The 72,089-nt window shown below is 38.1% G+C and overlaps 2 protein-coding genes across 4 annotated transcripts in view; both read left to right on the plus strand.

The window, feature by feature from the left end:
* The first annotated feature begins 1,600 nt into the window (after positions 1-1,600).
* On the plus strand, positions 1,601-33,658 carry LOC102903196 (selection and upkeep of intraepithelial T-cells protein 2-like). The gene is made up of 9 exons (XM_076564787.1): positions 1,601-1,672; positions 3,663-3,743; positions 13,683-14,030; positions 16,126-16,407; positions 18,220-18,327; positions 22,408-22,473; positions 23,857-23,964; positions 28,735-28,857; positions 33,409-33,658. Exons 2-9 carry the CDS (start codon positions 3,668-3,670, stop codon positions 33,492-33,494), a joined length of 1,197 nt encoding a protein of 398 aa, XP_076420902.1. The 5' UTR covers positions 1,601-1,672; positions 3,663-3,667; the 3' UTR covers positions 33,495-33,658.
* Positions 33,659-61,850: 28,192 nt separating this feature from the next.
* LOC102913289 (putative selection and upkeep of intraepithelial T-cells protein 1 homolog) overlaps positions 61,851-72,089 on the plus strand; it is a 40,664-nt gene continuing 30,425 nt past the window's right edge. For 2 of the 3 annotated variants that reach the window (XM_076564788.1, XM_076564790.1), the window contains exon 1: positions 61,851-62,162. The gene's annotated coding sequence lies outside the window, so the exon portion shown is untranslated. Of the gene's footprint in view, positions 62,163-64,444; positions 64,468-72,089 lie in introns of all 3 variants that reach the window. The other variant, XM_076564789.1, reaches the window with a different exon arrangement.

Below are 72,089 nucleotides of genomic sequence, written 5' to 3' on the forward strand. Positions count from 1 at the left end.
CACACCTATGAACACATAATTTTTGACAAAGATGCCAAAACTGTACAATGGAAAAAGAAAGCATCTTCAACAAATGGTGCTTGCATAACTGGATGTCAACATGTAGAAGGCTACAAATAGATCCATATCTGTCACCGTGCACAAAACTTAAGTCCAAGTGGATCAAAGACCTTAACATAAATCCGGTTACTCTGAACCTGATAGAAGAGAAAGTAGGAAGTAGTCTTGAAAGCATTGGCATGGGAGATCACTTCCTAAATATAACATCAGTAGCATAGACACTGAGAGAAACAAATCAATCAATGGGACCTCTTGAAACTGAGAAGCTTTTGTAGAGCAAAGGATATGGTCAACAAGACAAAGCGACAGCCTACAGAATGGGAAAAGATCTTCACTAACCCCACATCTGACAGAGGGCTGATATCCAGAATATATAAGGAACTCAAGAAATTAGACATCAAAATGCCCAACAGTCCAATTAAGAAATGGGCTATAGAGCTAAACACAGAATTCTCAACAGAGGAAGCTCAAATGGCTGAAAGACATTTAAGGAATTGCTCAACATCCCTAATCATCAGGGAAATGCAAATCAAAACAACTCTGAGATACCACCTTACTCCCATCAGAATGGCTAAGATAAAAAACAAGAAAATATATTTTAAATCATTTACATGTGTAGATTTACAATCACTTACATATGCATGAAAAATTTACCAAGATTTATGTGACTTATTTGTGGAGATATAATTACACATTTGCTGAAATGTGCTTTTATATGTATGTGCACATACTTGTATAAAATACCTGCAATATTTTATAAGTATATGTGTGTACATAAGTTTCTATATGCATTCATATTCAGTCTATACTTATATATGTATGACATCTATATTAAACCTTGACTGCACATATATACATACACTTAAATATAAAACATTTATGTCTCCTAAATTATTATAACTTCCTTTATTTCTTCCTGAAGTTTACCTCTCCTTTTTCCTTATAATCCTATCTCCCAGCAACTACTGCAAATTTCTGGGAGTATTTTGAATTGACTACTCTCTTTCCTCTCCTCAAGATAAAGTTACTCTGTCAGCCTGAGAAACTTCTGTGCTCCTGTGCTTAACTGGACTAACTGGTTTTTTGCTTCAATGTTATTGTTATTTCTTGTCAACTGAGTGAGGTCTCATGGGATGCTTCATCTGTACTTAAAGCCATTTACTTGTGCTTCTACGACTCTCTCCTCTTTCTACGTATTGGTCCAGCATTCAAAATACAGTTATCATAGCTTTTCCTTTGGCACTCAGTATATGACAGGTATGGATCAGGTTTTGTTTTGCTTATTCCCTGGGTGAGGCGAGTCTTGCTAGTACTTGAATAATACCAGATGCAGACATTGAGCTAAACAATGATTTCACTCATGGGTTGATAAATTAGTCCCTTAGGAACTTCCCTTGGAAAGACACCAAGTATCAGGCTTGTGGAATCATAGAGCCAGACTTTCAGGTTAGGAGAGGGGGTGTTGGTAGTTAACCTGATCTCCATCTAACTCTGGCATGCTTGGTAGCTTCAGTAAAACTGCTGGAGCATTATAAAAAAAAAAAAACCCAGACGAGTCAACTGATGCTTTCATAGGGACAACAGAGAGCTGACTTGGGATCTTCAGGCTCAGGTAAGTAGGAGATTTAGTAAGCTTTTGGGATGTGGTTCTATCTTCACAGATAATTTTTTCTACTTTTTCTTCCTTATGCTTCCTTGGAGGAATACTGTCCCCCTAGAAACAAGTTCCAAAGACTTAGACAGAAGTGTATTTAAGGATTAGTAAATCTTGGGGTTCAGAAAGGTGGGGAGTTAGTGTCTGGGGGAAGAAAGTTCCCACGTTTTCTTTATGAATCAGTTGAAAATTACTCTGTATCATTGAATCTTAGTGAATACTGAGATCAAGCTCTGGACTGTCATTTGATCAAGGCTAAAGACAGTATATTCTTATGATTATTATTTCTCAGCTACATTAAATGAGACTTTTGCCCATCCCATGGTCTTCTCAACAAGGATAACTTCTCTATTGTATCCAATTATAATGAACAAAGTCAGAAAGGGACAGAATATGTGAGATGTCCCTGTTGAGTTTTTACAATGTATCTTTAAAAATTCAATTTCTAAAATAGGCTAGCACAAAAAGACAAATACTTCATGTTCTCAGTCGTACATGGAAATTTAGAAAGTTGATTTCCTATAAATAGCTACGTAAGCAAGACTGGAATGCTGGAATTAATGGACATGTTAATGTAAAAGGGAGAAATTTTCTAAAGTTTCCACATCTATATAAAGAACTACAGAGAGCTAATGACTCGTGGGAGAAGGAGAATTAGACTCTTCCAGGAATGAGCCCCATGATTGGTTGTCCAATGTAGAGTGGTCAGCCTTGAAACCATACACACACAAATCAGAAAAAAATGACTCATTATGTTACATATATATATATATGTATATATATATATACACATATGTGTGTATGTGTGTTTATACATATATACATGCACACACATACACATACATGCATTTGTGTATATATGTGTATTCATATTTGTGTGTATGTGTATAACAATAATAAAGAAATAGAGGTAGAGTCATTGTCATTAAAATCTGTAAAGAGGAAGGTGATGGAGAAGTGAGAGATATGTTTTCTTTTAAAAATGTATGAAAATACAATTATCTAGGAGAAATAGTGGGGCAACTGTGATTATCTGCACAAGACCTGAACAAGATTAGTGCCATAATTTCATTGTGGCAAAGGGAGAACCTCACAAGACCTCATCCCACTCTGAGGCTTTATAGGAAGCTAATAATTGCTAGGGAGGAGAGAATACACTTTTTCAGTGGTGTAGCCATGGGTGATCCATGTTTTTATAAACAAACCTTTACCATGTCCTGTAAAATACCCTAATTAAATTCAAAGGATTATTCTAAAGATTAAAAGATGTGATATTATAAGGAAAAGTCGTTGGAAAGAGGAAGAAGATTAGTGGGACTGGGAGGCCACAAGAGAGGGCAATGGTAGTAAGTTCAAAGTATATGCATCTATGAAAATGTCATATGACATCCATTATGCATAATTAATATATACTAATAAAATATTTTAAAAGACAAATGGAGAGATGGATTAGCAATTAAGAGTACTTTTTGCTCTTGAAGAAGACCCAGGTTTAGTTCTGGTATCCATATAGTTTAAAACCATGTTTAACTCCAGTTCCAGGAGATCAAACAAACTCTTCTGGCTTTTGTGGGCACCAGGAATGCAAATGTTATATATATATATATATATATATATATATATATATATATATATATATATGTAAACACACACACACACACATGAAAATAAAATAATTTTAGGAAAAAATTGTGAAACACATTATATATATATATATGCACTTTTATTTTGTTCATTCAAAATTCAAGAAGGATATGTCATAAACATTTCATTTTTTTTTAAATAAGTTACTTAGTATTTTGGCCTTTATTCCAGTAGTCATATGATAGATTTTTATTACTATAATACACATATCATGCAAGATACTATGGTTATAGGGAAATTGGAAACTTAATGGACAGTTAAAATAAATATAATCTATACTTTCATCTAATATGTTTCATCGCAGGTGTCATGGGAGCTACAGAAGTACTTCTTGTCACACACTGTGCTGTCTTGTACCTCCCTCAGATGGTGGCACTGAGTTCAGGTATGACTCTCACTTGTTCTTATGAGTCTTAGCAATGTCAAGTATGCCAGGAAAATCAAGGTATGGTACAAAGAACAAGGCATTGAAATCATTGTCCCTAAAGTTTGAATGTAGCAATGAGTTGAAGACGGTCACAAGAGAATCCAGCTTAGAGGAGCAAGTAATTATGCCTAATCAGCAAATAGCCTTTCCTTGGGTTTGTTTCAGCTTCTAGGAAGAAAGTGCAATGAAAGAGATAGAATACTTACCTTGAGGACTCAATATTTAAAGTGAATGCACAGGACTTACATATCACTTTTACACTGAGTTACTTGTACAGCAGATACAGATTAAAATTCATCAAAGCTAAGAATACAGAGGGGGGAAGGAAGATGAGGGAAGATAAAAATGGGCTAGAATAATGAGATTTTGCCTTTGTAGAGACAACTGTGTAAGCCACAAATAAATACAGATTTCTTGAAGACATTTAAAAGAAAAGACTTAGACAACAAATGATATAAAAGATGTAGAATATTCTAGCAAAAGCTGATTTTCCAATGATAAATTTCAATGATGCACATTTACTTGGGTATCACCTGAATTAGACTCATTCCTGGTACCAGAAGCTTCCTTTGGTGACAAGAGATATCCAGTCGTGGCTTTGTCTCCCCAAGTATTGTGTGATTTCATTTGGATTGCCTTCATATATATACGAAGCAACTTTAGTAATCTACTGTACTGTGTTTCCCCAGAAATGAGCCTCAGTTTTGGCTGTCCCTCACTGTATTTCCTCCCCTTTCCTTCTTCTTCACACCCCATCCCCTTTTGACCCTCCCATTACATCCCTTTCCATGCATTGGTACATAATTTATTTTTCCTTATTAGGCAAGTCCATCTCTCCCTCCAACACCTTATTTTATACCTAACCTCTGTGGTTATATGGATTGTAGCATTCTTATTGAAGACTTAAAGAGAACATCCACATATAAATCAATACATACATGTGTTTTTCTCAGTCTGGATTATCTCACTCAGAATGATTTTTTTTCCTAGCTCCATCCATTTACTGTGAACTTCATTTCATATTTAAGTGGATGAATAAAATGTTTCAGTGTGTAGATGTACAACATTTTCTTTATTCATTCATCCATTGAAAAACATCTAGGCTGTTTCCAATTTTTGATTATTATGAATAGAGGTGCAATTAATATGATTGAGCAAGTGTCTCTGTGCTATGATAAAGTGTCTTTTGGGTATATGCTTAAGAATAGAATAGCTAGATCTTTAGGTAGGACTGTCTTCAGCTTCCTGAGAAATGACCACAGTGATAATTTTTGTGATTGTACAATCTTGAACTCCCATTAGCAATGGATGTTTGTGCCTCTTACTTCATATCCTCACCAGCAGGAGCTGGCATTTCTTTTATTGACAAGTGTAACTAAAGGGTATAAGATGAAATCTCAAGGTATTTTTGAGTTTCATTTCCCTGGTGTATAAAGATGGTGAACAATTCTTTAAGTGTTTCACAGCCATTTGGCTGTGCTCTTTGAGAATTCTCTGTTTAGATCTTTATCACATTTTTAGTTGGATTATTTGTTTTCTTGATGTCTAGATTATTAAAGTTTTTATATAATGTAAATAGTATCCCTCTATCAAATGTGTAGTTGGTAAAAATCTTTCTCCAAATGGCACTGCCCTTTGCTGTGCATAGTTTTTCAGTTTCATGAGGTCCCATTTCTTTGTTGTTCTTAGTTCCTGTGCTAATGGTGTTCTGTTCAAAAAGTCTTTCTTGTGCTAATGAGTTCAAGACCATTCTACACTTTCTCTTCTATCAGACTCAATGTATGTACATTTATGTTAAGATCCTTGATACATTCAGAGTTAAGTTTTGTGCTTAGTGTTAAGTATGGATCTATTTTCATTTTTTTACATGCAGCCATACAGTTTGACCAGTACCATTTGTTAAAGATGCTATCTTTTATCCAGTGTGTATTTAGGCTTCTTTTTCATAGAAACAGATATCCATAGGAATATGAACTACTTATGTCTGGGTCATCAATTTGATACCAAAGATAAATGTGTCTGGTTTTCCTTCAACATCATACTGTTTTTATTACTATATCTCTGTAGTATGCAATTTGAGATGGAGAGTGTGATGCCTCTAACAGTTCTGTTATTATTCAAGAGTGTTTTAACTATCCTGGGTTTTGTGTTTCCATATGCACCTGAAAATTGTCCTTCAAGATCCATGGTGATGGATTTTGGAATTCTGTTGGGTATTTCATTTAATCTACAGGTTGCTTTTGGTAGGGTGGCCATTTTTACTATGTAATTCTACCAATTCTACATGGAAGATCTTTCCATCTACTGATATCTTCTTTTCTGTCTTTCTTCAATGCTTAACATTTTTTATCATACAAGTCTTTCACTTGCTTGGTTAGAATTACCATAAGATATTTTATATAATTTGAGGCTACCATGAAAGGTGTTGTTTCCATGATTTCTTTCTCAGCCCATTTGTATTTGTAAATAGGATGACTGATAATTTTTGTGAGTTAATTTTGGATCCACCTACTTTACTGAAAGGAAACTCTGTGTTTCCTGGTTATACTTTTAGGTTCACTTATGTGTACAATCATATTATCATCAAAAAGTGTTTTGACTTCATCCCTTCATATTTTATCTTTATCTGTACATTTTATGCTTTATTATGAGCTGTGGGAAATTTCTTTTCTGGTCCAGTCTGTTTTGTGTTCTGTATGCCTTTGTACCTTGATAGCCCTCTGTTTTTTTAGGTTAAGGAAATTTTCTTCTATGATTTTGTTGAAAATGTTTTCTGTGCCATTGACCTGGATGTCTTTTGCTTCTCTTGTTATTATTCTTCAATTTGATTTTTTCACAGGTATTTTGTGCCTGAATTTTATTAGGTTCAACATTTTCTTTGTCCTAGGTATCCATTTCTTATATCTTGTCTTCAATGCCTGAGATTCTCTCTTCTATCTCTTGTGTTCTGTTGGTGATTTTTATCTCTGAGGTTGTTGTTCAAGTTCCTAAATTTTTCAATTCCAGTTTTTCCTCAGTTTAGGTGTGTATTTATTCTATTTTCACTTTTATGTCTTGAAATATTTTCATTTCATTCCACTGTTTGTGTTTTCATAGATTTCTTTAATAGATTCCTCCATTTCCCCTTTCAAGAGCTTTAACATATTCATAATAGCTATTTTGAAGCCCTTGTCTTGTGCTTCTGTTATATTTCCTTTCTCAAGGCCTGTGTAGTAGGGGCAGTGGGCTCTCCTGGAGACATGCTGTCTTTGCTGTTATTTATTGTGTTTTTATGCTGGTGTCTAGGCATCTGGGTTTGGGATGATTATAATTCTAAATGCTGATATCTGGTTTTGTCTTTGTTGAGTGGGTGTTCTATTCCTTGGTTTCTGTTGCCTTCTCTGATTCTTAGGAGAGAGTAGTGGCTGAGAGTTGGGTTTGGGAATGATCCTGAAGTCCCTCCAGATGTGGTAAATAGAGGTCCTGGATAGAATGTATTTCTAGGTACTGGGAATTGACACTAAGGAATGGAATAGACTAGAAGGGGAGGTTGAAAAAGTCCAGTGGAGGGAGTAAAGTTGGATGTGTTACTAGGATCAACATAGACCCGCCCCCTTCTGTAACAAGAGTTTTCTACAGAGCCTAGGATAAAACTGGAATAGTGGAATTAGAAGACTGGCAGGAGGGTGAATATTCCCTACATGATTTCTTTGCCTTCATCCCCATTGTGTTTCCAGGGAGTGCCTTTGGGAGATGGCAGTTGAGATAAAAGGATGGTGTGGTAGAGGTAGTCTATAGGAGAAGATTTGCATGCTCCATGAAGATTGTGAGAGGGAAGAAAGGAGACCACAGCAGGTGGTCTGTTACAGAGCTGAGCTTGAGCCTAAGGGATTGGAATTGGAGGAAAGAAGGGAAAGTGAAGATCTCCTAACTGATTCCCTTGCAAGTGGGTTCCAGGGAGTTCCTAAGGGAGTTGGTAGCTGAGACAAAGTGATTTTTATTTTTCTTAGCTTTCAGGTGGAAAACAAAATCCAACCTTTATTACATTTTCTATTTATGTTAATGGGCAATATTGAATATCCTTCAAAAATGTTTCTTTTTATCTGAAGTGTTGATGATGCTCTAAATCCTTATTTTCTTTTCATTAGTAGTCATTTGCTCCTTGCTATTTTTTATTCAATAATTTTGTTCTCTTACAATTTTATACATATCTATAATGCATTGTGGCTACTCACAACCACCTTTTCTTGTCTCCCTCCTCAATTCCCCTTCTTTCCTACAGGTGACTTTCCCATGTTTGTGTTTTATGTTTTGGGGTTTTTTGTTTGTTTTGTCTTGTCTTCTTTTATGACCTACTGAATTTAATCAGGGTGAGCTCACCAATATGTACACATCTGAAGATAATAACTCTTATACCCCAAAACTTTCAATAACCAACAGTTCAGTGGAGGGGAGGTAGGGAAGAGCTACATGAGTCCTTCCTGTTCCCATGACCAGCAGTTGACAGGTCTAGTCTTCTATAGGCCCAGAGTAGGCAAACTCAGCTGCTGTATATCCATGATTGCAATGATTAAGCTGAACCCAGATAATAACATTTCATCATTCTTCTCTTTGTCTTCTAGTTATTACATTTTGTCTGTCTCTTCTTCTACAACATTGCCTGAATTTAGGGTAGTTTAAGTACATTGATTAATGAATTTCTCTTAGATGTTTAGGAATCAATTTGACACCACATCATCAATTTAGCTAAACAACAGTAGTAAGTTACCCATAGTAGTAAGTTACCTGACCTCCCCAACCATAAGTTTTTGGCCAAATTTACAGTATCAGGCTTGAAATCCCTCCTATAGAGCAGGCCTTGAATCCAATTGTAATTGTCACTTCAGTTCACTCCCTTCAGATAACTTCAATACTTTCACCTACTTCATTATGTCTTCTTTTTATCTGAGTCCAACTATTGCCATCTGCACGCACATGGGTGTGAGGCAATCCACCCACTGTGGAATGGGCAACCTGCTAACAGCCACACCCTATAGAAAAGTGATTCCCCCTCCCCTGAGCAACCATCAATTGCTAATAAGTTTCTCAGTGGTGGGGATTCATGAATTGGAATGTTGACTGGCTTGACCCTGTGCAGTTCTCCTGCTGGTATTAATAGCCACTGTAATTCATGAGTGCAGCAGCCATGTTGTGCCCAGAATATAGTATATTGCAGCACTCCTCCTCATCCTTCAGCTCTTACATCCATTCTTTCTTCTTCTACCATTCCACTAAGTTCCCTAGCCCTCAAGAACATTGCTATAAATGATTTATTTCGGGTTGATCACTAAACAGTCACTAATTCTCAGTACTCTTGCCAGTCAAAAACCTAATTGACTGTTGCCCACTATAAAAAGATACTTCTCTAATAAAGCAGCACTAATCTATGATTATAAATGTAAAAATATTTAGAAAGCAGTTTACATAATTCCACTTAACAAAACATTGGTAATAATTTGCCTATGATCTATGACGTCAACAGCCATGGCCTTTTGACCAAATTTACAGTACCAGAGATTGTATTCTCTCCTGTGGTACAGGCTTCAAATACAATAAGGAAATGATGGTTATCCCCATAAATAGTCCTGTTACTATTGCACAGGTAGGTACATCTTGCTTATTGAGACATACAGAGTCTACTGTTGGGTAAGTCCATTGATGACTTTTATACCTAGGGACTTTCATAGAAATTCCATCACTGTGAAAGCTATCTAGGTGGGAGAAAGTTTCCAGGTCAGTCCCAGTTTGATTTCTCTTTACTCTTCAATCAAGATGTTTTATGTCACTCACAATAGGTTCCTAACCTCTGGCTATTACTTTTAAATTTTAATAAACTTGGGCTTGAAAGATGATGTATCTATTAAAGCACCTGCTGTTCTTCCAGAGGACGTGTTTTGATTCCTAGCACCCACATGATAGCTCAAAACTCTACTTTAAGGAGATCTGATGCTTCTACAGTCACCAGGCATACACATGGTTTACATATATATACAGGCAGGAAAATACTCATGAACATAACATAAAAAATATTTTTTAAGTTTTAATAAACTTTATTCTCTTAATCACTTTCTTCTTATTGAAAATCTATGTGTCAAATGAACAGAATAAGGAAGTCACCATACTTTTATTTTCTCTAACACAGGTTTCCCCCTACTATCTAACATCTTGACTTAGTATGGTATATTTGGTAGACCTGAACAACTGTGGACAGATTATCATTAGTTAAAAATTCAAATTTATAATAGTGGTCACTCATGTTGTACTACTGAGTCTTAACACCTTGTTATAATGATGAGGTGAAGATAGATTTTGCTCATTGAATTTATGTTGCTTGCCTCAAAACTGAGACCCATTAATGCAAAAGTTCATCAATGTCAAATTCATACTTTTGCATAGCTAATTATTTTGAATATATTACAGATAAGTTGTTTTTTACTCATTCAGTGCCATCCTGCTTTGGATGCTGTGTAGGGTGCACCTAAAACATTCTAGACAAAGACAAGATAAACTCAGTCATTGTGACAATGAACAAAATCAAAACACTGAAATTGCTGATACTCTTCATAGTTCTTTGGCCAGGGACTCCCTTCTGTGCTGTGGAGAGGTGTCACACATACAAACACACACACACACACACACACACACACACACACACACACACACACACACGCCTCCTCTCAAACTATGGGAATTTCTTGGTCCTTATGTCCTTCCAGAACCATCCAGTTGTCTCAGCTTTGAGAGCTATCTCCTGTGAAACTGCTAAAGTGCTTCCCAAACAGAAGAGCATTGTGTGCTACTTTTACCCTGTAGTTTTATCTTTTTCCATGATCAGACCCAAAATTCCTGATATCTATTTTGTATGTGCATAATGTCATATATCTACCATTTCATTATCATGCATAAAGCCTTCATCATCCTAAGATTTCTGTAAGCTGTACCCACTTGTCCCTCTTTCCCTCCCCCCAAGACAAAAGGTTACAGCTATTTGTTCTGCATCTGTGCCACTGTTTTCTAGAATGTAGCATAGTGAGTATCATATAAGATATGTCCATTTTAAACTTATTTTTTTCACGTGCAAAGATTGAATTTATCCATGTAACTCATTACTGTTTAAAAATTATTTTTTGAGCCGGGCGTGGTGGCGCACGCCTTTAATCCCAGCACTTGGGAGGTAGAGGCAGGCGGATCTCTGTGAGTTCGAGGCCAGCCTGGGCTACCAAGTGAGCTCCAGGAAAGGCGCAAAGCTACACAAGAGAAACCCTGTCTCGAAAAAACCAAAAAAAAAAAAAAAAAAAAATTATTTTTTGAAAACAAAATTGAATACAATCTACTTTGGTCATATCCTCCCTCCGTTCCTCCCAGATCTTGTTTAGCCAGTCAACTTTATAATCTTTCTTTGTCTCTGTCTCTCTGTTTCTCTCTTTTCAATCTTTCTCTTTTACTCTCACTCTTGCCTTCTCTTTTGTTATATTTCTCTCTATTGCTCTCAATCTCTTGCTCTCTCTTTAGCAAGAAACAAAACATAAGAAAAAAAAGTGAAAACAAAAAAGAAACACAAAAACAGAAAACCAGAACAAATAAGCAAAAGACATATGTGACAAAAAGAAAAAAAAATGCAATAAAATGGAAAACCAAACAAAAAGTCCTCTAAAATTCTGTTAAATCAGTTTTGGATTGACCAGCTACTCCTGGGCTTGGGCCTGCCCTGGAGTGTGGTTAACATACTCAGTGAGAATCCATTGGAGAAAAGTGCGTTTCCCTTTCCCAGTGGGTATCAATTGCAGATAGCTTTTGTTAAGGGTGGGACCTCATTTCCACTTCCCCCTCTCTGTGCTGGGACTCTGTCTGTCTTAAACCTGTGCAGGTTTTGAGTGTGCTGCCCCAGTCTCTGAGAGTGCATATGTGGATCAGTCTTGCTGTGTCTGAAAGATATTGTTTCCTTGCATTGTTTCCTTCCTCATCCATCACTTCTTGGTCATAAAATCTTTCTGACTCCTCTTCTGCTTAGATCCCCGAACCTTAAACAAGAGGAGTTTGATGAAGACATCTCATTGAGTGTACCAAAGTTATAACTCTCTGCATATTGTCCAGCTGTTGGTCTTTGCATTATTTCCCACCTACTGCAAGACGAAACTTCTCTGATGAGGGTTGAGCTGGGCACTGATCTATGGGTATAGCAGTATGTTATTAGTCATTTTATTACTATACTCTTTTCACAGAACAGTAATACTGGGTTTCTCCTGGGGCACATGACTTATCTGATCTCAGGTTCTGGCCACTTTAGGAGTGTCAGGTATGGTTTCTGTCTCATGGGGTAGGTCTTAAATTGAATCAAAATTGGTTGGTCACTGCACTAATATTTGTGTCACTGTTGCACAAGTTCTTTTACTAATTCATAATATTTCATTGAATGAGTGAACCAGAGTTCGATTCTTCATTTACCTCTTAAAGGGCATTTTGATTGCTTCCAATTTTTAGCAACTGGGAATAAAGAAGTTATTTGCATTTGTGTTGTGTATACATTTCAATATATAAGTACTTTATAACTCATTTGAAGTACATATGGAATCATAACTACAGAAAGAAATTATGGTAAGTCCACATCTAGCACTGTTAGAGAATGCCAAACTGTCTTCCATAGTGTCTGAATCATTCTATATTGCTGCCAACAAAAAATAACAGTCATATTGTCCTCATCTTTTGATCATTTAGTGTTGTCAATGTTTTGGATTTCAGTTATTCTGATAATTGATTGATGGCTTGTTGTTTTGATTCACAATATTCTAATGTCACACTATTGAGCTAATTTTCATCTTTATTTACTGTAGAGTGTCAAGGCTATGCCCAGCTCCACCTTACTCTACATCATGTGAAACAATAGCTTTTAAGCTGAATATTGCCCTGAGTAACTCCATTTAACCATGCAGCCGTTTGTTAAATTTTTTTTTTTTTTTTTTTTTTTTTTTTTTTTTTTTTTTTGGTTTTTCGAGACAGGGTTTCTCTGTGTAGCTTTGCGCCTTTCCTGGAACTCACTTTGGAGATCAGGCTGGCCTCGAACTCACAGAGATCCGCCTGCCTCTGCCTCCCGAGTGCTGGGATTAAAGGCGTGCGCCACCACCGCCCGACCCCGTTTGTTAAATTTTGAGTGCACATGGTGAGTCAGAATAACTGTGTACATTTGTGCAAATAAACTATCATTACCAACTCAGTATGAATCACAAGGAACAAAATTACAAACAGCTTAATTATACAAGTAAAGAAAATAACACCTATTAAATTATCAGGGTGGAGCAGGAACCCCAGGGCACAAGGGCACATCAAGACTATATCATAAAATGCAGGCCTGTTATTGAACACACCAGACCAAAGGAGGTGGCATCTCTTTCATCTGGATCATATAAAAGGTAGAGGATTTAACACAAAGGGGCAGCAGTGCCTGTCACACTTTCATCTACAAACCTTGAGCATGCTTCACAAGACACACAGGCTGTTGATTCCCTATTGTCCCTGGAGCCTCAGTTCAGCAAAATTTCCACTACATGACATGGCCTACTCATTTTGCAATTTTACCTGACCCAGACTTGCACATTGCCTTGATTTATCTTGAATCCAGCCTGTCTTGAAGTAGCTCGGCATCTCCAATAGTTCCATAAAATCTTCTCTAACCATTTGTAGTAACACTTTTTGCTTTAATATCAATTAAATAATTAGTAATTAAAATACCTTCAGGATAAACAACGTGATCTTAAGTCAAGTATATATATATGCTTGAGGGGGCAGAAGATAGAAGAGGGAAAAACAGACAGAATGACTTTAACAAAAGGTGTGAATATATTTACTCATTTACACTCTTGTCTTTTGATTTCTCCTTCACAGAAAAATTCACAGTGACTGGATTGACTAGGCCAGTCTTGACTCCCTTGGGTGGAACTCTTGAACTCAGTTGTCAGTTGTCTCCACCACAACAAGCACAGCACATGGAGATACGCTGGTTCAGGAACCATTATACGCAGCCAGTGTACCTGTACAGGGATGGTAAAGACCTGCATGGAGAAACTATCTCCAAGTATGTGGAGAGGACAGAACTCCTGAAAGATGCCATTGGAGAAGGGAAAGTGACCCTCAGGATCTTTAATGTGACTGCTGATGACGATGGACCATACCACTGCATCTTCAAAGATGGTGAATTCTATGAAGAGCACATCACAGAGGTCAAGGTCACAGGTAGGCATGGATTCCTGAGACTGCTGTGTGCCCATGATTCAAAGTCTATGAGGGTTTAGTGGTTGGAAAATTATCAGTGTTTGACTCTTTTTGCATGGTTTGACTAGCAAGATGAATTCTATACTATTAGTTTTGAATTGAATGTCATGGAAGATCAAAAATGAAAATAACTACAGTGCAGAAAGTAGTTCTATCAGTAAACACTTTCTTATTATTCCTCCATACATTGTTATATTTCTAACATACAATCAAATTCCTTTTAGGTTGTTTTATTATCCTTTCAAATATCTCTAACAACACTTTAGTAATTTTCTAAATGAACTGAATTTTTAAAATATGTTTCTTACTAAAAAGTTGGGGGGGGGGTAAGGAGGTAGAAAAGATATGGGAGGAGTTGCAGGGGAAAACAAGATCAAAAATATTCTATGAAAAATGTTTAATAAAAGAAAGAAAAATATTCTTTTTACTAATAATACTTATTTCCATTTCTTTCAAGATCAATTTACTGACTACCTAGTACTTGATTAATTTTCCTAAATATTTTTCAAAAGATTTTAACTACAATCATCACTATCCTCATATATAATATATGAAATAGAGGCAGCTATATGGCATTTATGCTACTTTCCTTACTCTGAATTATTCTGGATGAAAAAATTAGGAGGGAAGGTTAAGAATTTAAAACGAACTGAATAAATCCACAAATGTGTGCACATACATGTAGGACTCTAGACTCAGATGATTAATGTTCATTGGATGTCATATGAAACTCACCTCTGTAGTGTAGAGCAAAATTACACAATTGTAGCTCATTGCGACATTTCATGGTCTAATGGGACAAAAAGCCAATCATCGCTATTTTTAGTAGTCTTATGGGGCTAACAGCAACTGTGTTAGCACAGATATGTAGTGTTACCATTATTCCAGGAACATTTTACTAGACAGAGAAGCTTTGGTACAGTGTTTTAAATTTCTATTCATTTTCTTTTTAACTATACATTAGGCAAGTTTTATGTCTCAGAAAATGTGCTGAAAATTTTCAGACATATTCATTTCCTCTAAATTTATTAAATTTCAGACATATTTATTTCCTCTAAATTTTCACACTATTAATGTATTACCTGATTTATATTAAATACATTTTGAATATAAATTTTATTGATTGTTTGGGAATTTTACATCGTTCACCCCAATCCCACTCACCTCCCAGTCACTCTGTGTCAGCCCTTCACCCTTGTAGTGCCCCCCTCCCAAAGGAAAATTAGAAAACAAAAAGAATAAAAAGAACTAAAACGTTAATTGAGAAACTAATAACAAGAAAAGCCAAACAAGACCATACAAATAAACAAATAAACATACAGATACTTTGCTCCTCCGTCTTTCCCACTCCCATTATCCCTTCATTGGTTTTAGTGGCAATAGGAGCTACCTTGTCCCACATAATATATTCTTTTCTCCAAATAGCTTTACTTGCACATGTTCACAAATTATAAAATTACCTATTCTAGAAATACACAAATATTCAAGTAGAGTTCCACAGTTATGCTTATAATGAAATTCATTTTTATAATCTATTTACAGTGGATCAAAAGTAACTAGTGACTAGGTCTTGGAGCCTATCCTGGAACTCACTCCGTACATCAGTCTGGCCTCAAACTCACAGAGATCTGCTTGCCTCTGACTCCCAAGTGCTGGGAATAAAGACAAGTGCCACCACCGCCTGGTCAAATTATAATTTATAAATTCTATGAGGGTCAACGTCTTGATTTCTGTTCACAATAATCCAAAGATGTAGGTTAATTTCTTAGACTTGGTAAATAAACTACAAACATGTTTAAAATAAATGAATAAACAAATAAAACGGGCCTTTTGTGATATGACTTAGTTTGGACAGGTTGCTGACTGTGAACTATAGCCTTTCCATCTGTCTCTTGTCATTTTCATGAGATTCTTACGGCAACCAAGCCTATAGAGTTTTGATTATTAATGTATCTTTTGAAACAGGGATTAAAACTGAAAAGAGCTTTTATTTTTCTGTCATTTCCTCTTCCATTTGTACCTAACAATATTGTTTTCCTCTTTTGTTGTCAACCAGTCTCAAGCTCAGACATACAGATTCTTATGCATTCCCCTAATATCAAAGGTGTGATGTTGGAATGTCAGTCGGGAGGTTGGTTCCCACAGCCTCATATGGAATGGAGAGACAGCAAAGGAGAGATCATTCCAGCAACATCAAAATCCCATTCACGGGATGGAAACAAATTGTTCAACATGACAATGACCCTTTTTATTAAAGCCCATTCCCACAGAAATGTCACTTGCTATCTTCAAAACCATCTAACTCACCAAGAAGAAAGTATAAGTATTGTCCTATCAGGTAAATGTGTGTTTGTTCTTCGGTAAGAGCCATTGTCACACATACTTATGTAGCATGAATTTTAAAACAGCTTATTAATAAAAACAAACCTGATGCCAGTTATTGGGATGAATGCTGGAAGATCAGAGAAGGAGAACAAGCCACAGCTTCCTCACCTCACCAATTCCTCAGCTGATCCTGTTTCCACAGACTGGAAACCTCTGAGTCCTCATCCAGAGTGGGTCTCAGCTGAACTGTTGCTCAAAAGCCTAAAAGCTTAACCAGCCTAGTTCCTGGCTTTCATACCTTATATACCTTTCTGCCATCACTTCCTGGGATTAAAGGCTCTTGTTACCACGCCTGGCTGGTTCCAGTGTGGCCTTGAATTTACAGAGATCCAGGTGGATCTCTGCCTCTGGAATGCTAGGATTAAAGGTGTATGTGCCACCATTTTCTGGCCTCTATATCTAGTGGATGTTCTGTTCTCTGATCTCAAATAAGTTTATTGGGGTGCACAATATATCAACCACATTTCCCCTTTTTATTGTCTAAAATAATAAAAGAAGGTTACAGTCAAGATTTACATTAACAATGTCTAGTCCATTAACATTTGACAGATTCAGACAAAAAACTCCATTATATATATATATATATATATGTATATATAAAACAATATCCAGTCCAGTAACATTTGACAAAAAATTTTCATTACTTATCCTATGTAAAACAAGTAGTTCCTTTTTAAAAGTAGATTCAATAATGTCCCTTTTTATCTTATCATATCCATATTCTCTTTTTTCTTTTCATGTTAGATTCAATAATCTTCCTTTTGTCATTTTTATATCCTCCCCTTTTTCTTTTTAGAGTAGATTCAATGATCTACCCATTTATCCTATTATTTCTTTATCTTTTTTCTCATAGTAGATTCAGTGATCTACCTCATACTTATTCACTTCTTCCTTGACTTGGTTCTCAAGGCCTTACTTTCCTTTGGCCTTGCTCATTACTTGGGTTGTCTCTCTTATTTTCTTTGACGTATTATTTTCTCACTCTATAGTCTTAACTATTGTAGTTAGCTTTTCTGTCACTGTGATAAAACATCATGTTCATAAGCAAGTTGGGGTGAGGGAAGAGTCCATTTGGATTACACTTCTTCATCTTAGTTCATCATCAAGGGAAGACAGAGCAGGAGTTCAAAGTAGGAACTTGGAGGCAGGAACTGAAGTAGAGACCACAGAGGAACACTGTTCACTGGCTTGTTCACAATGGCTTTCTCTTCTTTCCTATTAAACCCAGAAACACCACCCGCCTCCAGGGGCCTGGGTCCTATGACATCAATCATCAATCAAGAAAATGCCCACACTCATGGCCACAGGCCAGACAGATGGAAGCCCTGCTCTATTCAGTGCACTCATCTCATGGTACTTCAGACATGAGTACTGCAGCACTGAGTTGAATTGACTTTATAATTCCTTGGAAGCCTGCATCTGAGCATTGGGGAAGATTTAGCTCTGCATTGGGGAAGATTTAGCTCTGCCTCTTCCTTTTCACCTAGGAAGCTTATGAGGCAGGATGGATGGGAAAAAATGGGAGAAGTGGCCTCCACATACATTTTCATCAGCCTCACTCTAAATCATGTCCAATTTATTTTGACTCTGGACGTGGCCTGCTCTTTACCCAACCCATCACAACTGCTCTCTATACTTGCCTAGACCTAATATTCCAAGGTAGTAGACTCTTAAATTGTAACAAGCTTGAGATGAATCACTATTCTTAACTAGGTATGTACAAGCCGAGTTTTCTTAGTGATAAGATTTGTCACTCACGTTACAGGTGAACTGTTTTCATGGAGAAGTAGTTGGATTCAGATTCTGAGTATAATAGCATTTGTGCTGGTACCCTTCCTCTTGACTTCCTGTGTTCAGCAACATCTCACATGTGGTAAGTAGGTTTGAGTGGTGTGTAACAAAAGTGGAAGAAGAGGACATAGCTAAAGCTATCCAATCATTGTTTCCCAAGCCAGTATACCCAGGAAGTACATAACTCTTGGGTCACATGTTATATAGGACCCACTTTTCAGTCACACATTCTCTGCTTTTGCTGGTGGAGTTTCTCACAATACTGTTTACAAAAGCTGGTGCTGCCTTTAATTTAATCAAGTTGAAACCCCTTTTACCTGTGGTGACTGACATCCAAGTTGACTAGGGAGCTGTAAGATGTAACTTAGGTATGTTATTACCCATGCTGAAGTGAGCCATTCATAGTATAGCTATCTATCTTTGAATCATTGAATGGTTGCCCAGCATGTATAGTGGGCAATTTGAGGCTGATCATTCTGAAGATAAGGCATCTATTTACGTCAGTATCAATATCAATACCTTTTCCTATATGATACAGGATGATTAGCCTCTTTTCTGTAATGACAGTTGCATACTCATAGTGATTATTATAAATCATGCAAACCAATGCTGAGATATCTGAGAGTAGAGCATCCTTTAGGAAGGATGTTCTTAGTGTTGGCATCTTCCTTTACATGGCATCAGGTAGAATGCCTCATTGATGAATGGGGTCTGCTTCATGTGAGTATGGAGATGCTCCCCAGATGCCTGGTGGACTATATATTGCAATCTCTGAAAGCAACTCATACTTCTTTCATAAGAAAGCTCTCTCAGGAGACACTTTGCTGTGGGTGATACAACATGACACTGAGGCTCATCTGCCCGGAAAGAATTTTGTCACATGAGTGAGGGATGAATATATTGAAAGACATAAGGATGTCGCTATTCTCCACACAGTCTCAGATTTGACAAGAAAAGAGAAACAAAGGCAGGATGAGAAGATGTCAATGTGCAATGTCAGTGTTACAGGTAGAAGGAGGTAATGGGTTAGATCTTTGCTAAGGAGCCCTCCCTTGGAACAAAAAACAAAAAAAAAACAAAAAAAAAAACTTAGAAGCTACTGTAAGAAATCAAGTGATGAGGAGAAAGAATTTGAGATAATGATGATAGAATATACCCATCAAGTTTGATTTTCAATATCAGGAGAGAAAGTCAATGAATGGCTCAATCTGAATGGCTTAAAATTGGGAAGATTTTAAAACAAAAAATGAATTTCTCTAGATTGTGAAGCTGTGGAATATGGCAGCAAATGGGACCAACGTAGGTATCACAGAACTAGAGAAACAGTAAAGTAACTATTCATCCTACATAACCTGAAGCAATACAAGGATATCAGTCTGGATGAACTGACTCACAGAAGACATTGGGAACACTTAACTGTCTCAAGCCAAGATTACCAAAAGTGTCAGGGATTTGAAGACAATAGAAGAAGGATAGGCATCACCAAATTAATTTTGTATATAGGAGGTGGTATCAGTGCTCAGTTTACCAGGCTGGTTACAATCTGTTTGTAGAAAATTCAAAGAAAAAGTTAACTCAGCTCCTGGTATGGAACTTAAAAATCTTTGCTGAGCCCCATGGTGGGATGTGATCTCTGTGAGGCAGAAGAGGCTTTGACAGATCTGAATTTAAATTGATAATTAAATTGGGTTGCTAAAGGGCTAATGCAATGAATATATGATAAACAGGGGAAGTTGTAGACAAAAGGGTCTGCTAGGTTCAATCAAAGGAAAATTTGATAACCAGAATGCTAGGGGAAATTTTCATCAAACTATCAAATGATATATACCAGTGAGCTTCTAGAAGCCTTTAGGCCCTAAGAAACAGTTCATTGAAGGCATAAATTATAAAAAAGCCTAAGAATACTATTGATCTTGTCACAGATATGGGCAATTATTCTCTGCCAGAATATATGATGTATGTTTCTCTCATGAAATAAGTAAACCACAAGGGAAGATTTTAATCTATAGTTTTTTAATATCCAGACATGGCTGATGAAAAAACAGGGCTGTGGTGCTGGCTCAGAGCTGGTCAAAACCAGGGAGCCAGCTGCAGCAGTAGGCACAGAAAACTATTACCCTCTTCCTCCTTAACCCTGAACTATGATGAGTAGTACAAATAGTACAGTTTGGGGACCATCAAATGTAGAAAGATCCACAGGACCTGTTCAATAGCAGCATCCCAAGAAGTGGAGGCCAGATGCATTATGAAATATGATTGGATTGTAGTGGGCTAGATGGGTAGTCCCTCCTCTACATTCACTTTGTACCAGTGTTGCTTTTTATAATGAAATAATTAATACAAATGATGGGGTCTTTTTATGCACTATTCATCCCAGCTCATGTTTCTCTGTTAGTGTTCTTTTACCTCTCTAGAACCAATTGACTCTTGCTTGAAGTAAACAGTAATGAGCCTTTAAAGACCTTGTCTACCTTCTGTAAAAGAGATTTCACTGGGTAAGGCTACCTCATAAGTATCTTAAAAAATGGGAATAGCATTTGTGAAAACAACAGTTAAGGAGATTTTTGCAAGCCCCCATGTGTGAGTAAAAAAAAACAACAAAAAAGACACTGATAGGAGCCAAAAGGATATTAGATGAAATTCTCATTGTCGTGGGAGTACTAAGTCTTTAGAAAGCCCCTGAAGCCAAAGAAGCCCTAAGTCCTCACAAACCACAAGGGCAATTTCGACTGCTGTTGGTTGTGACAAAACTAAATGATAGCACCTGTTGCTAAAAACACTGCACCTTTTCATTACATAGCATAAATATCAAGAGAGGGCAGAGCCTAACTGCTAGCTTTCATAGCACCAAACGATGCTATGTAGAATAGTATTGTTTTCATAAGCAGTCATGGAATTCCCTCCAAATTGCAATCTAAACACAAGTGTTTCTACCCATAGAGTACTTCTGCTACTAGAATGTAGATGGAAAGTTTTCTTTTGCAGTCTCTGTGGAGACTTGTAACTGGCCAAGCTCCTGGGAATCAGTGGCTTTTGCTATAATATAGTGACTCAAATCTCAGCCATAAAGAAATAGTAATAAACATTTAACAACTCTCTCCAAAGATCAGAAAATGCCATAAGAGTGATTTAAAAGAATATAAAAGCTGGAGGAAGGGGGTAGAGTGTTGTGTAGCTCTTTCCTTTAACTAGAAAAAATTCTTCTTAGAGAGTGAAGGAAGACTCATACACTTAAGAAGCCAAGGAAACTTAAAGGGATTAGAAAGCTCACACAACTTACAAATATCATGATTCACAACCTCAATATTGCTTACAAAATCAGTAAACAACTTCTAAGGAGAAAATCTTTTCAGTGGAAGTTGTCTGTAAGAAGCAATTTTCATGGCTCACCATTCATACTGGGAATGATCCTTTAGTTATACAGTTACCCTTGGGTCAGCCATGGTCCTGCAAGTAATCCCAGGAAACTCACTGGTCCACCAAACTGGACTTCGTGAAATACTTTCTTTGTTCTGTTGTAGATGTCATATCTGGGATTGTTATTTGTTGGCTTCTCCCCATGACAATGTATACAGCAAGATACCTTGGAGACCTCAAAACAGAACTCTGATAGGCCCCAGTATTACCTGTACTGGGTGTATACTCTCAAAGACTCTAAGTCACCATACAACTGAGATAATTATACAGCATGATTTATTATAGCACTTCTCACGATAGCCAAGTATGAGATCAGTATTGATGTATGTGAACAAATGAATAGATAAAAATATTTGAGAATGTGGTATGCATGCATAGTGGAGTTTTATTCAAGTATAAAGAATAGAATTGTCATTGGTAGGGCATAAAGTGAATGCACCAGAAAACTGATATTTTTAACTAATATAACTCAGAAATACAAATAACACAATTTTCTTCCTTTGGGGATTATAGTTTACATAGACACAAGAAACTCTTAAATATGTGTGAGGCGATTGTAAAAGCAAGATTGTTTGGGGGATGAGGGATAATAAATTGAGGGGAGACAAAAGATTTGGGGGGATAATATTTCCAATGGTTATGATATATCTGAAAAAAATATTTTAAAAAAATTCATCACTAATTCTGATGAACATGCACCAATAAAAGTCAAAGTTCTCAAACTCATATCCATTTTCTGCCATAGCTCTAAATCTCAGAAGTACAACCAGTCCCTCTAGATCTCCTCCAACGGATGCAGTATGTCCATCAAGTAAGGATTTGGCTATGAATGTTTCTGTATTTCTCTGAAGTATCTTATTTTCCTCTGTTACATTTCTGGCTGCCCTTCTGAACACTGCTCTCTGAATGAAACAGCTGCCATTTCCAACCTCTTTTGTTGGTTCATAGGGAGGGCCCACTATTGGAGAAATTATTTTGGCCACTCCACATAGTTAAAAGGATATTTATTTAATGGCGTAACTCACAAATTAAGTGAAAGGTAGGTCGCAGGGTCTGGGGAAGGTGTATCGCAGTCCAGCAGTGTTCTCTGGACCTCTGTACAATTCACATTTCACCGTTCAGTGTCCCGGCACAGAAAGAGCGCACAGAGAGAGCGCTGGCCCATCCAGCTCTCGGGTCTCCAGGCGCCTCCCCTGGCCCCGCCTCGTAGGCATGACAGTTGCCAGAGTCTCAATGGGGGTTGGAACTTCCAGATCCAAGCTGGAATGGCTACCCACTACAGCCCACTCATCAGAAAGCCACAAAATCAAAACTCTCTCTCTCTGCTAGATATCCTGTAGAAATCAATTGTCTCAGAAGTTTTGTTTTTATTGACATGATCCAAGATTTTTACATCTTTATTTGCAAATAAGATGTTGGGGAGAATGGAGGAAATATTTTAAAACCTCAAAGCCTTCACCCAGTGAAACACCTCCTCTAACCAGACCATACCTCTTAATCCATCCTGAAAATTCCAACAACTGAGGCCAACTATAGATGAGCCTCTGGGGGCCATTCTCATTCAAATCACCACAGTGCCTATAACTCTCTAGCAGAAGAATGGAAACTATTCATAGTTGTAAATTCTCACATTGTGGAAATTAAGATCTCTCTGGCAATTAAGAAGTCTTCAGACCTGTCCTCCTTTTAGCCTCTTTCAACCCCCCCCCAAAATGATAATAATAAATATATACCTCTGTCTCTTGTTCTTAATTAATGCCTACTTATGACAAGTGAGATGGAGTAAACTTTCCCCTGGGCCTACTTAGTCTTAATCCCAAACCTGTCCCACCTCAAAAACAGCTATCTCCTTTACTCCTGTCCTATTATATTCTAATCCTAAATCTTTCTTCTTCTATGAACACAAGAAGAAAGATTTTTTTAAAAGCCCTTACATGTGTACCCTGATATTACCCTCTCTATTGATTTCCAAATCACCTTGGAAGTAGTCACTTTAGAAATGGAAGGGGGAAATGATGTAATTATATTATAATTTTAAAAATTAAAAGAAAAACTTTTAAAATACAACTTTAAAATAACACACACACACACACACACACACACACAATAGCTCTTGCTTTCTGGATGTATTTTTTCCAATGTAAAGTGCCTCTACACAAATATCTAGTAATTATAACATTTTCTTTTTCTTTAGGTAGCTGCTCTGTGATAAATAGTCCTTGGAAAAGGGGTGTAATTGTTTTCATGATTTCAATGATTGCAATTATAGGAGTCATTCTCATTTTGCATCAAAAACCAAGAGGTATGTGAAAGCCAGATGCTGGGGACATCCTGTAGAAGTCTTCTCCCACCTTCCGAACTGCCCAGTAAGACATTTAGCAACAAAAGAGTGATTGTTGACTGAAATGTAATACAGGGTCAATATGCCATAAGAACACATTCCACAATGTCTAGATTACAGAGTCCTGAATTTTTTAAGCTTAATAGTAGATGCAGCTTGTTATTTTGCTCCATAAGAAACAATTTCTTCCAAATTCATAATGGTTTATTTTTTTGGACAAATTCAGCATTTCCCAGTAAATTGTCCTAATTGCTTTATACTTTTGGCACAAAGGAAATAATAATTAAGTATCCTAAACTTCTTATCAATTTAAATTTTATTTATGTGTATGGGTATTTTGCCTTTATGCCTAGTGCCTGTGGAAGCCAGAAAATGGTGTTATATTCCCCAAATGGTTAGTAGCCAGCAGGTGGGTGCTGGGATTTGAACCCAGGTCCTCTGAATGAGCAGTCAGTGCTCTTAACTGCTGAGCCATCTCACTAGCTCAATTGTCTTAAACTTTTGAGTCTAGATCAAACATGTTAAAAAAAACCATGTATTGAAGTAAAAGGAGCTTCTGAGGCTCCAACTCTAGCTGAGAAGCTATTAGCAGTTAAAGGATGCTCGGAAGGGTAAGTCAGTTTTCTTTGGAAGTGTGGCCATTTGTAGGTTGCCTATTCCTCAGTGTATGACCCCACAACTTGCATATGGGCAACACCCATTAAAGTCATTGGTTTACCAAAAAATAAAAAGAGGATATGAAGTTTGGAGGGAGATGTGTTGGAGAGCTCAGAGGATTTTAGAGTGAGAGAGTGAAGGGGGCTGGATATGATTATGATACATTGTATTAAATGTCAACTTTTCTAAAGCCATAGAGTAAACGAAAGGCTTGGTATGGGTGGGTGTGAAGGCTAAGAGGAGCTGAGAATAGTTGGGGGAGGGAAAACCACAATCAGAACTTATTGTAAGAAAAAAGTTTACTTTTAGTTAAAAAATGAACTTTTCAAAGAATAAATTTAAAATGAAATAAATATTCACAAAATTAGTTTAAATAATAATTGTCAAAGTGAAATGCTATACTTATATTCTGAATTTAAAAAAAAAACATGTCCATTGTGAAAAGATACTTTTAAATTTAAATATTTATTTTAGAGATAGATGCACTGAAAATACACACTCCTCAAAATTAGCTACTTTTACAATGAATTTTAATTTTATAGTAGTCATAGATGTCTTAGTTTAGGTTCCTACTGCTGTGAAGAGACACCATGGCCACAGAAACTCTTATGAAGGAAAATATTTAGTTAGGTGGCTTACAGTTCAGAGGTTCAGTCCATTATCATCATGGTGGGACATGGCAGTATGCAGGCAGACATGGTGCTGGAGAGGTAGCTGAGTATCCTATACCTTGACTTGCAGGCAACAGGAAGTGGTCTCTCTCACTGTGCATGGTTTGAGCATATATAAGACCTCAAAGCCCACCTCCAAAGTGACAGGCTTCCTCCAACAAGACCACACCTACTCCAACAAGACCACACCTCCTAATAGTGCCACTTCCTTTTGGGGGCCATTTTCTTTCAAGCCACCACAATAGACAACTTAAGTTATTCTTTCTTTTTAATAGAGGGTAAAATTAAAATGGAAATTATAAAAATAAGGGAACATATTTGAAATGGGTTGTCATCCCTTTTATCTTCAAGGTTCTTTTGGAAATTATTACACAAGACACAAAACAATGAGATAAAGTGATCCTTTATACTGCAGCAATTCTTAACCATCATAAAACACATATTTCTGGTAGTCCTAGAAACTGAAACAATGCGCAGTGGCAAAATTACAATTATAAAGCAGCAACAAAAATAAATTTGTGGTTTTGGGTTCCTAAGACAATTGGAAATATGTGTTTGCTGATGGTTGTGACCCAGAGGTTGGGAATTGCTGCAGTATAGTAAGCCAGAACTATAACCCCAAATCATAATGCAGAATCACAAGGCTGGATTGCACTCTTTAAAGGAGTTTTCATTCATTTTCTCCTGTAAAATGAACATACCAATAGCCTTAAAACAAATGAGAGTAAATTGCAAATTGGGTAAAATGTTATCTGCATAAATGAGTTTTAGGGCCTTATATTCAGAAGAACAGTCTAGTCATAAAAAGACACTGCGTGATTCCACTATCATGAGGTCCAGACATTATATACAAAAAGTAGAATGGAGGTTTATAGAAGAAAGAAGTAGGAGAGGAGATGGAATTATTGTTTGATGGATACAGAACTTCAAATTCATTTTTAATAAAAGCATTTACAGAGATGAATGAAAGGTGTACAATATAAATATATTTAATTTTACCAAACTATAAAATAGAAAATGGCTAGTGGTAAATGTAATATCTAGTACCTTTGCCATAATAAAAATAATATCTTTCTGTCTTATAAAAGACACCGTTACAAACAATAAAACTCAAGTCATAGACTTGATAAGCATGTTGACAAATGAACCAAATGTAGAATATTTTATTTCTTCTTGCACAAGACAGTTGGGACAAAGCTTCACTTCCTTCTCATGCTATTTTGACTTCTGTGTGTAGAATCATAGATCATGACAGTTTAAGATGAGGCCTAAAGAATAAAAGTGTGGACTGTGCTTCTGTTCACTATTGGTCATGATTCTTCTGTAAATACAGGCATACAGATACCTCTTCTAAAGCATGCTTTCCATTCTACTGAGCATATGTTCAAAACTGGGTTTCTGTATTACATGGTAATTGTATTTTTTCTTGAGAAGTTAACACACCATGCCCTCACCATTTCACATTCCCACCAACAGTGCACAAGCATTCTAATTTATTCGTGCACTTGCCAGTACTTATAATTTCATGGTCTTTATACTGCACAACACCCCCACCAGACTGTCAGCTTTACTCCAGAGGATTCCATATTTTTGTTTTATTGAAGGCTCCAACGCTGACTAAAGCAGTAGCTGGTGGTGCCCAGAGGGTATTGTTGAGATTCTGAGAATAAAAATACAAAATACGGCACCTCAACACATTGTGCATTTATAACTGAAAGAGACTCCAAATGGCATTAGTGGAAGCCTTCACATTTTCCTTCTGCCCTCCTTCTTCCTTCTCCCACTTCTTTCCAAGGCTGTCTCAAAATTAGAATTCCTCTTTTCCAAATTGGATCAGGAACCTAGTTACTTTACTCCCAAACCTGGAAACCCTGCTCTACCTTCCCCAACTTTTGTTTTTAAGAGCTGGCCTGGCAGAGATTCTCATGCCTGCCTTTGGCAATAGGTCATAAGAAGTTCATCTGGGACAAAACTTGTCCTACATCAGGGAGGAAAAAAAGAAAGAGAAGCCCTAAATATCCCAAACTGGCAGGCCATGTTGGATCTGTCATTCAGTCCAACCACATTTCCACAGAGATGCCCATGATTCATCAAATAGAAGTATAAAGATGGACAAATCACCCTGAGTTTGGGGTTTTCATTCTGAAGGGTGCTCTATCATATAGAATTTTGATGAAATACATCTGTTATTCATTTCTCCTATGAATCTGTCTCAGTTTCATTTCAGAGATAGCTACAAACCTGAGGATGACCAGGAAATTATTCCTCACCTGAAGTTTTTTGGATGATGCATTGAGTGAATCTGTGCCCTACATTGGAGGGTAATTTTTTGGGTAGATGGGAAGATACCAAACTTCCCTCTTCACAAGGATCTAAACTGTCAATAAGTGGGTCTTGAGCAGATACCCCCGGTAAGAGAAGAAATGGTACAGATGGGCATCAGGAAACATGTGTAGCAGATAGAATGTGAAGACAAAGAGGAAGATGAAGATGGAGAGAACATGCTTCTCAGGGAATACTATGCTTCAGAATTATAAAACCTCTTCTGTTTCACGGATCCTAATCATCTATGCATGCTCTGTTTCACTATACTCTATTTCCCCTAGAACTCTTAAGGAGCCTCAGCACTAAATAGAACAGATGAAAACATAATCTATACATGTGCTCTTCAGACAGACTACAAAGAGCAAGAGCCATGCTGCTTGAGGAGAATGGGTACCTGTGTTGTGGAATACAATATTTGTTTAATTGTTTAAAGATGTGTTGCATTTGTTTACATTATATAATAATTGTTTAACTATGTAAATATGTGTTGCTCTTTCACCTTGCCTGCCTGATTGCTCTAATAAAAAGCTGAAGGCCAATAGCTAGACAGCAGAGGGATAGGCTGGGCTGGCAGGCAGAGAGAATAAGTAGGAGGAGGAATCTAAACTCACGAAAGAATGAAGGACAAAGAAAGGGAGATGCCCAGTGTCAGTCAGCCAGGTAGCTTCCAGCCAGCCAGCCACAGAAGAAGCAAGAAAATAGAATGTACAGAATGAAAGGAAAAAAGCTCCAGAGGCAAAATGCAGATGAAGAGAAACAAGTTAAAATAAGTTATAAGAGGTACTGGGACAAGCCTAAACTAAGATTGCACATTCATAAATAATACATCCCTAGTTCATGATTTGGGGGCTAGCAGTCCAAGAAAATCTGCTACATACCTGTTTCCTCATAACCTCTCACAATATTGACAAAAACATGCTCATCTCTAAAATCCAGTAGGCCAAATTTCTTCTGGATTGTTCTTGTACATGTACGAGGCATGGAGCAACAGGAACCTGAAAAGCAAAGCTACCTTTCATGGGCAATCTAACCTTGCTGTTGGCTGCAACTGTCCTGACTCTTTTTCCTCTTTTCCCAGTCTCAGTTTCAGATCCACATTTTGAATTGGACACTTTATGGTTGGAAGATATTAGTGTGATCCTGTATGTGATGATAGTGTTCATCATCAAGCTGGTTTCATTTATTTACTTCAGATTGCAAGGTAAATGTGATGGAATGGTGGCAACTCAGAAGATCTGGTTCATGTGACTAATACTCAGATGTCTAGAAGGTGACCTGTCCAGTCCTTTTGTCTCAGTAACTATAAGAAAATGCAAATGAAGAACCGTGTGTTATATAAAGGCTGGTACATTATAGCCTCCTTCTTGGGACTAGTGGGGTTTTCACTGGTATGATTATTGGTGCCTTACACAACAATTCCTGCCCCAGCTCTTATTACACAATTATGATAACCCTCCAAGGTACTGTTGGGAAGGCAGTTATTTTATCCACACATCCTGGAAAGCCTCTGTTGACTGAGCTCTTTGGGAGAACTGTATGGTTTTTTAAAAACTTGATTCCTGACATTTGGGGCTGAAATTTTAAAGAATACAAACTTTCACTTAAATTTTAATAGTTTTCTCTTTTAAAACCATGTAACAGCCACTAGAGACCAGACTATCAACATTTAAAAGTTGTGCTCATGAAGACTACATCTTTGAAGCATCCTCTAACTCATGCCTAAAGCTAAAAGACTTGTCTTTATTGTGCAAACATTTTTTTTAATATGGACATGGATAAGAGTATAGAACTGATAACCCAAGAGGAAAAACTTCCATAATAGATTCTTGTGGTTTATCAATAACATACAATCCTAAAATATTCCATTAGATGTATGTACAAGAGGTTGGAGATGTGGCTTATCAGTTAAGGGCACTAGCTGCTATTTTTTAAATTATTTGTTTTGAGAATTTCATGTATGAGTACTTCATTTATGCCATTTCCTGTAGGAAGAATGTAGGTACTTGTGCTCACAGATAAGCACTTGGGGAAGCAAGAATATTAAAGACACAAGATTATCTCTTTGAGGAAGATATATATTACCTGTTTGCTACCTTGAGGCTGGGAAAGGAGGTGATTAATAATAGCCTGGAGACCTCTGTGCTATCTGTATGGCCAGGTCACACCAGCTCCCCCAGACTCTTATCTTGAACCTGTTTATCTCAGTCAGTCTATAGCTCTTTCCTCCTCCAGGCCCTTATCATGAGCTTTGTTTATTGAATCTTCTTCCTTAGTTAATGTATAGAACTTATCTTTTTTTAAAAAAATATTTTTATTTTACAATTAATTTTTTTCCTTTTATTTTATTTTACAATACTATTCAGTTCTACATATCAGCCACAGATTCCCTTGTTCTCCCCGCTCCTGCCACCCTCCCCTTCCCCCCAGACCACTCCCCATTTCCACCTCCTCCAGGGCAAAGCCTCCCTGGAGGACTGAGATCAACCTGGTAGACTCAGTCCAGGCAGGTCCAGTCCCCGCCTCCCAGACTGAGCAAAGCTTCCCTGTATAAGCCCCAGGTTTCAAACAGCCAACTCATGCACTGAGGACCCAGTACCACTGCCTAGATGCCTCCCAAACAGATCAAGCCAATCAACTGTCTCACCTATTCAGAGGGCCTGATCCAGTTGGGGGCCCCTCAGCCTTTGGTTCATAGTTCATGTGTTTCCATTTGTTGGGCTATTTGTCCCTGTGCTTTATCCAACCTTGGTTTCAACAATTCTCACTCATATAAAATTGCCATTTTTACTATGTTGGTCCTGCCTATCCATGAGTATGGGAGATCTTTCCATTTTCTGACATCTTCTTCAATTTCTTTTTTCAGGGACTTAAAGTTCTTGTCATATAGGTCCTTCACTTGCTTGGTTAGTGTTACCCCAAGGTATTTTATGTCATTTGTGGCTATTGTAAAGGGTGATGTATCTATAATTGCCTTCTCAGCTTCTTTGTCCATTGTATATAGGAGGGCTACTGATTTTTTTGAGTTGATCTTGTATCCTGCTATGTTGCTGAAGGTGTTTATAAGCTTTATCAGTTCCTGGGTGGAATCTTTGGGGTCACTCAAGTATACTATCATGTCATCCGCAAATAGGGAAAGCTTGACTTCTTCCTTTCCAATTTGTATCCCCTTAATCTCCTTATGTTGTCTTATTGCTCTGGCTAGAACTTCAAGTACTATATTGAATAAGTATGGGGAGAGCGGACAGCCTTCCCTCGTTCCTGATTTTTAGTGGAATTGCTTTGAGTTTCTCTCCATTTAATTTGATGTTGGCTGTTGGCTTGCTGTAAATTGCCTTTATTATTTTTAGGTATGTTCCTTGTATTCCTGATCGCTCCAAGACTTTTATCATGAAGGAGTGTTGGACTTTGTCAAATGTCTTTTCTGGATCTAGTGAGATGATCATGTGGTTATTTTCTTTGAGTTTGTTTATATGGTATATTACATTGACGGACTTTCGTATGTTGAACCACCCTTGCATCCCTGGCATGAAGCCTACTTGATCATGGTGGATAATTGTTTTGATGTGTTCTTGGGGTCTGTTTACCTGTATTTTATTGAGTATTTTTGCATCAATGTCCATGAGGGAAATCGTTCTGTAGTTCTCTTTCTTTGTTGCATCCTTGTTTGGTTTAGGAATCAGGGTAATTGTAGCCTCATAGAAGGAGTTTGGTAATGTTTCTTCTGTTTCTATTGTGTGGAACAATTTAGAGAGTATTGGTATTAACTCTTCTTTGAAGATCTGGTAGAATTCTGCGCTGAAACCATCTGGTCCTGGGCTTTTTTTTGGGGGGGGGGGTGGGGGACTTTTAATGACTGTTTCTCTTTCCTTAGGGGTTATTGGGCTATTTAAATAGTTTATCTGGTCTTGATTTAACTTAGGTGTGTGGTACCTTTCCAGAAAATTATCCATTTCTTTTAGGTTTTCCAGTTTTGTGGAGTAGAAGTTTTTGAAATATGACCTGATGATTCTCTGGATTTCCTCAATATCTGTTGTTATGTCCCCCTTTTCATTTCTGATTTGTTGATTTGGATTCTCTCTCTCTGTCTTTTGGTTAGTTTGGATGAGGGCTTGTCTATCTTGTTGATTTTCTCAAAGAACCAACTCTTTGTTTCATTAATTTTTTGTATTGTCTCTTTGTTTCTATTTTATTGATTTCACCTTTCACTTTGATAATTTCCTGGCGTCTATTCTTCCTGGGAGACTTTGCTTCTTCTTGTTCTAGAGCTTTCAGGTGTGCTGTTAAGTCACTAGTGTGAGATTTCTCCAACTTCTTTATGTGGGCATTTAATGCTATGAATTTCCCTCTTATATCAGCCACAGATTCTGCTGTCCTCCCTCCTCCCACCCACCAGCCTTCACACCCAATCCACGGCCCCATTCCCACCTCCTCTAAGGCAAGTTCTTCCCTGGGGAGTCAGCCCAGCCTGGTGGAATCAGTTGAGACAGGTCCAGTCCCCTCGTCCCTACACCAAGGCTGAGCAAATTGTCTCAGCATAGGCCCTAGGTTCCAAAAAGCCAGCTCATGCACCAAGGAGAGGTCCCGGTTCCACTACCTGGGGGCCCTCCTAAACAGTTCAAGCTATGTTTATAGCAGCATTATTTGTAATAGCTAGAACCTGGAAACAACCTAGATGCCCCTCAACTGAAGAATGAATAAATAAAATGTGGTACATATACACAATGGAGTACTACTCAGCAGAGAAAAACAATGACATCATGAGGTTTGCAGGCAAATGGATGGAACTAGAAAATATCATCCTGAGTGAGGTAACCCAGACTCACAAAGACAAATATGGTATGTACTCATTAATAAGTGGATACTAGATGTAAAGCAAAGGATAACCAGACTGCAACTCATAACTCCAGGGAGGCTACCTAGTAAACAGGACCCTAAGTAAGACACAGGAATCACCGAATGACAGAGAAATGGATGAGATCTACATGAGCAAACTGGGGGTGGAGAGTGGGGGTAATAGAGGGCAAGGATCAGGGGAAAGAGAGCTTAGGGGAGTGGGAGGTCCTAGCTGGATCAGGAACATAGTGGGAGAACAAGGAAAAGAGATACCATGATAAATGAAGACCCCATGGGAGTAGGAAGAAGCAAAGTGCTACAGAGGTCCCCAGAAATCCACAAAGATACCTCCACTGTAGACTACTGGCAATGGTTGAGAGAGTGCCTGAGCTGACCTACTCTGGTGATTGGATGGCCGAACACCCTAACTGTCATGATAGAACTCTCATCCAGTGACTGATGGAAGCAGATCCAGAGATCCATGGCCAAGCCCCAGGTGGAGCTCCAGGAGTCCAAGTAGCAAGAGAGAGGAGGGATTATATGAGCAAGAGATATTGAGACCATGATTGGAAATAGCAGAGAGACAAATAGCCAAACTAGTGGAAACACATGAACTGTGAATCAATAGCTGAGGTACCCCCATGGAACCTGATCAGGTCCTCTGGATAAGTGAGACAGTTAATTAGAACCTATCTTTATGGAAGATGTCACTTGTATTTTACAAGAATTTTGATGTAATCATGTCGTTAGGTTTGTTGTTCACATGGGATTGAGTTAATTATCACTGGGAAACTATTTTAATATTTGTGCTGTCCTTACACATGCCTGAAATAAGCTACCTGGTGTCAGACTTTCAAAGTTTGAACCAACACCAACTACTGAGTCTTGTTGAACCAAACTGCCTTCTTATTTCACACAGATGAACACTCTGCTGGCCGTGGTGATAAAGACCCCACCCCTAAAACTGACACTCAAAGTAAGGAACTGGACCCTCAGAAGAGTTAAGCATTTTTTTCCTTGAATAGAAGAAGGGGTAGGAGTATGGTCCTCTCACCCAGGGGTCATAACCACAACTAAGAGAATTAAACATGGTGTCTTCTCAGTCCTTTGTGACAAAGCATTTCATACAATTATTGAAATGTCTGTTAAGATCCAGAGGAGCAAACTAATCAGAGCAACAGTTCTACAACTTTGTAAAATTCAATCCTTGGTTTCCTAAATAAGCAGCCATAGATCTTGTTAATTGGAAGCACAAAGGCACTAATGTGAAGAGAGCTCATGAAAGGTGAGATAACATCACTGCCAATTATTTTGCAAGCTGGAGTACAGTAATGCTTTCCTTGGACCCACTCAGGAAGATCATTTTAAGAAGAGGGAAGTGTAGATGTAACCGTCATTTTAATTAAGAAACACAGAGCCAATTCAGAGACAAAAGGAAAGAGGTCAGAGCAATAGCTAAGAGCTGAGATTAAAAACCTTACCCTTCACTGCCATTGCTGTCCTACCTCTCCGCAAGAGAGCTACTTCCTGTGTGTTTGCTTTTTTATAGACTTTCTATTCTGCCTTCTCATTAGTTGTAAACCCAACCACATGACCTCTTTGTCACTTATTGTCTGTACAGACCTTCAGGTCTTGTATGGTTGGTATTGAGATTAATGATGTGTGTCTCCATGCTGGCTGTATCCTTGAACACACAGAGATCTGCCTAGCTCTGCCTCCCAAGAGCTGGGATTAAAGGCATGCACCACCACCGCCCAGCTTCTGCTATGGCTTGCTATTAGCTCTGACCCTAGGCAACTTATTTATTAACATGCAAAAAAAATCACATTTCAGTACAAATAAAATATCACCAATGGGGGGGGAGAAAGAGAGAGAGAGAGAGAGAGAGAGAGAGAGAGAGAGAGAGAGAGAGAGAGAGAGAGAGAGAGAGAGAGAATTCTCTCCAGGATATATCTTGCATGTGTTGGCAAGGCATCCTTTTCTACTGCTTAGGTCCAGCCAGATCAGCAGCTATTGCAACACCTGAGTTCCAAGGAGTGGCAGGTAGGGCTCCATAACCCCCACCTGATCTCCAGGGCTCAGCTGTCCCAGTGCTTAGCTTTTTGTTTTCCCTCACAGCATGAATGACATAGTAGGTTGATCAACTGTCCCTTTGGGAAAAGTTAAAACAGTCCCAAAGTATAGTACAGGAAAAATGCAACTAGAACATATAGACTCTTCAGTTGGTCCTTGAAATTCCCCTATTTTTGTAATTCACAAGTTAAAAAATAAAGTTTGACTATTACATGATCTCAGGGACAGAAATATTACTATGAGAACAATGGGTATCCTGCAGTCAGGGTCCCTACTCCTACTATGGTTCTTCAAGGACATTAATTATTATACTTGACTTAAAAGATTGCTTTTTCTCTATTTCTTTACATCCTGATGATAAGGAAGAGTTTACATTCTCTTTTCCTACTTTAAGCAATCAATAGCCAGTAACCTGATATCCTTGGAAAGTTTTACCACAGCAGAAAGATAATAGTACACTACATATCAATATTATGTACATAAAGCACTTACTCCGGTGCTGATTAAATTTCCTGAGGTAATGATCTTTCCTTATATGTATGACATTCTTTTGTCCTGATCATCTAGTCAATACTTAAAAGAGTGCTTAACTTCTATGGTAAACAAACTAAAAGAGCAAAATTTAAAGATAGCTCCAAATAAAATACAAAAGCAATCACCTTATAGTTACTTAGGATGCATTATTACTCAACAACAAATTCTCTATCATCCTCTCAGCTTAAAACTACCCGAACAATGTACCATCAATTACTTACAAAAAATTTGGGCCGGGCAATGGTGGCACATACCTTTAATTCCAGCACTCGGGAGGCAGAGCCAGGCAGATCTCTGTGAGTTCGAGGCCAGCCTGATCTACAGAGCAAGATTCAGGGACAGGCACCAAAACTACACAGAGAAACCCTGTCTCAAAAAAAATCAACAACAACAACAACAACAAAAAGTTTGGTTCATGTCAGTTGTGTACTTTGGCAACACTCTTTAAGTTGCTTTCCAGAAACTTTCAGTTAAATTCCACCAAAACAACACTAAAAGCAGAGTGAGTCATTAGCTTTAGATAATGCTGCTGCTAAAAAACGGTAGCTTACAAATCAATCCCTTACATCCTTATCAATTACTAACCCTTCCTTCTTCATCATCACCCACGGAATTCTTTATCAACAAGGTAATGATATTATAAAAATTTGTATGGTGTGTGTTGGGGAGGGGTGGTAGCACAGGCATTTTATCCCAGCAACCAGGAGGCAGGAGCAGGCAAATCTCTGTGTTGAAGGCCAGCCTTATCTACAGAACAAGTTTCAGGACAGACAAGACTACACAGAGAAACCCTGTCTCCAAATCCAACATATATAGATATTATGTCAAAATTTCCACAACAATTTGTAACTCCTTATTAAAAGAAATTATAGACTTGATAATGTTGGGAAGGACACATCTTAAACAACTTACTGATAAAGAGCCTACAGAAATCATTGTGCCACTAAATAAAGTGCAGGTTGATAATTTGTTTCACACTGATAATAATTGACAGGTAGCATTAGCATGCTACTCAAAGTCTATAGATATTCATCAGAAAGATCAACTTTTAAGATTTTTTTTAAAAAGATACTCCATGAATATTGTCTAAAATTATATCTAAAAATCCTATAGAGATCTCCTTTAATGCTTTTACAGATGATTCTTCAAAAGGACAAGGAGTATATTGTTATATACAAATCCCACATGTTCCACACACACACACAAAAGATTGTACCCATCCTTGATTGTACAGATCAACACTCAAAACTCACTATAATCAATCTGCTTTAATTAGATGCTCCCCAGCCATTCAGTATTTTAACTGATCTCCTATATAAATTAGCACATAAAGGATAGAAATGCACTGAGAATGAAAACTGGTCTAACTTGAGATGTAAATTATGTTGCAGAAGGGTTATGAGTATGGAAAGGATGTAATGGAAAGATGGAAACATTTGGAATGAGGTCCTTGAAGATAGAATCTAGTAAGTGGAAAATGGAAATGAATGGAACATGAAGTGTGCTTGTTCAGCTGAGTTTCCTTGCCTTGAAAATAAAAAGTAATTAAAAAATGAATCCAACCCTAATGAAAATGACAATAATGCTGAACTGCTGACACCTCTGTCTCTAGAGAAAACAGATAGGAAAAACCTGCCTAGGAGGAGGAAAAGGAGCAAAAGCCAGGAGCAGCTATGCCTGTTGCTGGCAGGAGACTGCTCCAAAGGTTTGGTGCAATAGTTGTCTGCTACTGAGACTGTAGGAGATGTTTTTCGTGTTGATGCCTGGTCAAGCCACACCTCCATCCAATGGTGCAATCACAGCATTAGCAACATAAGGAATTTTATCTTATCTTTTACATCAGAAATGGAGACACATTTCAGGTCTTTCATGCACCAAGAGCCCAAAAACCACTCAGGTTCTTTTGCATTTACAACCAATGAAACTACATTTTCAATTTTGTATTTTTGCACAGCCTAAAAATAAAACAGAAACTAACAATGCAAACAGGCTTGGAAAGGATTTAAAAGAAAAATAGGGTAAAATAGAATCAAAAAAGGTTTTTTTTTCTTCTTGAAAATATTTCTTCTAGATAATACAATGGCCAAAGAATGCAAACATAATCACATACCTCTCAAATTTCCCTCAGAGGCCAGAAGGGGTTCAACAAAACATACAATAAATGACAGTTAGATTATTTTGAGTTTTCACCTCAAATTATTTTTGATATAGCCTGAGAATCTATTACAGCAGACTGTCTCTGAAATTTTGTAAGAACCAGAGCCTTCCCGTAATTTCTTCCTCCATGGAACTGTTATGCTTGATATTGTTCATGTTTTTTGCTTCATTTACAGCAGTGATTCTCAACTTGTCAGTCATGACCCATTTGGAGGGACAAACAAACCTTTCATAGTGGTCACCTGAACCATTGGAAAACACATATTTACATTATGATTCATAACAGTAGAAATTACAGTTATGAAGTAGAAATGAAAATAACTTTACAGTCGGGGGTCACCACAACATGAGGAACTGTATTAAAGGGTTGCAATATTGGGAAGATTGAGAACAGTATCAGCTGGATATGTATCTTCATGCTTGCATGAAAAAAAATTCTTTTCTCCTTCAAGATTTTCTGTGATTATTTCTCAGGTACTTCTGAACATCCTTTTACTTAGTAGGAAAGCCTTCTTGAGTTCAAAATTAAAGTCGTCTTAAATTTTAAAAATACTAAATGTTATATAAAAGCCTTAGACTTAAATCTTTAGAAATTAATGACAATTGTTTATTGAGTAGGTTATGTTTGTTTTCAATTTTTGGTTTTGTGCGTTTCCTTGGTCTGACATGAGTGATCAGACTCTGGCAAAGGAGGAAGTAGGAGAGGCCTATCCTCTATTGAAGGCTTTTTACATAGTGTGCTTTACACAGTATCCCAAGCTAGTGCATAATTAGTGGGTGGTTCTCACATCAAAATATCTGTAACTAGGGCTGTTTATGTCTGAGGACTTTTCTACTGTCAAGGGTGTAGAAATCCATGCTTAGAGTACACTACAGGCATGCACAGTGCCAATTCCTAACTAGTCAGCTGCAGAACACTACCCTAGACATGACATGAGGCTCTGGGGGCTCCAGGAAAATACCATTGTATCTCATGGTAAGCTTGACTTTCTCAAATAGCTCTTTAGCCATTTCGTTTCTAGGACTTTCATTACACCTAAATATTGGTAATGGTCCTGCTTGTACTGACAAAAGCTTTAGAACATTTTACAGTTTATAAAATATTAATCATGTTACTGAAATTCCTTACAATCCACATGATCAAGCTATTGTGGAATGACATCATCAAATATTTAAATGATAGATTTTAAAAATAAAAAGAGGCTATAAACACCTAAATCTCTACATACTACACTACATTTAGTTGTGTTATCTTTAATTTTTTTCACTTTAAAGTATAATACATTTTGGCTGCCCAAAAGCATTTTTCCCTAAAGGAGATACAATCTAAACTGTGAGTTAAATGAAATGATCTAAAACTAATCAATGGAAAGGGACTGATATTCTTGTAAAATCAGGGTAAGGTTATACTTAAGTCTTTCCAGAAAATGAAAAAAGTTCCAAATGGTACCTGCTTCAATGTATCCAACCAGGACAGCATCTCAGAAAACACCAGACAAATGAAACACAGACAACAAACTCATTTGGAGGAAATATAGAAGAAGAAGAAGAAGAAGAAGAAGAAGAAGAAGAAGAAGAAGAAGAAGAAGAAGAAGAGGAGGAGGAGGAGGAGGAGGAGGAGGAGGAGGAGGAGGAGGAGGAGGAGAAGGAGGAGAAGGAGGAGAAGGAAGAGGAAGAGAAAGAGGAAGAAGAAGAGGAAGAAGAAGCCAATAACTGGGGAGACATCAAGACTTAACTCTTCCAGCTGAGATTTTGGAGAAACAATGAGGTCACAAGAAGACGACTTTCCCTTTTTCTTGGCCCTCTGTTAACTATTCTTGTAATTCTCTTATGCTTGCCTATATTAGTTAGACTAGCCACTAGGTGTCATTGGCCTCTACTACAGCCATTATTTTCTCTTTTAAAAATTAAAAGGGGGGGTGCAGGGCACATGTAGGTACTTGTGTTTACAGATAAGCACTAGGGAAATCAGGAATATTAAATACATGAGGTTATCTCTTCAAAGGAAGATTTGTATTACCCGTTTCCCATCCTGAAGGCTGGGAGAGAAGGTGATTAATAGCCTAGTGATTTCTGTGCTATCTATATAGCCAGGCCATACCACCTCCTCACACTCTTGAGCCTATTTATTTCAGACAACTTCTAGCTCTGTTCTCCCCCAGACCCTTATCATGAGCTTTGTTTACCTTGTACCTACTTCCTTAGTTAATATACAGGACCTATGTTTATGGAAGATGTCACTTGTATTTTACAAGAATTTTAATGTAATTGTCTTTAACTTTGTTGTGCAGATGGGATTGAGTTAATTATCACCAGGAAACATTTTTCCAAATTGTGCTGGGCTTAAATATGGCTGAAATAGCTACCTGGTGTCAGCCTTGAAGTTTGAGCCAACACTGACTATTGATTGAGTCTTGTTAAACTAAACTGCTTTATCTCACATGGATTGACATTCTGGTGGAATTGGTGATTATATAGACCCTCCCTTCAATTTCCCTTCATCCTTCTCATCCTTCCAATTTCTCCCATTCTCATTTCATCACAATTTTATGGTTTCCTGCTCTTTCAGTTGTTCAATTTCCAGTACCAACATTGTAGTTCATAACCATGTACAACACCAATTCTAGGGTCTCTCCGGCAATTCTTCTTCTAGCTTCTGTGTGCGTCAGACACACACACATGATATACATATATGTATGCAGGCTAACACTCATACACATGAATCAAAATTAAATAACTTTTATCTGAAATTGTATTGAAAAGCAAAAGTTGGATATAAATTATTATGACTCTCTTTTGAGGTGAATAAGGCCAAAGCAAACAAAAAGCTGTGGCATATGCAGAGAGCACTCTGGCCAGATGAAACCTGACCAATAAGCTGCAAACCAAAAGAGGATGATATGCAGCCTAGAGCCAATCAAGAAACACCATAGCAGCTAGGAGCGAAACCTGCCAAAAATCCACGTGTATAAACCTCAGCACTTTGTTTTAAAAATGAGAGATTGCTTGCAAACCTCCTGGAGTCTGTGTCATTGATGCTGCGTCTACCCACCCCCTGCCCCCAGGATTAGAGACAGTGAGACCCCAGCTACAGAGCCAGCAACACTCTTGTGTGTGTGTGTGTGTGTGTGTGTGTGTGTGTGTGTGTGTGTGTTTATTGAAAATAGATTCTTCTCCCATACAAAGCATCTTGACCATATTTTCCCCTCCTTCCACTCCTCCTAGCCCCACCCAGAAGCACTCCTCCTTGATTTCCTCTTTAAAAGAGCAGGCCTTAGAGATACAACAACCAACCACAACAAAATAAGATACAATAGGACAAGACAAAAGCCCTCCTATCAAGGCTAGACAAGGCAACCCAATAGAAGAAAAATACAGTCTGAAGGGCAGGCAAAAAAAAGTTTTATATATATATATATATATATATATATATATATATATATATATATATATATTGCATATAGTCCAAGGAAGAGAGAAAGGGTGGAAAAATGAAGTTCCTCTGAAGTAAAGTGGAGATAAGAGACTTTTGGAAGTGTAGAACAGAGTAAGATATAAGAGATTTTGAGATGCTGTGTTTGTGTAAGTTAAAAGAGGCATTCAGAAGCTATGAGACTACAGGTGAGAACTGAGAGATAGCATAGTCTGTAGAGAGGCCTCTAGTTTCAGGAAAGGAAAAGATTAAATTGAGAAAGTGGCTGATGAGGAAGGAGAGGGCAAAGATTATGGTACGAGATGACAGGGCCCTAAAGTATTCTGCAGCTCCTGGGGAGGGAAAATATCTTAGTTAGGGTTTCTATTGCTGTGAGGAGACACCATGACCACTGAAACTCTTATAAAGGAAAACATTTCATTAAGCTGCTAGCTTACATTTCAGAGTTTCAGTCCATTGTCATCATGGTGGGGAGCATGGCAGCTTGCAAGGATTCATGGTGTTGGTTACATTTTGATCAGAAGACAATAGGAAATGGACTGAGACACTGGGCATGACTTGAGCATATATGTGACTGTAGCTAGAGTTTTCCAGCCTTGCCCACAGTCAGGACAAATCTCTGTCACCCACCAGTCCCACAGCTGCTCAGACCCAACCAAGTAAACACAGAGACTAACATTGCTTACAAACTGTATGGCCGTGGCAGGCCTCCTGTCAACTGTTCCTATATCCTAAAGTAACGCACCTCTACAAATCTATACCTTGCCACGCGGCTCGTGGCTTACCAGCATCTTCACATGCTGCTTGTCCTGGCAGTGGCTGGCAGCGTCTCCTTCTGCCTTCCTGTTCTTTTATTTCTCCTCTGTTAGTCCCACCTATACTTCCTGCCTAGCCACGACCAATCGGGTTTTATTTATTGACCAATCAGAGCAACTTGACATACAGACCATCCCCCAGTACAGCCAAGTGCAGACCATCTCATACACCTGCACTCAGGCCCATGGTCCTAATCATCCTCTATGCAAACCTGCTGGGTAACACCACAAGGAACCCAAGAAGGGCTCCCACAGGACATACATTAACATCCCACAGCATGTGACCTCAAAGCCCACCCCACATTGACACACTTCCTCTAACAAGGCCATACCTAATCCAACAAAGACACACTTCCAAATAGTGCCACTCCCTATGAGCTTATGGGGGCCAATTATATTCAAACTACCACAGAAACCTATAGAGAAAGAAGAATGGAAGGAAAAAGCTTGGAGTGGCAATTAGAAGCAGATGGAGAAGCAGGTGGGACAGGCAGGGATGAGAAGCAGCAGGGACAGGTGGAGAGGAGAGGTGGGAAGTGAGGGGGAAGCAATATATCTTCTTCCATCAGTCCTTATGCCCATAAAATTATAAAGATTGTCATTTTGTTTAATTTTTAAGAGAGTATACAGTTATTTTTTAGTGTTAGAATGCATCATTAATACTAAGTGTGTGCTGAAGTTTTCATTTGGGATGGAGGGAGAAGATTCACTTTGCTAGTATTGGCTGGGGGCTGGGGTCAAAAGCCAAGTGTGTCCCCTGGGCTTTCAGTGGCTAAGGAGACCTCTGAGGGAGGTGTCATCTCCCAAGCTCCATCACAAAGAGGGGGACACATTGAGTCCAAGGAGAAAACAAGAACCTGTTGATAGGACTTTGATTGTTGGACTTTGGTGTTTTTTCTCAGGAATGAGTCAGTGGCCAAATATAGGAATAACCCTTGAGGGCTAGTTTTATGAATGTAATCTAATGTTTTTTTAGCAAAGGGGAGAAAGGTAAAAGGCAAAACCTGTTGGTGCCATGTTTGATATGCTCAGGCCTGTTAGATAGCCCTTCAGGTAATCTGGATGTCCCTGGGGCCTCCAGAAAATGTTAATCCTATCAATTTTTGAAAAAGACCACTACCACAATTTTGAGGCAAATATAAACCAAGCTTTATTTAATGATCAGGGTGATGCACTCTGGTCAAGTCCATTCCACTGTCCCCAGAAAATGGCCACAAATAACCTTTTGCAGAAGCTTATAAAGGCAACCCCATAATGCCACATATTTCCTACCAGGTCCGATCAGGGGCAAGCATCTATATTGTACTTCTGGCCTACATACCTCTACCTTCATGTGATCAAGCACATCCAGTGCAGTTGGGTCAAACAAACTTATTTAGGGGAGTAAAAATATGAAAATATGTGGCTTGTTATCTTACATAAAACAATAGCCTCCAGAATTTCATGAAGCATTTGTATGTAGGCAAGAGACTTAAAGGTTAGGGGCATTTATTTTTGTTTTATGGATCTCTTAAGCACAACAATTAAAACATAAAACATAACTTTGGCCTTCACAATAATACTAGAATTCAGTGCTTCATTCTTTGGAATGCCAAACATCGCATTTCTATTTGGATTATTTGGAGAACTAGCTCTTTTTTTCCAGAATTTTTATTTTTTTCCTTTTTTTAATTTTAGGAAATTTTTTATTCATTTTACATACCAACCACAGATCCTATTCTCATTCGTCTTCCCACTCCTCCACAACCTTTCCCCTCAACCCACCCTCAATCCCCTCCTCCAAAAGAGTAGGGGCTCCCATGGAGAGTCAGCAAAGCCTGGTACATTCAATTGAGTCAGGACCAAACCCCTCCTTCATGCATCAAGGCTGAGCAAGGTGTCCAACTACAAATAATGGGCTCCAGAAAGTCAGCTCATACACAAGGGATAGATCCTGATCCAATGCAAGATGGCCCTCAAACAGACCAAGCTACACAATTGTCTCCTGAATGCAGGGAGCCTAGTCCAGTCCCATGCAAGTTCCACTGCTGTCAGCCTAAAGTTCATGTGTTTGTATAAACTTGGTTCAGTTGTCTCTGTAGTTCTCATCATCATGATCTTGACCCCCTTGCTCATATAATTCCTCTTTCCTCTCCTCTACTGGACTCCCAGGGCTTGTCCTCTGACTCCATTCCTCCCCCAGCTAGACCATCCCATTCCCTCATGATCTCATTCCCCATTCTCTCCCGTCTATTGCCCCCCTCCTGGCCCCACTTTACTCATGGAGATCTCTTCTGTTTTCCCTTCCTAAGATGATCCACGTGTCCCTCTTAGGGTCCTCTTGGTTTCCTAGCTTCTGTGAAGTAATGGGTTGTAATCTGATTATCCATTGCTTATATCTAATATCCACTTATGAGTGAGTACATACCATGTTTGTCTTTCTGAGTCTGGGTTATCTGGGATGATATTTTCTAGTTCTATCCATTTGCCTCCAAATTTCATGAGGCTATTGTTTTTTACAGGTGAGTAATACTCAATTGTTTAAACTACCACATTTTCTTTATCTGTTCTTCAGTTGAGGGCCATCTAGGTTGTTTCCAGATTCTCGCTATTACAAATAATGCTGCTATGATCATAATTTAGCAAGCATCCTTGTGGTATGATTGAGCATCCCTTGGGTATATGCACAAGAGTGGTATCATTGGGTCTTGAAGTAGATTGATTCACACTTTTCTGAGAAGTCACCATATGTTTTTCCATAAGAAGTTGATTATTGTTCTTTCCAGGTCTGTGAAGAATTGTGTTGGGATTTTGATGGGAATTGCATTGAATCTGTAGATTGCTTTTGGTAAGATTGCCATTTTTACTATGTTAATCCTACCTATCCATGAGCATGAGAGATCTTTACATTTTCTGATATCTTCTTCAATATCTTTCTTCAGAGACTTAAAGTTCTTGTCATACAGATCTTTCACTTGCTTAGTTAGCATTACCCCCAAGATATTTTATATTATATTATTTGTGGCTTTTGTAAAGGGTTATATTTCTTTGATTTCTTTTTCAGCCCATTTATCATTTGTATATAGGAAGGCTACTTTTTTTTTAGTTAATCTTGTATCCTGCCACATTACTGAAGTTATTTATCAGCTGTAGGAGTTGCCTGGTAGAGTTTTTGGGGTCACTTAAGTATACGATCATATCATCCGCAAATAGGGAAAGTTTGACTTCTTCCTTTCCAATTTGTATCTCCTTGATCTCCTTTTGTTGTCTTATTACTCTAGCTAGAACTTTGAGTACTATATTGAATAGATATTGGGAGAGTGGACAGCCTGGTCTTGTTACTGATTTTAGTGGAATTGCTTTAGTTTCTCTCCATTTAATTTGATGTTGGTTGTTGGTTGGCTGTAAATTGCCTTATTGTGATTAGGTATGTTCCTTGTATTCCCAATCTCTCTAAGACTTTCATCATGAAGGGCTGTTTGTTGGCTTTGTCAAAGACTTCTGCTTCTTCTGCGTTGGGAAGTTCATGTCTTGCTCATGTAGAGCCACTAGGTTCTGGTGGTGCCATATTGGTCATTATGTTGATAACTGTATTTTTGCACTGGCATCTACACATCTCTTCCTGCACTCAGTGCGAGTAGTATCTATGTCTGAGGGAGCCTTTCTTAGTCTAATCAACACTCTTGGGCCAATTGGAGCTCTTGGTCCTTTTAGTCCAATAAACAGTGGCCGGTCCTGTCTCAAGGAGATGCTGTGGTCTCAGAGGGTGTGTAGGTTTGAGGGTAGGTTTTCAATGGGTGGTGGTGTGGGGGCACAGGGTTGTGCCCCTGGGCCCAAAGCATAGAGGCTGGTGTGTTCAGGTAGAAGAACAAAGACTCACCTCTTAGTCTAATTGGCGCTAGCAGGCTCTGTCTCAGAGAGAAGCTGCCTTAAAGATATCTAGACTTCATTTATGTCTAAGGATATATTGCTTTGGAAAAGAGGTACTACTTTTGTTTCCACAGAAGATGAGAACCTATGGCTTGCTTCCATGCTAATATAGTTTGATCAAGGAAGACTCCCTGAGAAGTCTCCAGATGTTCTAACATCCAGAACAGCTTCAAGAGACCTAGCTTAGACAATGCAGCCTCACAGACTACTCAAGTCAGGACTTGACCATAATTCTTAATTCTCTCAGGATCCCTATAAGATTACCAGTGCCCCAAACCAACATGAAGTAGTATGAGAAGCTACATCCAAATTCACAAAATATTGTTTATAAATGTTTATTTTTATTTAAAGGGGAATGATTATAAATGTAATCTCTTTCTAAAGAAAGGGCGATAGAGACACGATAGGATAAAGGGGTAGATTATTGAATCTACTTTTAAAGAGCAACAACTTGCTTGAAATGTTTTATATTGTTATGTATTTTAGTTTATTGATACAAATTTAAAGTTAATGTTGTCATACTATATGTATTCTTGTTTGAGATATTATGCTTGTGCAGCTCATTTGAAATTATAATATATAATTAAGAAAAACAGATTAAGCGACTTCTCTTCTGGACCAGGGGTGAATACCTGGGTCCAACCCGGACCCCATCCCTGGGCACCAGCCACTCCGGGAAGACCTGCCCAACTTGGCACCAGGTTCTGGCCACCAGGCAGCTCCCCTTCTAGCCCCACCGGGAGGGATCCCCTTTTCCAAGCCCCCCGGCAGCCCCTGCAATCTCCGCGCCCTGCCCCCACACCCATCTGCCTGAGACCACAGCCACTTCCTGAGACTTAGAGACCAGCCCCCAGCTCCCAGCCTGTCCCCGACTGCCATTCTGGACCAGAGCCTGCCCCGGACTTCCCTTCTAGACCAGAGAGTTGGACAAGAGAACTCCCTTTTGGACAAGAGAGAGAGTCTTCCTGAATCTGTCAGCTCTTTGTGAAACAAGTACACTGATAAGACCAAGAAGGAACCATAAGGAGATGGGCAGACGTCAAGGCAGAAGTACATACAACAAAATGAAGAGCAATACAGCATCACCAGAACCTAGCCTACCTCCAACATCTAGACCTGAACACCAAAAATTGGAAGAAGCAGAAGAAAGTAGCCTTATGAGTAACTTCATGAAGAAGGTAGAGGCTTGTGTAGAGGAAAAGACAAGAAAATTGGAAGAACGCTGTAAACAACTAGAGGAAAGGGCAAACAAATTAGAAGAAAACAATAAAGCCCTCCAAGAAAACAATAAAGCCCTCCAAGAAAACAATAAAGTCCTGCAAGAAAACAATAAAGCACTGAAAGAAAATCATGAAAAAGTAATGAAACAAAGAAAGGAAACAGTCTAAGAACTGAAAAGGGAAATTGAAAAAATAAAGAAGACACAAACAGAGGGAATGCTGGAAATAGAAAACCTGAGTAAAAGATCGGGAACTTCAGATGCAAGTATAACCAACAGAATGCAAGAGATGGAAGAGAGGATTTCTGGCATTGAAGACACAGTAGAAGAAATAGTTTCATCAGTCGAAGGAAACACTAAAGCCAACAAAGTCATGAACCAAAATGTCCAAGAAATTTAGGACACCATGAAAAGACCAAACCTATGAATTATAGGGATAGAAGAAGGTGAAGAATACCAACTCAAAGGCACAGAAAATATATTCAACAAAATTATAGAAGAAAACTTTCCCAACTTAAAGAAGGAAATGCCTATGAAGATACAAGAAGCCTATAGAACACCAAACAGACTAGAACCCCCAAAAACGTCCCCTCGACACATAATAATTAAACAACTAAATGTACAGAATAAAGAAAGAATATTAAGAGCAGCCAAGGAAAAAGGACAAGTGACCTATAAAGGTAAACCCATCAGAATAACACCCGACTTCTCAATGGAGACTTTGAAAGCCAGAAGGACCTGGACAGATGTAATGCAGACACTAAGAGACCATGGATGCCAGCCCAGACTAATATAACCAGCAAAACTTTCAATCATCATAGACGGAAGGAACAAGACATTCGAAGACAAAGCCAGATTTAAACAATACCTATCCACAAACCCAGCCCTACAGAAAGCACTAGAAGGAAAATTCCAACCGAGGGAAGTCAGATACACACTTGAAAACACAGGCAATAGATAAAGCCACAACAGTAAACCCCAAAGAAGAGAAGTACACACACACTACCACCAAAAATAACAGGGATGAAGAATCACTGGTCATTAATATCCCTTAATATCAACGGACTTAATTCACCCATAAAAAGACATAGACTTACAGAATGGATATGAAAGCAGGACCCATCTTTCTGCTGCATACAAGAAACACATCTCAAATTCAAAGACAGACACTACCTAAGAATAAAAGGCTGGGAAAAGACTTTTCAATCAAATGGTCTTAAGAAACAAGCAGGGGTAGCCATCCTGATATCCAACAAAATAGACTTCAAACTAAAATCAATCAAAAGAGATCAAGAAGGACACTACATCCTCGTCACAGGAAAGATCGACCAAGATGAAGTTTCAATTCTGAACATATATACCCCAAACACAAGGGCACCCACATATGTAAAAGAAACATTACTAAAGCTTAAACCACATATAAAACCCCACACATTAATAGTGGGAGATCTCAACACCCCACTTTCACCACTGGACAGATCTCCCAAATCGAAACTTAACAGAGAAATAAAGGACTTAACTGATGTCATGACCCAATTGGACCTAATGGATATCTACCGAACATTCCATCCTAACAAGAAAGAATATACTTTCTTCTCAGCACCCCATGGAACTTTCTCTAAAATCGACCACATACTTGGCCACAAAGCAAATCTCAACAGATACAAAACAATCAGAATAACCTCCTGTGTTCTATCAGACCACCATGGTTTAAAGCTAGATTTCAACAACAACAAAAACTACAGAAAACCTACAATCTCATGGAAACTGAATAATGCTCAACTGAATCACCAATGGGTTAAGGAAGAAATAAAGAAAGAAATTAAAGACTTCCTAGAGATCAATGAAAATGAAGACACCACATACCCAAACTTATGGGACACTATGAAAGCTGTGTTAAGAGGGAAATTCATAGCACTAAATGCCCACATAAAGAAGTTGGAGAAATCTCACACTAGCGACTTAACAGCACACCTGAAAGCTCTAGAACAAGAGGAAGCAAAGTCTCCCAGGAAGAATAGATGCAAGGAAATTATCAAAGTGAGAGGTGAAATTAATAAATTAGAAACTAAGAGAATAATACAAAAAATTAATGAAACAAAGAGTTGGTTCTTTGAGAAAATCAACAAGATAGACAAGCCCTTATCCAAACTAACCAAAAGACAGAGAGAGAGAATCCAAATCAACAAAATCAGAAATGAAAAGGGGAACATGACAACAGACATTGAGGAAATCCAGAGAATTATAAGGTCATATTTCAAAAACCTGTACTCCACAAAACTGGAAAACCTAAAAGAAATGGACATTTTTCTGGATAGATACCACATACCTAAGTTAAATCAAGACCAGATAAACTATTTAAATAGTCCAATAACCCCTAAGGAAATAGAAACAGTCATTAAAGGTCTCCCAACCAAAAAAAGCCCAGGACCAGATGGTTTCAGCGCAGAATTCTACCAGATCTTCAAAGAAGATTTAATACCAATACTCTCTAAATTGTTCCACATAATAGAAACAGAAGGAACATTACCAAACTCCTTCTATGAGGCTACAATTACCCTGATTCCTAAACCAAACAAGGATGCAACAAAGAAAGAGAACTACAGACCGATCTCCCTCATGAACATTGATGCAAAAATACTCAATAAAATACTGGCAAACAGACTCCAAGAACACATCAGAACAATTATCCACCATGATCAAGTAGGCTTCATCCCAGGGATGCAAGGGTGGTTCAACATACAAAATTCCATCAATGTAATACACCATATAAACAAACTCAAAGAAAAAAACCACATGATCATCTCACTAGATGCAGAAAAGGCATTTGACAAAATCCAACACCCCTTCATGATAAAAGTCTTGGAGTGATCAGGAATACAGGAAACATACCTAAACATAATAAAGGCAATATATAGCAAACCAACAGCCAACATCAAATTAAATGGAGAGAAACTCAAAGCAATTCCACTAAAAATCAGGAACGAGGGAAGGCTGTCCGCTCTCCCCATACTTATTCAATATAGTACTTGAAGTTCTAGCCAGAGCAATAAGACAACATAAGGAGATTAAGGGGATTCAAATTGGAAAGGAAGAAGTCAAGCTTTCCCTATTTGCAGACGACATGATAGTATACTTGAGTGACCCCAAAGATTCCACCCAGGAATTGATAAAGCTTATAAACACCTTCAGAAACATAGCAGGATACAAGATCAACTCAAAAAAATCAGTAGCCCTCCTATATACAATGGACAAAGAAGCTGAGAAGGCAATTAGAGATACATCACCCTTTACAATAGCCACAAATGACATAAAATACCTTGGGGTAACACTAACCAAGCAAGTGAAGGACCTATATGACAAAAACCTTAAGTCTCTGAAAAAAGAAATTGAAGAAGATCTCAGAAAATGGAAAGATCTCCCATGCTCATGGATAGGCAGGGTTAACATTGTAAAAATGGCAATCTTACCAAAAGCAATTTACAGATTCAATGCAATCCCCATCAAAATACCAACACAATTCTTCACAGACCTGGAAAGAACAATACTCAACTTCATATGGAAAAACAAAAAACCCAGGATAGCTAAAAGAAACCTATACAATAAAACAACTTCTGGAGGCATCACAATCCCCGACTTCAAGCTCTACTATAGAGCTACAGTAATAAAAACAGCCTGGTATTGGCATAAAAACTGACATGTGGACCAATGGAATTGAATTGAAGACCCTGACATTAACCCACACACCTATGGACATATAATTTTTGACAAAGAAGCCAAAAGTGTACAATGGAAAAAAGAAAGCATCTTCAACAAATGGTGCTGGCATAACTGGATATCAGCGTGTAGAAGGCTGCAAATAGATCCATATCTGTCACCGTGCACAAAACTTAAGTCCAAGTGGATTGTTGCTAGAGTTTTCCAGCCTTGCCCACAGTCAGGACAAATCTTTGTCACCTGCCAGTCCCACAGCTGCTCAGACCCAACCAAGTAAACACAGAGACTTATATTGCTTACAAACTGTATGGCCATGGCAGGCTTCTTGCTAACTGTTCTTATAGCTTAAATTAATCCATTTCCATAAATCTATACCTTGCCACGTGGCTGGTGGCTTACCAGCGACTTCACATGCTGCTGGTCATGGAGGCAGCTGGCAGTGTCTGTCTCTGCCTCAGCCTTTTGCTTCCCAGAATTCTCCTCTCTCCTTGTCCCACCTACTTCCTGCCTGGCCACTGGCCAATCAGTGTTTTATTTGACATACAGACCATCCCACAGCAGTGTATCAAAGACCTCAACATAAATCCAGCTACTCTGAACCTGCTAGAAGAGAAAGTAGGAAATAGTCTTGAACGCCTTGGCATAGGAGATCACTTCCTAAATATAACACCAGTAGCACAGACACTGAGACAAACAATCAATCAATGGGACCTCTTGAAACTGAGAAGCTTTTGTAGAGCAAAGGATACAGTCAACAAGGCAAAGTGACAGCCTACAGAATGGGAAAAGATCTTCACCAACCCCACATCTGACAGAGGACTGATATCCAGAATATATAAGGAACTCAAGAAATTAGACATCAAAAGGACCAACAGTCCAATTGAGAAATGGGCTTTAGAACTAAACAGAGAATTCTCAACAGAGGAATCCCAAATGGCTGAAAGACATTTAAGGAATTGCTCAACTTCCCTAATCATCAGGGAAATGCAAATCAAGACAACTCTGAGATACCACCTTATGCCTGTCAGAGTGGCTAAGATCAAAAACACTGAAGACACTTTATGCTGGAGAGGATGTGGAACTAGGGGAACTCTCCTCCACTGCTGGTGGGAATGCAAGCTTGTACAACCAGTTTGGAAATCAATATGGCACTTTCTTAGAAAATTGGGAATCAATCTCCCCCAAGATCCAGCTATACCACTCCTGGGCATATACCCAAGAAATGCTCAATCATACCACAAGAGCACTTGCTCAGCTATGTTCATATCAGCATTGTTTGTAATAGCCAAAACCTGGAAACAACCTAGATGCCCTTCAACTGAAGAATGGATAAATAAATTGTGGCACATATACACAATGGAATACTACTCAGCAGAGAAAAACAATGACATCATACGGTTTGCAGGCAAATGGATGGATCTAGAAAAAATCATCCTGAGTGAGGTAACCCAGACTCAGAAAGACAAATATGGTATGTACTCACTCATAGGAAGATGCTAGATGTGGAACAAGGATGACTGGACTGCTACTCACATCACCAGTGAGGCTACCTGGAAAACGGGACCCCAAAAAAAGACACGGAGAAATGGACGAGATCTACATGAACAGCCTGGTCATGAGTGGGAACAATGAAGGGTGACAGTCGAGGGAAAGAGAGTGGGAGATCCTAACTGGATCAAGAAAAGAGAGGGAGAACAAGGAATAGGAGACCATGGTAAATGAAGACCACATGAGAAGGTGAGAAGGGGAGGAAGCAGAGAGCTAGGGAGGCCCACGGAGATCCACAAAGATACCCCCGCAAAAGACTGCTGGCAATGGTCGCGAGACGGCAGGAACTGACCTACTCTGGTGATGGGATGGCCAGACACCCAGATAGTGGTGCCATAAACCCCATCCAAGGACTGAGGAATCTGAATGCAGACATCCATGGCTGGGCCCCTGGTGGAGCACTGGGAGTCTAATTAGTGAGAAAGAAGAGGGTTTATATGAGCGAGAATTGTTGAAGCCAAGGTTGGATAAAGCACCGGGACAAATAACCAAATGAATGGAAGCACAGGATCTATGAACCAAAGGCTGAGGGGCCCCCAACTGGATCAGGCCCCCTGAACGGGTGAGACAGTCATTTGGCTTGATCTGTTTGGGAGGCAGCTGTGCATTGGTGCCAGGTCCTGGGCTCGTTGCATGAGTTGGCTGTTTGAATCCTGGGACTTATGCAGGGACACTTGGCTCGGTCTGGGAGGGGGGAATGGACCTGCCTGGACTGAGTCTACCAGGTCAACCCAGGTCCTCGGGGGAGACCTTGATCTGGAGGAGGTGGGAATGGGGGGTGGACTGGGGGGAGGGGTGGTCGAGAGGGGGAGAACAGGGGAATCTGTGGCTATTATGTTGAACTGAATGGTGTTGTAAAATAATAGTAATAAAAAAAAAGAAAAACAGATTAATAATTAGTTATTCATGATAATCAAACTTATAGTCATGTTAGTTAGGTTTTGTGGTTACATAAAGATATATTTCAATTAGGTAAGCAATCTTCAAATACTTCAAAGACCTACAGAATATACCATTTAAAATGTTATAAGAATTTAAACTTTTCTGGGCAGTAAGACACATCTGCTCCTGGCAGCACCAATTACTTCCAAGAGGATGATGGGCATTGAAGAAACTCCATATGGAGTTTGCTTTCTTTATGGCAAAAGTTAGCCATTTGGGCAAGAAACTGTTCTTGCCTGGAATGCTTGACCAAATGTTATATAGACTGGCAGCCAGCTGTCTCTGTCATTCTAGATTTTTGGAAGTTGCTTGCAACACTCTTCCTGTTTACTTAGGTAATATTATATCCTTCTGGGGTCTTTGATGTAGTTGAAGACTAGATAGTTATAATTTTCCTTGGTTATGATAAAAGATATATCAGATATGAAAATTTAGACTCAGAGAAATAAGATACATGATAGAATATTTTCTTTAATTTTGCCAAATACAAATAGACTAGATATTATAACTATAATTCCTGGTTGATAATTGTTCTATTATATGTAATTATACTATGTTAAAGTTAAAACTTTCTTTTTGATTAGACAGAAAAGGGGAAATGCTGTGGGATAATGTTCTTGTACACTGATTTAATAAAACACTGATTGGCCAGTAGCCAGACAGGAAGTATAGGCAGGGCAAGCAGACTAGGAGAATGCTAGAAAGAGGAAGGGCAGAGTGAGGAGTCACCAGCCAGACACAGAGGAAGCAAGATGACAAGGCAGAACTGAGCAAAGGTACCAAGCTATGTGGCTAAACACAGGTAAAAATTATGGGTCAATTTAAGTGTAAGAGCTAGTTAGTAATAAGCCTGAGCTGATGGCTGAGCAGTTATCATTAATATAAGCTTCTGAGTGATAATTTTATAAGCAGCTGTGGGACCATGTGACCAGGCAAGACCAGAGAAAACCTTCCAGCTACATTAAAGTAAAGTCTACATAACATCTCCAGAATATTCTGACTTTCAAAGTCACCATTGGGAAGTTGAGTATTATTTTGATGGGTCTGCCTTTATATGTTATTTGGCCTTTTCCCTTTGCAGCTCTTAATATTTTTGTCTTTATTCTGTATGTTTGGTAGTTTGATTATTATGTGATGAGGAGACTTTTTTGGGGGTTCAGTGTATTTGGTCTTCTATAAGCTTCTTGTATCTTTATAGGCATTTTCTTCTTTAGGGTGAGAAAGTTTTCATCTATGATTTTGTTGAATATATTTTCTGTGCATTTGAGCTGATATTCTTCTCATTCTTCTATCTCTATTATTCTTAGGTTTAGTCTTTTCATGGTGTCCCAGATTTCCTGGATGCTTTATGTAATGACTTTGTTGGCTTTAATGTTTTCTTTGATTGATAAATCCATTTCCTCTATTATATCTTCAACAACAGAGATTCTTTCTTCCATCTCTTATATTCTGTTGGTTATGCTTGCATCTGTAGTTCCTGTTTGTTTTCTCAGATTTTCCACTTCCAGCATCCCCTCAATTTGTGTCTTCTTTATTAACTCTATTTCAGTTTTCAAAATTTGAACTGTTTCCTTCACCCATTTGATTATTTTTTCTTGATTTTCTTGACTTTCTTTAAGGGATTTATTGATTCCTTCCAATTTTTTTTGTTTGTTTTTTCTCTATTTCTTTAAGGTAGTTTTTCATTTCCTCTTTGAAGGTCTCTATTATCTTCATAAAGACATTTTTAAGGTCATTTTATTCTGTTTCTTCTACATTGGGATGTTCAGGGCTTGCTATTGTAACTAGGTTCTGGTGGTGTCATATTGTTCTTTATGTTGTTAAATGTATTCTTGCACTGTCATCTACTCATCTCTTCCTCCAATCAGAGCAAGTAGTGTTTGTGTCTCAGGTAGCCGCTCTTCATCCAATCAGCACTGGAGGAGTCTGTGTCACAGGAAGCTACTTAGGTCTCAGGGAATGAGTAGGTTTGGGGGATAGAATGGGGCTTGTAGATTACAGGGTCCAATGGCTATGGGCTGGTCAGGCCTGCCTGCAGGGGTCTTGCCTGATTACCTGAAACTGGGACTGTAATAGATGAGGGTAGGGTGCACTTGTTGTGCCCCTGGGCCTAGGGAATAGAGGCTGGGGTGACTGGCTGAGAGAACAGTCAATCACCTCTTGGTCCAATTGCAACTAGCAAAGTTTGTGTCTCAGGGAGGAGCTGAATTCTCAGGGAATGAGTGGATTTGGGGGACAGAGTAGGGCTTGTAGATTGCAGGGTCTGATGGGGGGTCAGGCATGCTTGCAGGAGTCTTGCCTGCTGCTCTACAACTGGGGTTGCAATGGGTGGGGTGGGGGGACACAGGTCGAACTAGCTCTTCAGATCTCCCTTACCCACTACCTTCTGGTGTGCCTCTAGCTACTTAGTTTTGCTAGATCAAAACCAGAGTATTGTCCTCAATTTTTTTTCTAACCATAGCTCTAATACATTCCTATGAGTTGATTCATTATGGATAGTCCCTATTTGTGTTCTTCCATATCCTTTAGCAGGGAATAAGCTGGCATTACATTTTATTGAATTTTTGTTAGATTCATGCCAGGATTAGGAATATTCCTTGTGTTCTATGCTAAGCTCAAATTTAGTCCTCTCTGCCTAAAATCAAGTGTGAGACTGTCTTAATCATATTGGATTTATGCTTTGAGTGATGCCTCTAACACTCCAAACACAGTCTGTTTTGTTGTTGTTTTTGTTGTTATTGTTGACTTACTTTAAGAAGAATTCTTACTTATTTGTATCTAACAGTAATTCTTCATTTAGTTACTGAAGTAATAATGTCCACTTCTTTCTCCCACTATAGTAATAGTTGTTCCATAAGGGAAAGATCTTGTAGTTGTTTTGCCTCTCTTACAGAGGAGACTTCTGTCCATTTCCATAGAACATTTTTTGAAGTTTCTCACCCTGTCTCTATCCATTTTCATGGATTCTCAGTGTGAGTCACAATAAAATTTCTACAACTGAATGTAAGCTTTCTTTGTATTTTTTCTAGGGATTTATTCACTAAGATAACACACACTTGGTTTTATCTAGCTGATTGGGGCTAGAGAGATGGATCAGAAGTTATGTGCACTGACTGCTCTCCCAGAGGACCTGAGTTCTATTCCTAGCACCCACATCTAGCTCACAACTACCTGTAACTCCAGAATCATGGGATTCAATGCTCTCTTCTAGCATCTGAGTGCACTGTGTACATGTGGTGCCTAGATGTGTATGCAGGCCAAATATCCATGTACAAAATAAAATAAAATATTTAAATTTTAGCTGAAGCCTTCATACAAGTTTGTGTGGTGACTCTTACTGTTTGAATGCTCTGCCCCAGGGAATGCCATGATTTTGTCTCAACTATTTAGAATCTTAAGTCTTTTTCCCTAAAAACCTGCAAAAATCAAGAAAAATTATGATTTTGTTTAATATCCAGCTTCTATTTGTTTTTAATTTTGGGATGACACTTCAAACTTTATGGAAAAATTAATAATCTTTAACATTATCTGAAGATGGGTGGGTATTTAAGGTTTGTATAAGATTATTTAAAAAATCAATTAGGATTATTCTTAAGTGACCTAGAGACTTTCAAAGTGATATGATCATTGCACTCTAATTAGAACAGGGTTTTCTTATCTCTGATTCTAATATCAGAATAATGAGAAACTCAGTCAAAGTATTCTCATTAATCTATTCAACACATAAGGATAACAAGGCATGAAGCTATCTCTTGTTTGCAACATTAAGGAAGATTTTCACCAGACAGAATTCTCACATACATAAATACAGAACAAGAAAAATCATGTAGCATTAGATCTAGTAAATTTAGATTTGATTTCTAACATTCAAATTAGTAAAGATATCATTATTATGTATTTTTTATTGTTCTTCCTACTAAAAAATTCTCAAAAATTTTCAAGGCAAATTATCTGTAGATGGATCACTCTCAATATAAGTTGCACAATACAATGCCCTAGAGGCCTTTTACAGATTAGGATGGCACACCCTATGCCACTGTAGTTCTCAAGTTCTCCAGATGAATTTTAAAAGAGGAGGGCCACTAATAAAGTCAGATATACAACCATGCCAAAAGAACAAGATTAACTGGTCAGGTTAGGAAAGGAATATGAGGCATAAACATTTCATAAGAAAAGTAATCTTAATCATTTTGAAACCTTTTGTTATTTTCTTAGAGAAAACGTCTTCTAACAGTGCCCAGTGATAGGTCCAAAGCCCCCAACCAAAATGACAGTGCCAGTGATACTGTTGTAAACAGAAGGATTATTGAGAAGTAAACAGAAGGATTTTTAACATGTAAAGAAGCCTAAAGGAAGGTTTCTGTTTACCACATAAGCACATCTCCTAAAGAAGTTTCCTTTTTTGCCAGGAACAACTCTTAATCATCCAGGAACCTGTAGTTGTTTTGTTTTTGTTTTTTTACACTTTGGGGACCCACCACCCAGCTCCCAAATATATACATGGAGACTTATTCTTATTTATGAATACCTGGCCTTAGTTTGTCTTGTTTCTAGCCAGCTTTACTAAGTTAAATTATCCCATTTCTCTTTATATTTTGTGTTGGTTATGTTGGTTATGCTGCGGCGCTGCCCCTCATGGCTGGTCACCGCCAACAGTGGCCATGCCAGTGGAGGAACGTGCTGATTAAAAGAATCATAGCCATGGTTACGTTTTTAGAGCTTTATTGGGGGGAGGGGAGGAAGAGAGACAGAGAGACAGAGAGAGACAGAGAGACACAGAAGGGGGGAGGGGAGGAGGGGGGCGACGGGAGGAAGGAGTGGAGAGGAGAGGGGACAGAGAGCCCACAGAGGGCCCACCCGCATTTTAGGTTGGGAAGCCGGCGAAGGCTGATGATGTAATTAAGGACGTAATTAAGGACCAAATCCTTACATTTTGCCTCTTGACAATTTACCTTTATATATCAAATATATCAATGTTTCATTCTTACTCCATGGCTGACTGCATGGCTAAGTGGCTGGACCCTGGCTTCCTCCTCTCCTCCTTTTCTTGCTCTTCCTTCTTCCCTAGATCTCTTTTCCTAGATTTCTTTTACTCTCTCTTCCCACCAGTCTCACCTGTTTCTCTCTCCTGCCTAGCTATTGGCCATTCAGCTTCTTATTAGACCATCAGGTGTTTTAGACAGGCAAAGTAACACAGCTTTATAGAATTAAACAAATGTACCATTGAAGAATTCAAGACATCTTCGCATCATTAAACAAATATTCCACAGCATAAATCAATGTAACAAATCTTAAACTAATATTACACATTTCCTCCACTTGTCTAAATAAAATGAAAGATTTAACTTGAACATAGTCAAACTATGTATAGCAAAAGCAGTTTCAAGTAAGTATTACATTTACAATATTCAGTCCATTTGTATTTAGCAAATTCAGAGAAAATACTCTATTATCTATCTTACCTTAGTGAATTCAAACTTTTATATCTAATTTACTTTTTATCATAACTAAGGAAACTATAACTCTAACTATTTAGTCTTTAACTCCATCAAAGACCCCAGAAGGATCTAATAATACCTAACAACAGAGATATATGGTTGCCTGTACTATAACCCAAAGTTCCTCTGCAAAGTTGGGGCATCCATCTTCAGCCTACAGGCCAAGAGTATCTGGGAGACTTTACTGTGAAGCAGGAAATTTGAATGACTATCCCACCTTGCATTGGCTGCCAGGAGCAGATGTATCTCATTGTCATGAAAATTTTAGGTTATTAAAAATCTTAAATACTATATTTTCTAGGTCCTTGAAGTGTTTGAAAATTATCTGTCTAAAATATACCTGTTTAACTTTGAAAACATACCTAATGTGACTACAAATTTGATTACTATAAGTTAACTACTAACCTCATTTCTTAATTCTACATTGCATCTTTAAATGAGTTACATAAGCATAGTACCCCAAACAAGAATAGAAACATTTATGCAGTTTAATAAAAATAAAAATAACTTTAAATTTGTATCAATATACCAAAATCCATGCAATGCAAAATATCTGAGATTAATAGTTGCCTTTTTATCCTATATTCCTGTATTCTCCTAAATGACAACAAACGTCCATAATTCAACAAATAACCAACAACCACCCACCCACTTCTTGGAAATGTGGGTGTCATTTTCTCTAGGGTGCTTCCTGCTGTCTATGGGCATAGGCATCTTAGGGTCCCTGAGAAAATTGAGATAATGGCCAAGTCCTTTGAAGACCAGCTGTAACCTTTGTTGATACATACATATGTATTAACTGTCATAATACAAGACTCAGGAGGTTCTCCACTAATCAATTCTGATCCATATTAGCCTGGATGGAATCCACAGCCTCTTTTTCCTGTGGAAACAAAAGCAAAACTTTTCTCTAAAGCAATGCATTTATTAGTTCCATTTTAAAGTTAAAGCATCCTTAAAATATCTAAGCTGGTTTATTTCAGCAGTCCCTCTTTCAATCCCATGTCTCTAAATAGCTGTCATTTGCTTATCTTCCAGTTGCTTATCTTCCAGTATATATACACACATATGCTTTTAAAATTGTCCTTTTCATAAGGGTCAATAAGGTCCCACAGACTTCCCAACATTATAGACTGTAGCCAATGCTATTGGTTATCCTCTAGAGCTTGACAGTAATCCCTATTGCTGAAGACATCTTGTATTTGTGGCATAGAACATGGAAAAATCTAACTGATACTCAACTAAAAGTTTTATCCCTACCAGCTAGCATTCATAGGGTTGGAAGGTCCTCTACATGCTACCAGAAGAGAAGAGTAATCTTCGATTTCATTTAGCTAAGAACTCTGTGAACTATAATGACTGTGGTGGTTTGAATATGAATGGCCCTTATAGGCTCACATATTTGAATGCTTAGTCACCAGGAAGTAGAACTGTTTGAAATAATTGGAGATTAGGAGATATGGCCTTATTGGAGGAAGTGTATCATGGGGTTAGGCTTTGAGTTTTCAAAAGCCTATGCCGAGCCCAGTGTCTCTCTCTTCTCTGCCTGCACGGACAGGAGTGAGAGATTGATAGCTCTTTCTCGATTCCATTACTTCTCCAGCAACATGCTTGCCATGCCTTCTGCTATGTTCCCCACCATGATAACAATGGACTAAACCTCTGAAACTGTAAGCAAGCCCCTAATTAAATGCTTTCCTTTATAAGAGTTGCCTTGGGCATGGTGTCTCTTTATAGCAGTAGAACAGTGACTAAGACAATGACCTTCCTGCAAGTTTTGCATATTTAATGTAATGGGAAAAATCAACTATTTTTAATGGATTTAAAGCCAATTTGATGAGATAGAACCCATATATGAATTGTCAGTGAGGTCAAAAACTTAAAGATACATAGGTCATGAGCCTTAGAGTAAGGCCTACTATCATTAATCTGCTAAATGAAAAAGGAACAAAATGACTCCTTTTGGCATATAGATCAGCGCAAAGCTTAACCTTTGTCAGAGTAACTTCTTGCAATAGATAGTAATTAACACAGAAAACACAAGTTGGTCAACATGCAGAGAATAAGCAATTTTGGAATACTCAGCCCTAAAAGAGATATCTATAATACCTCCCTCATCATTGCTCAGGAATCTATGCAGAAAAGGAGAAAAGAAGACTGTAAGAGACAGAAAGGATAGATGACTTTAAAGAAACAGAGTTTTCTAGGCAAAACAGGGCAGAAGTACATATGAAGTCACAGAGACTCTTATGTTAATGTGTAAATCCTGCACAAACTCAAACCAGACAAAATTCCAGCATGAAAGAGTGGGCATGAAATTCCACCCAAACCCAAGGAGATATTAGCCGCAGCGAGAGAATAAGTCGGTTTTCTTTAGTGGAATGACACTAAGTACATCAAACATAGTCCAGGGCAGGCCTTGAACCAAGGCTTAGTCAGTCAACACAAACTGGACTCTGTTTTTGCTTTGTTTTCCTTTTTTCAACAAGAGAACATGAAGTTGGGTGGGAGAGAGGAAAATATGAGGTGATCAGGAGGAGTTGAGGGAGGGGAATGAATATGATCAAAATATAGTACATGCAGTTCTCAAAGACTAAATAAAAATGTAATTTTAAAAAGATTTTTAAAAAATTAAAAAGAAGAAAAAAGCACTGAGTACCAGCATTCACTCAACTTTGCTTGATGACTTTGATCACAATGTGACCAGCAGGATGCCTCCACACCATGATGCACTTTATTTTCTTCCAGATGGTTTTGGTTGGGAATTTGGTCACATCAACGTGAATAATAACTAATACATGCATATTATGTAAAGATATTACATTGTTTACACAAAAGTATATACATATGCATGTATCATCACTAACATATATATTAAGTTTATAGTCATAATTATATATGTATATATAAGGACACATTCATTTTCTTATACTTACATATATGTGAATATACATGTATAAATATATGTGATTATTTTTATAAATATATTCAAATGTGTACATAATTATTTTTAAAAGTGCATTATAAAATTACATGCAATAAATCCTCACTCTCTTAAGTTTCTTCTTATCAGATATTTTGTCAGAGCAATGAGAAAAGTAACTATTACAGTATATATACACACATATGCTTTTAAAATTGTCATTTTCATAAGTTTATCCTTTTACTTTCAGCAGTTCATCTTTTATTATGGCTTCCCAACCTCTACCCTGCACCAGCCATCGTAAAGTATCATATGTGTTCTGGATCCTTCACATTTTATTCTTATTTTAAGATCAGATTTTTCTGTTACCCTGGAAAAATTGCTGGGCTTCTTTGCTTCATGGGATAACTGGTTATTTTGTTTCAAGAATCTTGCTGGCCATTGTGTGCTCTCTGAAAGTTGAATTGAGAGTCTTTTGCTTGTACTTTCATAAACTGAGTCTTCTGCCATGCCAAATAAATTAATCATATCTTTTTTTTGGGCAGTACTCAGTGCATGACAGGTATGAGTCAGATTTTGTTTTGCTCCTTCACTGGGTGATGGAAGCTTTGTTAGTGCTTAAGCAATATGAAGTGAAAACTGCACAAACGTTTCACTTGTCTGTTGATGAAACCAGCCCACTAGGAATTTCTCTGCAAAAGAGAACAAATTTTCAGGTGGGCAGGATCATACAGCCAGAATTTGAGAACAGAAGAAGCTTGATGGTCAGCTTTACCTAGGATTTGACTCTGGATCATCTTTCCCTGGATACAGAAAAACACCTGACCATTATCAGAAACCCAGATGTCCCAACTGAGTTTGTCTGTTGGAATAGTGGAGAGCTGACTTGCAACCATCAGTCCCAAGTAAGTATCAGAACTTACAAAGGTTGTGTACCTAGTAGTCTATTCATGAAAGGTCTATTCTATCATTTTCTGTTGCCTGTGCCTCTGGGAAAATTCTTATTATTAGCTAGTTCTTACATCATAAATAAACCCAGTTCTATTAATCTATGTATTGCCATGAGGCCGGTGCCTTACCAGTACTTTCACTTCTTGCTTCTTGGGCAACTCGCTGGCTTTTCTTTGACTCTGCCATCTCACTTTATCTCTGCTTGGATTTCCTTCCTGGCTATATCTTGCCTTGCTATAAACCAAAACAGCTTCTTTATTAAAAAATGGTAATAAAATATATTCACAGTATATAGAAAGACATCCCATAGCACAGGCTTATTTAATTCAACAATTTTTTCTATTATCCAATGTCTCTCCACAGCTCTCATTCCTTTTTCACTAGAATTAAAAAACTTTAAAGTTAATAAAGCATTGTGAAATATATCCCTGGGGTTGTTTATTACCCCTTTCTGTTTATTAAGCATATATTTTAAAGTACAATTAGAACTTTCTATGACTAGTTGTCGTGTAGGATTCTGTGATATACCTATAAAATGTTTTATATTGTAATATGCAAAAAAACCTGTTTCATTTTACTAGAGACATATGCTGGAGCATTGTCAATCTTAATTTGTACAGGTACCCCCATGATGTCCATAACTTCTAATAAATATGTGATTACAGAATTAGCCTTTGCTGGACTAAAGCAGTTGTCAATTGAAATCCTGAATGAGTATCTATGGTATAATGCACATACTGTAATTTTTCAAATTCTACAAAATGAAACACATCCATTTGTCAAATTCATTTCTTTGAGTACCCTTTGGGTTGCTTCCTTCAGGTAGTGGAGTTTGCTTATAGAAAGGACAAGTAGGATATTTGCTTATAATTTCCTTAGCTTGTTGCCAGGTGATAAAAAAATCTTTCTTCAAACCCTTGATACTAACATGGTGTTTCTTATAAAATTCTGATGCTTCTAGCACATTTCCTACCAAATAGCTGATCAATTTCATCATTACCTTGTGTTAGAAGGCCTGGTAGCCCCATATGGGATCTGATATATGATATATATAAGGGATGGTTCCTATTTCTGATTATTTCTTGTAATTGAATAAACAATAAAGTTAATTATGAATCATCTGAAATAATTTCAGTGATTTCAATATGTAAAACAACTCTTTCTGCATATTAAGAGTCTAACTATTTTAAGAGGTTCTGGAAATCTAATAATAGAATGAGAATAGCATATAATTCTGATTTTTAACTGAATTATAAGAGCTTTGAGCCACTTTACTTATTTTTACTGACTTATAACCTGCCTTTCCTGATTTATTTGCATTAGTATAGACTCTAGGGACTCTAGAAATTAGTGTTCTCTGTGTGATGTGAAGAAGGATCTAATTAGTTCTCTTTATAAACTCAAGTCTCTTTCTTTGGGGATATTTTTGCTAATCTTTCCCCCCACCAAAAATAAAAAACCACTGGAAGCTCTTTGCAATTTTTATTTTCCATCTACAATGAGGCAATTTCAGCATTTATAAAAGGTACCACAATTTCTACTTGGTCTATTCTTGCTAATTGATGAAGTCACAATTTTCTTTAAGAATCATTCCAAAAACATTTTCTATATAGGTCTTTAATTTTTTACTTTGTTTGTATGGTAAAAATATCCATTCTAAGATCTCATATTTTCTCTCCATAAGAATTTCTGTGGTAGAATTTATAGAATGTAAAATAATCAGAATACAATCAAGCTCTGGATCTAAATGATCTATATGTACATCTTGTGATTTCTTTTCTACCAAAGCCAGTTCTCTCCCAGCCACAACTGATAATTCTCATGATCTATTTAAGTCCTTATCACCTTGAAAGGTTTGAAATAAATTGCTTCATTCTTGAGTTGTTAATCCAGTTGTGGGACATAGTCATCAAATATTTCCCAGCAGTTTTTTTGTTGTTTTTGTTTTTGTTCTTGTTTTTCAAGACAGGGTTTCTCTGTGTAGCTTTGCGCCTTTCCTGGAACTCACTTGGTAGCCCAGGCTGCTCTTGAACTCACAGAGATCCTCCTGGCTCTGCCTCCCAAGTGCTGGGATTAAAGGCGTGTGCCACCACCGCCTGGTTTCCCAGCAGTCTTGAAAATCATTAAAAGTTCATAATTAATCTCTCCTGAATTGTACATTCTGTGGTTGAATTTTTGTAAACCTCTCTTATATCCCAGGCAATTAATAGAATTTCCTCTTTGTGTTTTCTTCCAGAGCAATTTGTAATCCCCAGAAAGGTAAAATTTTCTTTACCTCTTCAAACTTTTTTTTCTAAGATATCTGAGTCTGAATAAGCTAGTAATATATCATTCATACAATGGTAAATTGTGTATTTAGGAAACTGATTATGAATTATTAACAATGGCTGCTGTACAAACTATTGATAGAGGGTGGGACTGTTTAAATCCCTTATAGAAGAACTTTTCACTGATACCTTTTTACAGACTCAGAATTATTTTAAGTAGGCACTGTAAAGGCAATTTTTATCCATCCTTTTCTTGCAAAAGCAAAGTTAAAAAATCCAGTCTTTTAAATCAATCACTATAATAAACCATCATTTAGGTAATAAAGAAGGCAATGGAATTCCAGGCTCTAAAGAGAATTTTGGCTGAATCACCTTATTTATGGTTCTTAAATCTGTTAATTTTTTCCATTTTTCAGATATCTTTTAAATGACAAATATAAGAGAATTTCAAAGACTGGTCGATTCTTCAATGTGTTAAACGTCTAACTGCTCCTGTACCAGCTGTTCTAGTGCCTGTAATTTTATTTTATGTCAATGGCCATTTTCCCATCAACACAGGTTTTTCTATTAACCACATTGTAAAGGTAGGGTTGTTGATACCCTTGAAAGAACACCAGCTGTTGTGCCCTGCTTATGTACAATCTGAATGGTCTGTCACTGTTCTTGATAATACTTTTTAATATTTCTCTCATAATCATTATTTATTTTATGGTTTGTTTCTGAGACTGGAGGAATGCTAATATGTGGTTTCCATTACTGCAACAAATCACATTCCCATAAATTCATTGCCATGTTAGCCACTGTAGTGGGTAGCCATTCCAACTTGGATCTGGAAGTTCCAACCCCCATTGAGACTCTGGCAACTGTCATGTCTACAAGGCGGGGCCAGGGGAGGCGCCTGGAGACCAGAGAGCTGGATGGACCAGCGCTTGCTCTGTGCGCTCTCTGTGCCGGGACACTGAATGGTGGAGGTTGACTGAGCAGAGCTCCAGAGAACACTGCTGGACTGCGATACACCTTCCCCAGACCCTGCGACCTACCTATTACTTAATTTGCGAGTTACGCCATTTAATAAATATCCTTTTAACTATGTGGAGTGGCCAAAATAATTTCACCAATAAGCCACATGTGTTTTTAATTTTCCTATCTGTCCCTCTGTCCCTATACAGTCTTGCACTTTGTTTTACCTGTGATAAAGTTCCAGTCCCAAGAAGCTGAAACATTTGCCTCCTGAAGAGGCCAATCTGGATGCCAAGATTTTGGTGAAAGTATTATTACATCTTTACCTTACCAAACCCTTAATTTCAATGCCATTTGTCTCTATTTTTAGCTTTGGTCACTGATCATTTATAGAAGTTTGCCAAAATACCTGTTTTCTGGTCTCTCCTGAACTTTTTGTTGTAGCTATAGAAGTTTTTATGTCTTTCATCACATCCAGAGCTGTGTTGTTTTTAACAACATGTATTAAGTCTTTAATTGATCTGTGGATGAGTTTCTCCAATGCTGACTGAGAATGATTGAGCCAAATTTGATATTAGAGCCTTGTGAGGCCCCTCAGGATGTTTCCTGAAGGCAAAGGGTTACCTTGCCTGTCCCTTGTTGATCTGCTTTCATTAGTCCAATGCCAACCTTTGCCATGCCTTCTGTTTACTAGAGAAGGCTGGGTCCTTCTGTTTGAATTATCTCTAGAAAAAAAAGTTATTTCTAAGGACATCTTGCCTACACTCCCTTTTCAAATGACCTTATTTATCATTAAAACATCTGACATTCTCTTTTTCTTAAATTTCTAGAAATTACTTCTACCCAAGCAGCATCATAAGTGTGATATACAATATCAGGCATATTTCTAATTTATTCATCTATTGGTGCCAGTCACGCCTTTAAAGAACTAATCACCCTTTTGCATTCTGAATTAACATTTTCAAAAGCTAAAGATTCAATTAATATTTGTCTAACTTCTGGATATTATATCCTTCTATTTACAGCTGAAATCAATCTTTGTAAAAATTAATCAGTGAAGCCAGGTAGTGGTGGTGCACACCTTTAATCCCAGCACTTGGAAGGCAGAGCCAGGTGGACCTCTGTGAGTTTGAAGCCAGCCTGGTCTACAGAGTGAGATCCAGGACAGGCACCAAAACTACACAGAGAAACCCTGTCTCAAAAAACCAATAGATAGATAGATAGACAGACAGACAGACAGACAGACAGACAGACAGACAGATACATACATACATACATACATACATACATACATACATATCAGTGAAGACTTCTTTGGGGCCTTGTATAGTTTTAGTAAAGGATTTAAACCTCTATCCTGATTCTTTAACCTGTCCCAAGCATTGAAAGCTGCTAAACAATATAGCACCCAAGTATGGTCACAAAATCTATACTATCTTTTCAAATCAGTATACTGACCCTCATTGAATAGCTAATCTTGGGAAATTTCCATACCTTGAGCTATACCTCATTGTTCTATGACCCTAGGTCCCTTTTTCCAACATGTTCTCCATTGTAACTGAGGGCCAGGTTCCAACATAGTTGTAGTTAAATCTTTCTAGTTTTAAAGTATAATTCTATCGAGTTGCCCATGAATTTAACATCTGCTTCACACAGGATGAATGCATAGCATATGAAACAACTATCTCTTTAAATCTCTTCAAATCAAAAACTTCTACAGGATTCCAGCCAACTTCTGCATAGCCTTGGAGGTGCATATCATCTGTTAGTTGTTCTTGAATGGTAACTGGATAAACTGAGGTTGGTTATCTAATAATCTTTGGCTGTTCCTCTTCAATTTCATAATTCAGTGGTTCAGCACATTGTGCTCTAAATTCCTCTGTGTCTGAATATTTTTTCCTATTTTCATTAGTAGGTCTTTCTAAGGCTTGTATCTTATCTGTCAATTTTTTATTATTTTCATTGAAAAGCCTTAATAAGGCTTGTATATTATCAGTAATAAGTCTTTCTAAAGCTTATATCTTATCAATATCATATTTGACAGCTATTAAACTACTTTCTTAAGAATAAAATAGGAATTACCAAACTAATAGTAATTACAATCAGTATTATGTCAATCCTAGCTAAGTGGTTTGTTGTAGTATATTTGTATACTGTGTGAATATGTATGGCTGTGATTGGTGTAATAAAAAGCTGAACAACCAATAGCTAGGCAGGAGGTATAATCGAGACTTTAGGGTGGAGAGAAAGAGAGAACTCTGGGAAGATGGCAAAGTCACCAACCAAACACAGAGGAAGCAGCATGAACTGTATGGAGAAATGAGGTAATGAGCCATGAGACAAAATGTAGATTAAAATAAATGGGTTTAAGTTATAAGAGCTGGAGGGACAAGTCTAAGCTAAGATGAAGCTTTCATAATTAAAAATAAGTCTCTGTGTCATTATTTGTGAGCTGGTGGTCCAAAGGAAAGTCCAATTGTAGTCATTTATCACGTTTATTTTTTCCATTTGCAAGCCATACATAGTAGCACTAAAGAGGGTCCTAACTCCCTGCATTGTGATATTTCTAATTCTTAATGTGGCAAACATTTTTCTTTTTTCTTTTTAACCCTAACTGCCCCTTTAAGAATTCCCAGGTATCTCACCAGATCTGCTAAAGATGGCAGAAAAGGGGGAACTGTGTGCGGGTAACCAGCTGTGTCAGTTCTGGAGGGAAAGGTATCCTGACTTGTTGGGAAGTCAGGCTAAACCTGCAAGTGTGAAGGGAAGGTATCCTGGATACCTATTGCTGTAATGAGAAAAGTGTCCTGACTTATCAGGATGTCAGGCTATACCTGAAGCTGGGGTCTGAAGGAGGATGTTCTCCCCATAGGATGTGGCAATCCTGATGCTCTCTGAGAGAGAGAGCTGCTACAGCTGAGCTCTGCTCTGCTCCCAAGGGAGTTTTCCAAGAGAGGTATCCATTTCTTCTCTGCTCCGGCCCAAGTTGTTACTTCTGCTTTACTCTGCTAAGCAGAACTCCCTGAAGAAATGTAGCACCCGTTCCAGCTCCGGTGAAGTTGTTACTTCTACTCTGCTTCCTTAAGGGAACTTCCCAGCAGACATTCTGCTCCATGCCAGCAAGAGAAGATCTTCACCCAAAACTCTTTCAAGAGATTTATTTGGGAAGGAGGAATCCAGGAGAGTGGCTGCTTCTGCCAGAGTGGAGAAGGACAGTTGCCAAGTGAACAGGCAGAGGGGATTATACAGGGCTTCTTATGGGTAGACTTTTTCCAGGGAGAAGATTTTCAGGGAGATAATTGATCAGGTTTCTTCTATCTCCTTGAGCTTGGACAAGCTCAGAATGGAATGGCTATATTTCATGCTCAGGGACTGGTTGTTTTCTGCTCAGGGATTGGTTGGTTTTCATGCTCAATGATTGGTTGGTTTCATGTTCAGTTGGTCAGAGGCAGATTTGGCTCTGGTTTCAGGGCCAAAGTGTGTTTCTTTCACTGGCCCTTTTAGCTTTTTGAGTCTAGTTTCAGGGCCAGTGTATATTTCTTTCACTGGCTCTGATTCCAGTACCAAAGTCTGTTTTCTGGGTCAGGGTATATTTCTTTGGTTATGCTTTCAGGGCCAGGGTATGTTTCTTTCATAGGCTCTTGTTTCAGGGCCACGGTAGGGTTTTTTGGCTGGCCCTTTTACCCTACAGGTGGCCAAGCTTGTCTGTTAGCTCTACCCTCTGACTTAAGGTAAACTTTATTGTCAGTCTCAGGTGTGTCAGAGTGTGATCAAAATATCCCACAATAAATCAAATTTTGATTAAAACTTTATATAAAGGATTTTTAAAAACTAAATCATAATTACAGTTTCCTCTCTCCCTGTTCCACCTTCTAATCCCTGCTTTGTCCCACCTCTTACTCCTTCTCAAATTCATGATGTGTGTGTGTGTGTGTGTGTGTGTGTGTGTGTGAATAGATATAAAAATATGATCCGTTGAGTTTATTTGTTGTTGATTGGATGTATATGACTTTTGGGCTGACCACTTGGCATTGGGTAACCAATTAGGGAGCTCATTCCCAAAGAAGACTAATTCTTTTCTCGGTAGTCATTAGTTACCTATAGTTCTCTGTCTAGATGTGGGGTCTTGTGAGATTTCCCTTCCACGACAGCATGTCTATTAGTGCTGTCATTGCTCTGGTCTTGCTTAGGCAGCCATATTGTCATGGGTTCAATGGTATAGCTTCTCTATCATTTCTAGGAGACACAATTTTACAACAACAAATCCTCTGGCTCTTACAATCTTCCCACCCTGTGTTCTACAATGTACATTGATCCTTGTGTACAGAGATTGTGTTGTAGATGTATCCCATGATCAGTTGTTCTATGTATTTTGACCATTTGTGGTTTACTGTATTGGTTTCCCTAGGCAATAAAGAAAAGATTCTCTAATGATGGTGAGTGCTACACTTATTTCTACAGTTAGGAATTATGTTGGTCTAGTAAATTGGCAGTGGTAATTTCTCCTCTAAGATCCATAACCTCACTAGCCCTGAGCAGTTGGCTCTATTTCCAGTACCAGGTATGATATTCCTCTTGGTGTGTGGGTCTTAAATCCAATTAGAGAGCTGTTGATTGCTGCTAAGATATGAATAGTGCTATTGCACATTTTGAAATATTTTTCCATGCTGGTCATGATTATAAGTCACTGATATCATAGCTGGATGGGAATATTGACTGTTTTCTCCTTTGGCACCTTGCATGGCATCTTCTGCCACTCTCAAAGTTAGTCCTCAGGGAGGAGGCTTTCAAGTTGGACCCAGCTCAAATCTTCTGAATCACATGTTCATAAGTACACAATATCTTCAGCAATAGGGACTTTCCTTCACTTCTGGGAGACAACCATGGGAAACAGCAGTAGCCTGTATTGTTTTGGGAGTCTCCTAGGTTCCCCTGAATAACAACTCAAAATGAGGTTTCTCATACCTGGTGCTGGGGTTTTTCTTAGCTGCCCTATGACTCTCTGGGAAAGCATTGTCAATTCATGCAGCATATCTTCATTAAAACATAGATATACATACACAAATATATTGTTTGTAATTTTTAGGCAAACATAAAGTAGTATAATTCCTCGAGGCTTTTTCAAATATCTTTATTGTTATTAATTCTTTCTCCCCATTCTTCTTTATTGACCACTCTCTCCCTTCCCTATTTTAAATGCCCATCCCCATTTCCCCATTTCCCCATTTTCCCATTTTCCCCTTCATATCACTTGTGTACTTCTATTCCCCTTCCATGCTCATTTTTTCCTGGTTTCTGTTACTCAAGGATATATACTTACATCTAAAGACTTGCAGCTGGGAACCACACATGATTGAGTGTATGTGGCATTTGTCTTTCTGTGTCTGTATAACCTCCCTCAGTATAATACTTTCTAGTTCCATCCATCTACTTGAAAGTCATGATTTAACTTTTCTTTACATCTGAATAACATTCTGTAGTGTATATACACCATATTTTCATTATCCATTAATAGGTTGAAGGACATTGAGATTGTTTCCATTTCCTAGATATTGTGAATAGGGTGGAGATGAATATTGCCTGTGCTATACATTGTCAAGTTCTTTGAGCATATGCCAACAACTGGTAAAGCTTGGTCATATGTTAGATTTATTTTTAGTTTATATATATATATATATATATATATATATATATATATATATATATATATATATATTATTTTACAATTCCATTCTGTTCTACATATCAGCCATGGGTTCCCCTATTCTCCCCCCTCCCACCCCCTCCCCTTACCCCCAGCCTTCCCTCCATTCCCACCTCTTCCAGGACAAGTCCTCCCCCGAGGACTGCGATCAACCTGGTAGACTCAGTCCAAAGAGGTCCAGTCCCTTCCTCCCAGACTGAGCCAAGTGTCCCTGCATAAGCTCCAGGTTTCAAACAGCCAACTCATGCAATGAGCACAGGACTTGGTCCCACTGCCTAGTTGCCTCCCAAACTGATCAAGCCAATCAACTGTCTCACCTATTCAGAGGGCCTGATCCAACTGGGGGCCCCTCAGCCTTTGGTTCATAGTTCATGTGTTTCCATTCATTTGGCTATTTTTTTTCAATAATTGAGTAAAACTGAAATTTATTATAAGCCACAGTCGTCCTAGGGACCTCCATGCTATATATATATAGCCTCTATGGTTCTATGGGTTGTGGTCTGATTGTTCTTTATTTTATATCTAGAATCCACCTATGAGTGAGTACATACCATAACTGTCTTTCTGGGTTTGGGTTACCTCACTCAGGATGATTTTTTCTAGTTCCATCCATTAGTTTTTTAAGAATTCTCCACACTGATTTCCAGACTGCACCAGTTTTCAGTTCCATTTTCCTCACCAGCATTTGTTATAGCTTATTTTCTTGATCTTAGCTACTCTGACTGCTGTGAGATGAAATCTCAAAGCTGTTTCAATTTGCATTTCCCTAATTTCTAAAGAGGAACACTCTTTGAGGCACATCTTACCCATTTTGATTTTTCTTTTGAAAACTCTCTCTTCGGATATAGAGCCTGCTTTTCAGTTGTATTGTTTCTTGACTCTTGTTTTTTCAGTTCTTTAAACATTCAGAGTATTAGTCCTCCGAAAGATATATAGTTAGCAAAGATTCT

The sequence above is a fragment of the Peromyscus maniculatus genome, chromosome 2 (assembly GCF_049852395.1).
Source record: "Peromyscus maniculatus bairdii isolate BWxNUB_F1_BW_parent chromosome 2, HU_Pman_BW_mat_3.1, whole genome shotgun sequence".
Taxonomy (NCBI): Eukaryota; Metazoa; Chordata; class Mammalia; order Rodentia; family Cricetidae; genus Peromyscus; species Peromyscus maniculatus.

What these genes read in the sequence shown, in the direction of transcription:
- LOC102903196 (XM_076564787.1), top strand. Translation starts at nt 3,668, where the DNA reads ATGGGAGCTACAGAAGTACTTCTTGTCACACACTGTGCTGTCTTGTAC. An exon ending in GGATGCAGTATGTCCATCAA is followed by an intron (nt 22,474 to 23,856) that starts GTAAGGATTTGG and finishes CTTTTTCTTTAG; the next exon opens with GTAGCTGCTCTGTGATAAAT. An exon ending in TTTGCATCAAAAACCAAGAG is followed by an intron (nt 23,965 to 28,734) that starts GTATGTGAAAGC and finishes CTCTTTTCCCAG; the next exon opens with TCTCAGTTTCAGATCCACAT.